This window comes from Abrus precatorius, unplaced genomic scaffold (genome assembly GCF_003935025.1).
Source record: "Abrus precatorius isolate BTA unplaced genomic scaffold, Abrus_2018 Scaffold5, whole genome shotgun sequence".
Classification (NCBI taxonomy): Eukaryota; Viridiplantae; Streptophyta; class Magnoliopsida; order Fabales; family Fabaceae; genus Abrus; species Abrus precatorius.
In genome coordinates this window covers 5,483,762-5,549,067 of record NW_020874395.1, presented here as the reverse complement: position 1 = coordinate 5,549,067, position 65,306 = coordinate 5,483,762, and the positions used below count along the sequence as shown (strand labels likewise).

Genomic DNA, 65,306 nt, shown 5'->3' with positions numbered 1-65,306 from the left:
TATCACAATCAGCATCTAGATAATTTATCCATGAATGTATCACTTGTGTGTGTTAGGCAAAGTCAAAGCATTTTAAGCTAGATTTGTTTGGTAAAGAAGCTTGTTTTAATAGCTTGTAATGTTTTTCTTTTGTAGTGCTTCTTTCTTTTTATTTTTTTTATTTTTTGTCCAATTTTGTAGTGCTTTTTGAAAGGCCATTATTGGAAATAGCTTTTGGGCTTACAAGCTCCTACCTTATTATTTTTCTTCCATTTCTATGTTCATTATTTATCATAATTTCTTCTTTAACTTTTTTTTTCCACAAATCCTTGATACTCTCCCTCATTTTTATAATATAAAATTTTTAAAAATATATTTATTTAGATTATCTCATTTTATTTAATAAAAATAGTTAAAATTCATTATCAAGAGTTTAAGAGTATAAAGGTGAGAAATTAGCTTCTTACTCGTTTTCCGGCCTTTTCCCTCTTAAGGCTGGTCATTATCTTAATTTTAAGATGATAGATTATTTAAAATAAGTTAGAATATAGGAATGAATTAATTGAAAATATTAAATGATGGATTAGTAATTAAATATATCATTTTATGTTATTTTGTACTAATTATTTTTAATTCAAATAATTGACTTATTAATTCTTAACTTTCAGCTTTTTTATCAACTTATTGGTTACTTTTGTCAATCCATCTATTATCAAAATGATAAGAACCAATGGTCCAAAATATGGTTTCCTTAACATCAATATCTAAAATTAATTTTAATTACTTAAAAGAAAGAGTTTAATTAAAAAGATTATTATATGAAAATATAAAGTATTATAAGAATTTTTAATAACTTTAATTTTTAAGATTGACTTTAAAGATTAATATTTTCTGAAAATAAAGGCCTTTGGATGCTCATCTGAAATGTTGAGCATTATGTTGAAAATCTTTTATTGTATTATCTTGAATATCTACTTACCTCGATTACCCTCGATTCTTGCGGGTCACACTCAAGGTTTTATTGTTGATAATGTTGCTTGGTGGCTATTTTTTTTTTATGGATTTTTTAAATTACAAAAATATGAATTTTTTGCAAAAATTATAGAAATATGAATTTTTTAAATTAAATATTTTATTGTTATTTTAAAAATTGTCATTAGCAAGTTTTAAATTTTTTTAAATTTATAATATTTTTTTAAAAAATATACCGTTGACGATAGTGAGACTTTATCACTTTTTATTCTTTTATTTTTTTAATTCCTTTATTTATACCGAAAATTGCTATAATAATTTTGAAACTTCATATTCCCTTAATTTAAAAATAAAAATCATAATTTATATATATAAAAAATTAATCCTTGATCGATAAGTATTAGTTTCCTTTAATGTCTAGGGACCCCACTCTCTTGACGTATTTTGGAGTAGGAAAATGTGATTTTGGTGGGTAGATCTATATTTATAGGTGGCATCATTGATACTTGATAGACAAAACGTGAAAATCAGTGGAGTATGTATATTATTACATTTATTATTATTTAATTTTTTTTTATTAATATAGTTATTTTTTGATGAAATATTATTTAAATTAATATAAGTGTCAATATACATTTCCTCAACAATGTCATGCTCAATCTAATGGATTTGATGTGATGTGTTTAATACTGTCCACGTTACTTTAGTGTTGACATTTATAATAAAAAACAATTGATGATCATCATCATATAAACACATGTATTATTATACAAAGAGCCTCAAATCCTGAAAATTTCAATTGCCATTAAGATCCTCAAACATTTGGCATGCACGGCATAAATTTCCTGCAATACTTGACCAATAATAATAATAATAATATATTGAAGTATTTATAGAATAAGTTATTTCATATAATTTTTTTTAAAATATTAACATTTTATTAAGGATAAATTTTTAGATAAACATAAACTGACACTAAATCATTCAAATACAATGTACTACAGTTTTATAGAGAAATTGCAATACAAAAAAGATGCAATATGTCCTTATCTTTATTACCACACAGTAACGGATTAAAAACCATTCAAAGGAGGGTTGAAAGAAAATAAATTTAATAACAAAGCTTAAAATATACCAGTATACTACTAATTCTTGTATTCAAGAAGAATGATGAAAAATAAAAAAGAACTTAGAAGAAGGACTGCTTCTTTCTCTCGTTGTCGTCTGTCTCGTTGAGTCGCTATTGCTTGGAGTTGGAAACTAAAAAAATTAAAATGTGATAAGCACTAATGATAAAAATTAAAAAAAATATAAAAAATGAGATTTTCACTTACCTTGTTGGAGAAGCTTTCAAGTTCAACTCCTAATACAAAAGACAAAAAGTGAATTAATATAGTAATGTTGCTGAGTGTGATACAGTGGTGGACCAAGGAAATTTGTACTCAAATAGTCAATTTTTTATTAATTTCTTAAAGTCAATACTAATATTTCGTATTCTGAGAGGACGAGGGCTATACTAGTGGTAATATAACAAATAAATATAATATTATATAAAAAAAATGAAGATGAAATGAAAAAAAGTACTTTATTTACTTCTTTTCCTTTTGTTACATCTAGTTTGTCTCTTATAAATTCGATAGCAAGGTCATGAAGTCAAATATCCAATTACACACACAAACTCGATCTTATTTGTGGTCAGCATCAAGGAGCACATCAATGATAGATCCAAATGTCTTCTTAAGCGCTTCCAACTAAACAAATATAACAAAGAGGGGGGGCCAAGCCCTACCTTACTCCCTTTGTATCCGTCACTGGTACTACACAACACACAAGCTTTTGCGAGAATCATCAATTCACGTTTGGTTAAGTTCTTCTATATCAGGACTGCATTAAGTAATAAACATTAAATGAATACCACTACCTTTCTTGGGCACTGAACTTCCAAATCTTGCATAAGGCCTGCACTAGACCCAGCTTCAAACCACTACCTACAGTAAAGAAATGATGAATGTGCTGATAAGCAGATTGCATATTATATTTCTTGTCACTATTACACTTTTACAACAACATGTCATTCCCATTTTCTCTTGATTTCTTATCCTTCATAGTTTCCCACAATTACTATTGTAAATTCTCTTTTTATGAAAATAATTGTCTTCTCCAATAAATTTTTCAAATCCATTGACCCATCTCAAATCATCCGTTATCCATCACACACGCCTTCTCATTAGTTGTTGTTAAAACCAACCTTAGGTATAAATTTGTTAATGCAATATTTCCTGTCTATTTATCATTCCAAAACTAAAAGAACAATTATCGCCGATTTGAAGCACTATAAGTTATTTCCAAAGAAATTAGCATATGCACATTATCCATATTGCAATTGATTTCATACAAACTTATATCATAGGTTCAATCATAAAATTTATTTAAAAAATTAAAATTTATTATAGATCCTTTGAAATAATTTAAAATGTCTTAGCAAAATGCCAGGGTTTGTTTTCAGAAAAGATTATACTTTGTACAACTTTGCTGCCTCAGTTTTTACCATCGTTTGAGAATAAGGGTGTTCATAATTGATACAAACTGTTTCAAATCGTTAAATAGATTAAAAATTTTCAAAAGTTGAATAATTTATAATTGAAAGAATCAGAAATAAAAAAAAGGTTTTCTTTTCTCTTGCAATTTGGTTTGACTTTCTATTCTCATTTTTACAATTAATTTAAACTAAGCCAAACCATAAATATATTGAATTTTCTATTCTATTCTTATATAAATATTAATTTAATGTATATTTTATTAAATTTATTCATATTTTTTTAAAGAAAGCTTTGATATTATTACAATTTAGACTAATTTAAATTTATTTAATAAATGTTATATTTAAAATACCAAAATCAGTTACTAAAAAAGTTTATGTAATTAAAATCTATTCATAATGTAATTAGTGAAATTTTATTTATTTTCAAATCAAAATGTTAAAGTTGTGTCTCTTAAAAAAGATAAAATACTAAAATTTAACTTAATTTAAATTGTAAAATATCAGTTTAAATTAGTTTAGTTTTAATCTTTTTAATTTAATTTAAATTAAATTAAACATTTTCCTTTTTAATCAGTTGAAAAGTATTTCTTATACCTTAAAATCTATTTGCATGAAATTGAGATGCGGAATTGTAAGGCACATGGCTTCTGCATCTCGTAAAAATGTGCCAAGCAAGTCGATTCAATTAATAACCATTAGGCACGTTTAACAAAATCTCTTTAATCCAACTAATTGTATTGTAGCTTTGTGGTCCATGCATTTTCTGAGGGATTATTTATTTAATTATTTATTCAATAAAGTTTATTTGGAAATTAAAACAGGTTTGATCATTCACTTAAAGTTTATTATGATCTTAATTTATAGAAATTAAGTAATAAATACACCGTTAGTTATATACTTTACATATAATTTCTTAATATTTTTTCCTTTATTTTATTTTTTACTTTTAGCTCTTATTCTTCTCTTTTATTTTTAATTCTTATCTATCACTTTTTGCTCCTACGTATTTTCATATTATTTTTTTTCCTCTTATTACACATTATAAGAAAAAGACTAAAATGTTAAAAATAAAGAAAGACTACAAATAATAAATAGAAAATAAAAAAAATAAAATACTTTGTAAATTATTTTTATAATTAATCTTAATTTTTTTAAAAAAAATACTACTGCATTTTTTATTAAATTGATTAATTATAATTAATGTAAAGAGTTTTTTTTTTTTAAAATACATAAAGTTTCTTATATATATTTTTTCTCCAACCGAGGTCGTTTAATCATGACTTAAGTATTAGAAGCACTAAATGCCAATATTTTTTTTTTCAATTTCTATTTGCATTAGGTATCATTAATAAGACACATTGCTTTATTTTTACCGATAAAACTTTCCAAATGAATTCTCTCACACGAATCTATCACCTGTTTACATCAATACACATTAAGCCAATAACATGATAAACTTAGTTTTAATACAATTGTTGAGAAAAGAAATTGATAGTTTTTCCTTAAAAAATTATTTCAAGAGTTTATGTGAAAACTATAGAATCGAAGGAAAAACTACAATTATCGTATAACAACAATTAAGAAATAATATTGCATAAAAAGTTTACCAACATATATGTTTCAATAATCTCAATCTTAATTGAAATAGATGTATTTTTTTATTTCATTGTCTACACCAATTAATACTATTATAGTTCAAATAAATTATCATAATTCACAATTAATAACATATTATATATTTTGCATATACTATAACTAATATGTTTGTGCTATCATTATTCACTTTGCATCAATCCTAATTAACATTTGTGTTATTGTAGATTCGTTATCAATAACTTATCTTTTTCTATTGTAGCAAAATAATTTCATAAGAATACACTTATAATTTGTTTTAAGAATTATCCTTTGATACAATAAGAGTCATGTGTAATTATGTTTGTATCAATATGTTCTTAAATTTGGACAGGTCAAAATTGATTCTTTAATTAATTTTTTCATATTAAAAAAATTTCATAGCATTTAAAAAAGATTGATATAAGTTTTTCTTAACCAAAATCTATGGTAAAATATGCAAAAAGAATAAAATACAAGTGAAATATTTTATCAATAAATAACGAGTAAAGGATTCAAATAAAGTAAAACTATATCCAACTTAACCCAAAACTTTAAAGCTACTGGATTCAATCCTTAGCATTTATGTGTTGTTTAATTTTTCTATTCCTACATTAGTTAATGCTTCTTCGTTAAAACTTACTACATCAATAAGTCATGGTAGCAAAATAAATGAACCAAACATCCACCAATCCAATCATACTTTTGACAACTTGTACAATATCCCAAATGCATTTGGCTTTACATATGTATAACAATTCTGAATTCATATCTTGTATCATCCATTAATAAGTAAGCACAATCTTTAATTTGGAACACAATTTTAAATAAATCAATGATGCAAATCTTGAATGTATTAAAAAGATATCACTTCTTTTGTCTATTTAAAAGCTTTTTTATAAAGAAAAAAAATCATAAACTTATAATTGTTCCCTAAAATGATTAACTAAATAAATTCAATAATTGCATACTTTATTATACATTACCTTGCATTTTGTCACAATTTAATAGTTATTTATTAAGATTATTGTTTTCTTCTTCTAGAATACATTATCAATTTTAAAGGAGATAAATCTGAAAAAGTCTCCTTATCTTTGAACAATCAATAGTTTTTCACTAACAAATAAATATTGCTTGCAATTCTATGTGCACATGCCTTTTTTGATTGCTTCAATAAATTAAATATTTTGCTAGTGTGAATTGAAATCTAAAAGATTGTATGACTTATACTGATCAACTAATAGCAGCACATATTTCGTGTTACCCAATAGTTGACAAAGAAAGTAGTTAAAAAATAAGGAGAAATTTTATTTATATTTTTTCAGATTTAACAAAATTTTATTGAGTAGCTTGTTACTCATGGGTTAAGTGATATTTGATATCCACCATAATCATCCTTTAGGGTAATTAAAGTAACTCTGAAAAGAAAACATATAACTGCATGACAAAAAGAAAAAAAATATAAAAAAATCATCATATATTTTTCATATGAGCTATTTTTTTTTTTATTAATTTGGAGTCATTAAGCTAACAAATTAAGTTTCAGAAGTTTCTTCTTGGAAATTTAGACTAAAAGTGTTAACTTAATTTTCATGGCTTAACCTCTTTTTTTCTAATTATGTGGAACGTAACTTTACTCTAATTAATAAAATATGCTCACTATATTTTACTTGAGATTGCTTTCAGAAAGGTTGACTATGAGGAGGTATCGTTTACCTACTGAAAATGAAACGAGGCCCTGAAAATAAAAAAAAGGCTACTTTTGTTTTCTTTTAACTGACACCTAATTATAAAATTACTCTACATGCTACTCTACATATAAAATAATTATTGTTATGTAAAATTTTGCAATAATAAAAGATAAAATGACTTTTTAAATTATATTTGATATATTTAATCTCCCCGATTAAAATGGTCTAGTTCCACAGCTAGTTAATTACAAAATATTTTCTTATCTAATGAGTATGAGATTTAATCTCATAATCATACAGCAGGATCAAAAGTTAAAATTCCTTCTAATAGTTATTTTTTTCTTTCATACAAGAGCTTCAAAATAAATTGGTGATATCACATGGTTAAAAATTTTTACATTTACAAATGTTAGTGTGATTATATCATAGTTTTACAATGATGATATTTTTTTTCTTAAATAAATTTTATTTATATTTCAAAGTGAGTAGTTTAGTAGTTGGATCCTTTTAAAATCATGAATAGGAATAATGAACCCTTTATCAAGTAAAAAAAGAAAGAAAGAAAGAAAAATCAGGAAAAATATTAGTAGCAAATCATATTAAGGTTAGAATATAAAAAAAAAATAAAATAGAATAAAATAAAAAAGACTAAACTCTCATTTTAGTCCTTGAGAGAGTTTGAGTTCAGCATTTTAGTTTTTGAAAAATTTAAAATATCATGTTCGTCTCCAACTTTCTTCTCTATCATTTATTTTAGTCCCTAAACTCATACTCTATTAAGAAACTGTAATAGAGAGTTGACTTGTCAAGTTAAGTGCCATATTAGATGTTCAGATGACAAGAAACGACGTCGTTTGAAAAAGGAACGCGGTAAAATACTTTAATTGTTAAAAACGGCGTCGTTTTCCATGACATTGGTTGAAGGATTGTTGCCCCCCCCTCGAGGAAGGAACTTTAGAGCGACCATTGAAGAGAGTGTTCTCCACAACAACAAATTTCAAGCCATTCTTAAACTTGGATGAAGGAGGAGAAATGTTATTGCCACTCAGACCCAATAATTTCAGAGATGCTAATTCAACCCACCAAGAAATCCCAATAGTGCCATCACTTCAAAAGTGTAAGGAATCCCCAATTTGTTATGACAAAATGCAGCACCGGTCTAATATTGGGGACTTATTAGTAGAGTAGAAGTAACGAGATCCATTTGTAGCAAAATCTCAACTACTTTAATATGATGATTACTCACTGCTTCATGTAATGTGGTGTTCTCATCACAATTTTTGGCTCTAATGTAGTTCTTGTCTGCTTCTATCCCATGCTCAATGTCACGAAGAAAATGATTGGTATGTTTAATTAGTAATCTTGTGATGTTGTAGTGTCCATACCTAGCAGTGACATAAACGAGTGTTTCTCCTTTAGCATTAGGAAGTAGAATGATTTGAGATCTAAGATTATATTTGTGGAGAACCCTAAGTGAATATGTCAGAATTTCACCCAGAATATCACCCAAATTCATGTTTACAGAACGATACCAATTTTTTGACAATTAAAGGTGTTTTGCCACGTTCATTTCACAAACAGTGTCGTTTCTTGCCATCTGGACATCTGACATGACACTTAACGTGACAAGTCAACTCTTTGTTACAGTTTCTTAATGAAGTCTGAGTGTAAAGACTAAAATGAATAATGGAGAAGAAAGTTGGAGACTAACATGATATTTTAAATTTTTCAAGGACTAAAATGCTGACCCAAACTCTCTAAAGGACTAAAATAAGGGTTTAACCAAATAAAAAAATTAAGATTAGAATAATCATATCAATGTTCAATATAAAAATAAAAATTCATATTAAGGTTTCTTAAAATTGAGTGAAAGACATGGACAGTTAGCAATTGCAAGCTTAATAATTCAACAACTACCCTCTGTCAAATTCATGTTAACAAACACATGGTGTGAATCCTAGATTATTCTTTTATTTTACATATATTATATTTTTGTATTCTTTGATGCAATAAATATTCTTGATTATTATTAACATTTTCTTAATAAATTATTCTTAATTTTACATCATTTAAAAGTTTTACATTTTATTCACACCAGTTTTTCATTGCTTAACTATTTAAAAAAATTAATTTTTAATATAATAAAGACTTTTTTTTCCTAAAAATTCATAGAAGAAAACATACATTTGTTATTACATGTATTTTTTTTAAAAATATAATCCTATTCAAGATGAATACTTAGATAGTACTATGGTGAGTGACAAATTTTATTTTAAAATATTTAATAAATTCAAAAAGATTAAATTGAAATAATTTTATGTCAATTAATTCATATGTATTTAGTGATAGTCTTTGTCATTAATCTAAATCATATTACTTTCAATTTTATTTGTAAAAAAAATCTAATTCATCAAAACTAATCCAAGATAATTATATGTAATAAATTTAACTTCTATTCTAAAAACATTTATAATATTAATTGTTTAAATTAGCCTATTATATGTTAAATAAATAAATATATTCATATTTATATTTAAAAAATAAATTTTTTAAGTATTAACATTTTATTAAGGACAAATTTAAAGTACAAGAGGTACTTCAACACACATTACAACTCTAAAAAAAATTAACAATGTATATTGAGAGATTATTAATCTAATTCACATACACAATCAATCATCTTAAAAGTCATGTCACAAGTCACTTCAGAAAATGATACTTAACAAAATTAAACATTTAACTAATATTTAATACACTGTTATTGAAGATAATACATTTTGCTAAAGTCAAATTGTCCATATTATCGCAAATCACATAATTACAAATCTCATTCGTTTCTTTTTTTTTATATTGGATTCCACAATAATGTCTTGTGTAAATTTTTAGGTAAACATAAATTGACATTAAATCATTCAAACACCATGTAACACGGTTTCATGGAGATACTGTAATGCTCAAAAAGATTAAGCATGTCTTCTCATCTTTGGTATCATACAATTCATAAACTTCTGAGAAAATTGTCAATTCACGTTTAGTCAAATTCTCTACACCAAAATTGCATTAAGCAGCAGATGCCAAATAGATAACACTACTTTTTTCGGCACACTGACCTTTTAAATTTTGCGTAAGACTTGCATTAGAGACAACTTCAAACTGCTACCTACAGTGACAAAAATGAAAAATATAGGGATAAGCAGATTACACACTATATTTCTTATTACCATCACACTTAAGTGTTAACATGTCATTCACATCTTTCCTCGGCCTCTTACCCTCCATAGTCTCTTGCAATTGCTGCTATAAATTCTCTTCCTGTGAAAACAATTACTTTCTTCAAGAAATTTTCTACACTCGTTGACCCATATCAAATCGTTCATTATTCAGCACTCGTGCCTCCTTATTATTCATTGTTGAAAACAGTCTTGAGTATAAAATTTTTAATACAATATTTCTCGCCCATTTATCTTTTCAAAAATTAAAAGATTAACCATTGCTAAGTATTTGTGGAACAAAGGTAATATAATATATTTGAATTTTTTAAATATCTGAATTTTTTTATTAAAACTAAAATAACATTTACATATACTTTATTTTATATATATATATATATATATATATATATATAAATTCATGAAATATGTATTTTCTTTATTTTAAAGCAAGATACTTAATATTTATGATTTTTTGTTCTGGATTTTTTTCCCTAAAATAAATACTTCCTCCATTTCAATTTAAGGTCACAAATTAAGTGATATAATTAATATTTTTATTTTTAATAAAAAAAATTTCATTTTTTTTAATTGTATCTTCTATCTCTCTTTTATATTATTAGTTTTTTTGTTTTAAATTAAGGATATAGTTAGTATAAATATTTAACATTGTCTTATTTTTTAAATAAAAAGAAATAAGAAGAATAAGAAAAAACTACAGATGAGTAAATATTATATGAATACTTCAATTTACTCCTTATCTGCGCATCCTTTTATTATTATTATTAAATCAGATAATATTATATGACACATAACTAATGAACTTTTATATACATTAAATCAGATTGATATTTTATTAACCAGGATTCAACAAAATTACAATTTTACTGTTCTGATGTAAAATAAACCAATAAAAATGATCAAATAAGATATTTAAATTATATGTTCGACCCACAACTATTTTTTTTTATGCATAAATCTCATCAGTATTATTTGAGCTTTGTGTTGGGACTAAAAGATTATACTTTTACATATTAATTTTTTTTATTATAAATTTAACTATATAGAAAATGTGGTTTCTAAATTGGTTCAATTTGACTAAATTTTTAGAGAAATTTTTATAAGAAAAAAAAAGTTAGTATAAAAAATAAATAATTATCTCACAAGTTAGAAATAATTTATCTCTTTAAAATTCAGAGAAGAAAGATAAATAAAAGAACTTATTAATTTTTTTAAAACAATAGAGAAGCATAAATTATTCTTAATTTATGAGAGAAATTTTATTTAGTTTTTACACTAATATTTTTATATTTATTTTGATAAAAACGTTTTAAGGAGTGCAGTAAAATGACTACTAAAGGGTAAGCCTCGAAGAATCAAAGAATTACAAATGACTATGCAAACGAAACTAAACTGTGTAAACAAAATCTCCCAGAATTGCAAATGCTTATAATTCAAGTTAAAGATACTATGACCTTAAATTTGAAGACTGCAGTTTTTTATGTCATCTCACATACCACAATTTGGATCGATAAACAAAATATTAGAGGAATTAAAGTAACAGACGGTTCCTATTCAGCTAGTACTTGTTACAACTGTTAGAGAAGTTAAAGTTCATGATCTTTTTTAATGAATAAAGGGAACTAATCTAACTTTATTAATGAATAAAGGAAACATTAATAACATATAATTTCTAGACTAGAAGCATATATATTAAATAAATGATAAAAAATTGCAAAATATGAAATTCCAAAAATAAAATAAAATAATCAAAATAAAAAATATTAACAAATTTGGTCTACAAATTAATTGTGATAAAAAGAGAAAGAAATGCATACAGTAATTTTCCTAAAGGTGGAGCCATAGAAGAAGAAAGAGATAAGAAAGGATATTAGGGTGTGATGTTTATATTTGTAAAACCACAATGGTATATGCAAATTTTTCTTCATAAAACTTGTGCCTCACCTTCTTTAATGGATATAAAGATGATGTTCTTGTCATGTATATCTGGCTTTAGGGTACCATTGCACACAGCAAGAAAAATAATACACACATAAAAGTGCCACGTGATGCCTTATCATTTCAATTCTTACTTTTATATTGCCTTTGTCATTATTCGATTGTCATTGCCTTAGACGTTACAGCTTCTATAAGCATTTGGTTATCATTTTTTCAATATTCTACTTTATTTTTTTTATCATATGATTTGCTTTATTGGTGATTTGCCACGATTGTGACCGACCAGAGAAGAGTAATATAGATTTGTTATTAGCATTAACATAAATTCTATGCAATTTCCTTCTTTTTTTTTAGTTTTGTTTATTTATTTTACATTATGCATTTTTTTTTATTTTTCATTTTTATTCTTATTTATTTTGGAATTTGGCCCCTTTTTATTATTTTTATACTATTAATATTTCTTTTTAAACCACTATTATTAAAATTTAGACCACTACGAGATAATAATTGAAATAAGTTTTCAGACATGATTTGATTTTTAAAATTGATTAACTATGATGGCAGGCTATACCGCTATAGAATAATTTCTAATAAAAATATGTTTCTGTATTTATTTTATCATTATACTAATTTATTTGTTTAATCTATATCATATTTTTTCCGATCATATGTATATATATAATTTAAATGACTTCATATAAAATATAAAATATAAAAATTAGAACTTAGCTGCTGATAAAAAATTGGGAGAGAATTGAGATATCACTCAATTAAACTTTATCTAATATTCTTGATGTCATTATCATTTAGATCTCGCCAAATATGGAAGTTTAGTTTAATGTCTCAAATAATTTATTATATTTTAAATTTGAATGCCATTACATATAAAACAATTGAATTCAAACATTCATAAATTAATATGTTAGTCAATTAAATTATTTTCAATATATTTTTTATTAAAAATTATTTTTAATATCTTGAATCTTGTCAAGTGAGTTAACTTAATTTGATTTTATAAAGGATCCTTATATACATAAAAATATTCTGTAATATATGTTATGAAAAATAAATTTATTTCAATAAACAAGGCTATTTAGCTTTTCATTTCATGCCACTGTGACTTAAGATTTGTTTATATAATAATATAGACAAGATGGGATGTTTAAAGGATAAAATAATAAATTAATTTTAAATAAATTATACTGAATTAAATAATGTTAGAAAGAATAATACATTAATAAGTAATCATTAATCGAGAAATACCTTTTCTATTATGATTAATTCTTGAACTTCAACTCTAACTTATAAATTATGCTTTTTACCTTTTCCAATTACACCATCATAATTTAATGAATAAATTGGTGCACGGTGACTCTTGAAACTTGTGTAATTTTATTTGCCTCCCCAATCCCCATGCACTATTGGAAGTTAACTGCTCAATTTTTTAAAATTTGAGTTTGATTTTTTTAATAGTGAAATTTTTACTATATATTTTGACATTTCTATGTGGTAGGTTCATTTTATATTCGTACTACGTATTTTTACAAGGTTGAGGCAACCATTATTACTAACTGTTTAATTACAAATAAATACATTAAAAAGAATTTGTTAATGATAAAAAATTATATATCAACAAGTCTTAGTAGAAAATTTATGTTTTATTTTATGATAAGACTAATTATTCTATTCAATTATACAATTTATTCTAAAAAAATAATACCTTTCAATCAATTGTGACATTTCTAGAAGTATTTGTATCCTCTTTTACTTTTGCGTATGATATTACTATAGTTATATTTCTAATATATACATATTTGTGTGAATAAAGCATCAATTTGGTCATGTTTTATATTGCAACCTAACCCTTTTCTTTTATTAATTTAATTAATAACCCATCTAAAAAAGAAACAATGCATAAAAAGAATAATGTTAAAGACTGTAAAATGTTAAAATGCATATGACTTGTATTAAGTTCTTTTACTAGAAATAAAAATTTTAATTTAATACATTTGTTTGTTTTCTCATACAAGAAAAACTAAAGCTTAAGCATAGGGAGGTAAAGTAACAAAATTGCAGTCATTCCAAACCTCCACACACCTTTTTAAAATTTGAGTTTGGTTATCCTTGAACATTGGTAATTTTACTGCATATTTTGTCATGTCTATGTGGCAGGATTTGCCCATGTTCTTTACAAGGTTGAGACAACAATTGTTGCTAATGGTTTGATTTCCAACAAACACACTAAAGAAAATTTGTTCACCACAATGTGGCTTTAACTTGCTTGCGCAATTCCTTAGATACTTTTCGTATGAAGATAATGGCTTCTGAGCATAGTTGATCTCAGTGGAAGAACCTTGAAATGTAGGGACAATTGTAGAAGAAATTGATGTGTTAACTAAAAAGTTAAAAGTGATCATAAAGGCCACAACAAGATACACACCTTTAAATAATGCCATGATTCCACAAACAATGACAATCCTGTGTTAGAAGAAGATTTCCTTGTGATGGTAAGCAATCAAGAAAGTTTATTTATAGTTTAAATGATAATCTTAACGTTTATTGGTTAATGAATGCATTTAAGTAACTTCGTTAAAGTAATTAAATAAAGTTGATCATCTTTAAAGATTAATAAATATACAATCTTTGAGTTACTAGCGGAATAATGACTAATTCATGCTTTTATTTTTTACATGGTTATAAGTTAAATCTTTGAAAATAAATAGAAAAAAAGATAAATTTTCATTGATTTTAATAATCTTCAATTTTAGAACTGGATTTGATTAAACAATTAGTAATATATTTTATTGTAAAAAATATTTATTATATATTTCTATTTATAATATAATAAACATATTTTTATATAAAAAAAATTTAGACATTTAAATTTGACATCAACCAAATGATTTTTATTTATAATAAATATTTTCTAATTTTATTATTTTTTAAATAAAAAATTATAAATATAATATGTAAATATTTTATTATAACTTTTAATTTAAAGAAAAGAAACAATTTTAGAGATCATGCGCCGTAGATTGAGATCGCCTCGAAATAAAATACACATGAGTATGTTGTAAGCATATATTTGATAAATACTAGAACTATCCCTATTAGGCTTTAATTAAGGGTGTTGATCTAAATCATTCTAAACTACTCAAATAACTTTTTTTTTTAAAATAAATGTTGAATAAAAAATTCTCTTGCAATTTAGCTTGATTTATGATTCTATTTTTAAAACTGAATCGAATAAAATCAAATTATAAATGCATTAATTTTATATTAATTTTTATTCAAATATTAATCCAAAGAATATTTTATTAAACATATTTATATTTTAAATAAACATTTAGATGATTTTGATTTATAATTTATACTTTATAATTTAAATTAAGTTATAGTTTATAATGAGATTCAATATTTTATTTTTATGATTATTATATACTTAATTTATATTTAACATCTATTGTTTCTTATGTAAAAATTTAATTACTAAAAGAATTTATGTAATTAAGATTCTATTCATACTCTGATTAATAAAATTATATATTTATTAATATTAATAAAAATTAATATAATTTATTTTATGTAAACTAGTATAATTTTTTACACTATTATCCAATTATAAATTATTATATGAACAAGAAGAATTAATTTTGTAATAATTAGTATAAATGGTATCTATAATGTATTCTAATTGGTTAACAATATATTTTTTTTTTTACTTTGACAATGCATTAAAATTTTTTTACTTATCTTTTCTCTTATAATAATGATAATAATAAAAAGTGATAAAAAAACATCTAATGCAAACAATAAAATGTTAATTTAAATTTAATACTATCCTTCAATGCATTAGAATCATACAGTCAATTTTATTTATTTATTATATAATGCCAAGTTTGACTTCACGAGTAATGCCATGGAGGGAATGTGTCTTTGCATAATGCATAGTAGCCTCGTGGGATTTAAATATGGGTGGATCTTGTATCCTTGATTCGAGCCAACTACAATAAAACCTTAGTACAAGCCATGATCCATCGTAAACCCAAAACCAAACACATGATCCCATTTTGAACAAGCAAAAGCTGAGGTGTCACTTTTGGTGTTATTATTGGGTTATGACATGTCTAGAATTTTTTATCCTCTTTCGTTGAAGAAAATAATGACAATAAGTAGAATATTTTCGTAGCGATAAGGTGCCTCTCGAAGAAGTCAAGGGTCGTGTGATTTTGGACCGTCGATCAAAGTGATTTGTCAGTCGCAGGAACGTTACATGTGTCTCTTGTGGGTGACCCTTAAATGTCACGACATTATCTGACAGATCATCGTAGATGGGTGATGAAGATTGCAGAATAGATATACGACAATTATAATATTGAGAAGGGGATTGGTTCCCTTATATGCCAATAGGACCAATCATAAAGTCAAGAAAATAAAGATCCCTTAAGCATTGTTTTATGCATTATGCTAATTAGGTTGATTAATTAGTGCAATGCGCCAACTCCTTGGCTAAGGACATTAATTACATGCAAGTTTTTTAGCTTAAATTCTAGAAAATATTTCTTTTTTTTCACTGTTTTGATGAAATTGAATAGCAAAATATGAGTAGTTTAAGGTTTTGATGAAATTAAATAGTAAAATGACATTGTTTTTCTCATATATTATTGTACATTTTTGCCATCTATTATTGTACATTTTATTATTGCACGGTATATGACTTCAAATATTAAAGTGATTAGTAAAATTAAAAAGTAAGAGTAATATAATAATTTTAAAATTTAAGAGACTAAAATACTTAAAATTAACTCTCTTGGTGACTAAATTGATGATTTATTTTTATAAAAATTTTAAGAAAAGACAATGCTTCCTTTTAGGAAAGAGAAAGTTGTTTAATTCAATTTTAAAAAATATATTTATTTTATTTTAAAGAGATGAGTTGAATTCTTAAAATATATTTATTTGAAATTGAAAATATTTGATTGTCGTTTAAAATTAAATTCTAATTTTTCTTATGACATAAAACTATTTTATTAAATAATAAAATTGAATCACATTGATAAAGGAATTGACATTTATTCTTATTAATTGTGATTGATTATAACCCGACAGATTTGACTAATTGAATCACACTGATACTAGCTTCTTCAATGAATCTCTCTTTCAATTTTATTAACCTTACTTCACTCTTGTTTCCTTATGTTTCTTGAGTTTTCTAGCCTCACCACGTTCCCCTAATTATAGAGTAATACCATTCACATTAAAATATAACACTTTTTATAAGAAGAAAAGAGAAGAAAAAAATAGAATAATTGAGTTACTTGAGTAAAGTGATAGAGAAATGAACAATAAAATATTATTAAAAAAAAAACATGAATAACATCGTTTTACTTTTATATAGCTTCCCAACCCCAAAATAAATAGGCACATGCAACATGTTTTGTTAATTTATATATACCCATCTTATCTGTCTCTTTAGCCAATTACTTTCGGCGTTGGAAAGAAAATTTGAAATGCAAAATTATTTTACATTATCTTTTAATGTTATTATATCATTAAATAAGTTTGAATACACGAACGACCGTATTTGAAAATTCTAACATATAATTTGATGTTACATAAAAATTAAAAAAACATAACACTGACAACATGAGAAAATGATAATTTAGCTGGTATATTGTTTGAAAAAAAAATGCTATGTTGGAGCAATTATTATAGCTTTAAAAACAGAAAACATTTCTTTCAAAGATTGGATATCGTAGAAGTTTCCCATAGTTCGTACAACAAAGTTATATCTTTAATTTGGACCAAATCAAATTTGGAGTGAAGATCATTCCAATAATCCATGGAAAATTTTGCAATATAGGGAAATTGAAATACACATATTTGACGAATCCAGTTGATTTTTTGATAGCAAATATATAATACAAATAACCATTATAAGTTATAACAGAGATTTTTCAGCGAGAAAAAACAATAAACAAATGCATCCTTTCATCAAATTCACTATCATAATAACGAGCCAAGACTTGGGAGTAATTACTCATAAAATATGGTAACTTACATCAACAAATATGAAGTAGGTTTGAGGACAATGAATATTTAAACTTGGGTGTCACTTTCACGTTTCACTAACTTAAAAATGAATTGTTTCTTAATTCTTAGGTCCCTAAATTTTAGACCTTAAATTTATGCACACCATGTGGTGGTAAGTGGGCCGAATAATGTGAAAAAAACCATAATGTGAATGTGTCACGTTCTCCTTTGACAATGTGAATAATTGATGAAATGTAGGGAACTATGAATAATTGACAAGACAAGGATGCAAATAATAAGACATTAAGACCCCAAAACGATGACAGCCTCACAGCCACGATTTTCCGCTTTCTACCTCAGGTTCTATTCAATGCCCGTGTAATTTGTACTCCTTTAAACAATTATTATTATTAATAATTTCATTTTTTTTATATATAAAATGTTTCTAATATAAAAAATTAATCATAATACTAATAGTCTTCATTCAAAAGTGTAGAAAATATGAGAGAGAAAAAAAATAAAATAAAAAGGTAAAAATTAAGTCAATTTCTTTTTTATAAGTAATACACTCCTAACTCTCTTTAAGCAAGGTTTTAAATTTACAGTTTTGTTATTTTTATTTCTTGCTCACTTTTTTTTATCTTTTTGTATTCACATACCTTAAATATACAGACAAAAAGTTGTTCAAAAACATTATCATATTTGAGAACATTATGGGTGAAAAAGCTTCCTTAAGAAAACTAGTCCACTACACTATAAATACTCTTAGATCTAAACAAGATTACATGATATAGAATATTTATATTTGTTGAACAAGTGTCATAACTTTTTTGAGTTTTTCCATTTGTACGCCAGGTGGCTCCCTTCGTTCCTATCCAAAACCATTTTCTTGTAAAGGTTGTCAACAATAGAGATTCATTAGTTTCTCTGCCTCAAAGATTTTGGGTGTGTTGTTCCAATGGGAGAGGAATATGGTCAGCACAAAGAAAGCACATCAATCAATGATAACATGGAGGAAGAGGCTGTGGAAAGAGATCCAGAAAGCAATCAACTACATGACCCACTCCTCAAGAGGAGTAGAACCCTCTCTTCCAATCCCCTTGCTCTTGTTGGAGCAAAAGTTTCCTACATAGAAAGCTTGGATTATGAGTAAGAACTCAGAACATGGCATCATCCATGCTTAATTATCATGGTAAAGGCACTTTGTTTCTTTTCACCAAAAAGTAACTCATTTTGATGAGGCTCTTTTTGTGTGCAGGATCAATGAGAATGATTTATTCAAGCAAGATTGGAGGAGCAGATCAAGAGCTCAAGTGTTTCAATACATATTCTTGAAATGGTCTCTTGCTTTCCTTGTTGGACTTCTCACTGGTGTCATAGCCACCCTCATCAATCTTGCTGTTGAGAACATTGCAGGCTACAAGCTTCTTGCTGTTGTTAGTCTTATCCAAAAAGAAAGGTTTGATCAAATCAACTCTGCCACACCCTCTATGCTTTATAATTATTAAAACTTTTCTTTCCTTTTATATGAGAATAGTTTGAACAAATGAAACCAATCAAAAGACAAATTAAGTTGAAACCATCTAAGGTTTAATGAAATTTTACTTTAAACCTTTTTTTTTTAAATTTTTTTATTTATCTCTACAAACTTCTCTTAATTTATTTGACATTACACCACATATTTTTCAGGATTACATATATTATCTCTGCTTTTTTACGCAATTATATGTATCAAGGAAGATCAAAGTAACGTTTAAAAGAGTACAAGATGAAGTTTTATTAAATCTTCAGGGTATGAATATAATTTATCTCTATTTAAAATGTAAAGGTAAAAGAGCAACGAATTAAAAAATTAGGCATCGAATGAAATTTTGTTAAATCTCTAACCTGTAAATGTAATTTTCCTCTAATTAAAATGTAACAGGTAAAAAAAGTAAATAATCTCTATGTTTTGATAGTTTGTAAAATAGAAAAAATAAATGAGAAAAATTTTCAACATGATAAAATGATAGAGGGCTTGTTGAAGGAAAGTAAATGAGAGTAGTTCATAACTGTGAATGATTGTGATACATGGTGCAGGTACTTGACGGGTTTCCTATATTTCACGGTCTCCAATTTCCTTTTGACATTTGTTGCTGCTCTTCTCTGTGTGTGTTTTGCACCCACAGCTGCTGGACCTGGTATCCCTGAAATCAAAGCTTATCTTAATGGTGTTGATACTCCCAACATGTACGGTGCTACAACATTGTTTGTTAAGGTTAGTTTGTTATTATGTTATATGCTTCATTATCTCAATTCTTTTTATTTTGATTAATTTGCTATAAAACAGTTGACATATGAAAATTTATATATAAGGTTTGATTTTAATTTATATATACAAGGTTTAAATTTTAAGTAAAGGGAAATGCGGTTAGAATGCATTCCAAGTGTCGGTGGTTTGATCATCGATAATTTCTTTCATCATTTACTTTCCAATGGTTACCACTCCTTTATTATCAAGTGAGGTGTAAAGCTATTACAATTGTTTTACAGATTTGGGACATTTTTGGGTCAAAGGCTCCACTGAATTATGAATTGTTTCATATAAAAGCATATAAATTATGGAATTCAATCATTAACACTTGCAATCTGTCTAATATGAATGACAATAATAGTCATGGGGGGACCAATATTCATAAGAGTATTGTCTTTTCAAGTTAAAAACATGGCAAGTCAAGTTTGTACGGCTCATACAACCAAAATATATCTGATTACCGGTAAAAGAACAAAACATCATGATAGCAGTGATATTGGCTGCAGAGAATGTACAATTTTTCACATTTTTATAGCATTACATTGCCAATGTAGTGTGCATATTTTAAAAAATATGTACATATTTTCTCTTATAGATAATTGGAAGCATTGGAGCTGTAGCTGCAGGGCTAGATTTAGGAAAAGAAGGGCCTTTGGTACATATTGGAAGCTGCATTGCTTCCCTACTAGGCCAAGGAGGCCCTGACAATCACAGGATCAAGTGGATGTGGCTGCGGTATTTCAACAATGATCGCGATCGTCGTGATCTTATCACCTGTGGTGCTTCTTCAGGGGTTTGTGCAGCTTTCAGGGCCCCTGTGGGTGGAGTACTCTTTGCTCTTGAAGAGGTGGCAACATGGTGGAGAAGTGCTCTCCTTTGGAGAACTTTCTTCAGCACAGCTGTGGTTGTGGTAGTGCTAAGGGCCAGTATTGAACTTTGCCACCTAGGAAAATGTGGTCTTTTTGGAGAAGGGGGGTTGATCATGTTTGATGTGAGCAATGTCATTGTGAGGTACCATGTGATGGATATCATCCCTGTTGTTACCATTGGAGTTCTTGGTGGGTTATTGGGAAGCCTTTACAATTACCTTCTCCATAAGGTCCTACGCGTCTACAATCTCATCAATCAGTAAGCAACTTTATCTAATCTCAATATCACAACATATTATATGTCCTATTGTTTCTTTTCAATGATATATAATGCAAAAGAATATAAAATTTCATAAGAAATTGAACAATGTATAATAAGTAGTCCACCAAACTATGTATTAGTCCTATTTGAATGTGTCATAAAATATAAGGAACAAATAAGTGCTCAATTGATAAGGCCTAGAATGAAAAGAACAAAGGAAAGGTAAACTAATCATGGCATCTCATGTAATACACTTTTATCATTTGACCACCAATTGAATCTTTGAATACAGTTGACAATTATACAATTATACCCTGCAAAGTACTAGCAGAACATAAATTAGCTTTTTCTGACTTGCATGATTAGTGAGTAAACTACTTTCAATTATTGCAGGAAAGGGAAAATATATAAGCTCCTCCTTGCTCTTTCAGTTTCACTCTTCACATCAGTGTGCCAATATGGTCTCCCATTCCTAGCAAAATGCACCCCTTGTGATCCATCATTTCCAGAGTCTGTTTGCCCCACCAATGGGAGATCTGGAAATTTCAAACAATTCAACTGCCCAAATGGCCACTACAATGATCTTGCCACTCTTCTTCTTACCACCAATGATGATGCTGTTAGAAACATATTCTCAACCAACACTCTTCATGAATACCAACCCTCCTCCATCATAATTTTCTTTGCACTCTATTGCATATTAGGACTAATAACCTTTGGAATTGCTGTGCCATCAGGCCTATTCCTCCCAATCATTCTCATGGGTTCAGGTTATGGCCGGCTTCTAGGCATTATCATGGGACCTAACACAAACATTGACCAAGGATTGTTTGCAGTTCTTGGTGCAGCCTCACTCATGGCTGGATCTATGAGAATGACTGTGTCCCTTTGTGTGATCTTCCTTGAACTAACCAACAACCTTCTACTACTACCAATAACCATGATTGTTCTCCTCATAGCTAAAACTGTTGGAGACAGTTTCAACAAAAGCATCTATGAGATCATACTTCACCTAAAAGGCCTTCCTTTCATGGATGCAAACCCTGAGCCATGGATGAGAAACCTCACTGTTGGAGAGCTTGTTGATGTGAAGCCAGCAGTGGTTAGCTTCAGAGGAGTAGAAAAGGTGGCTAACATAGTCAATGCCTTGAGAAACACTACACATAATGGTTTTCCTGTGTTGGATTGTGGTGTAGTGCCACCAACAGGACGAGCCACTGAGGTGACAGAATTGCATGGAATCATTCTAAGAGCACACCTCATTAAAGTGCTAAAGAAGAAGTGGTTCTTGAAAGAGAGAAGGAGAACTGAGGAGTGGGAAGTGAGAGAGAAATTTACTTGGGTGGAGCTGGCTGAGAGAGAAGGGAACATTGAAGATGTGGCTGTGACAAAAGAAGAAATGGAGATGTTTATTGATCTCCACCCTCTCACCAATACAACTCCTTTTACAGTGCTAGAGAGTATGTCAGTTGCAAAAGCATTGGTTCTCTTCAGACAAGTAGGACTTCGCCATATGCTTGTTGTACCCAAGTATCAAGCATCTGGGGTAAGTTTATTAAGCACTGTTTGAACATTAATTGCAATCAAACATTAACTTTCACATCCAAGTTTTGCTATATTCTCTTATATATCTTCTAAATAATCTTAACCTCTTAATGCATAAAGGGTTTATACCATAAATTTGATCATAAAAGTAATTAGTCTTAGCTTAATACAACCTATTTTTATAAAATATATAAAGAAGTTCATTGAAATTACAAGAATCATAAATATTTTTAAAGACAGCGTATTAATAAAAAAGTGTGTGTAATTATTATTATGTTAAAAACATAAAGAATATTCAATAATTAGAGAATTTATACGAATAAAAAGTAATAAAAAAAGAAGAAGAAAATTCATGACTGATGTGGTTGTAGTTATGTGGAATAGCCATATAAGACTAACCTTGTAATATGTTCTCCTGGTAGGTATCTCCTGTGATCGGGATTTTGACAAGGCAGGATCTACTATCCCACAACATTCTGACAGTGTTTCCTCACCTGGCAAAATCAAAGAGGAAGTGAAACTCTCATATCAAATATCAATTAATGGACAAGCAGCTTTATTGGGACAACTCTCTATTTAGCAAAAAGCTTTTCCACAGTTTTGCATTATTTGGGCCTATGCATGGAGAAAAATAAGATACAAGAGTGATGTTAAAAATATTCAATTTTTCCTATTTTTGTCCCACACGTATTATCCATTAATGGAACCAAGTTTATATCCCATTCCCATGGGTTAAATAACCTTAAAAAAGTGTCAATGGATGCTAAAATTTTTCCACTTTCAAATACAATATCATGTCTTACATCACCTTACTAGAGTTCTTCCCTTTTCTTTCCGACTTCTTTGGTTCTTAGGCCCCTAGAGTGTTGAAAACTTCAATGTTTTCTCTTTTCTCTTAGCACCGACCATGCAATCTATGCATGGATCATATTGTCACAAATGCACCCGATAGCATGGATTTTATGGAGATGGGGGGAATCACTTCCCCCAAGGACCCAATTATCCTCTCGAACTAAAATAGAAATTATTGAATTGCTTGAGTTTAGTTGTTACTTTAATGATCTCACATAAAATAAAAGCGTGTTGTTAAGAGTAGTTTGGGAATACGGTCTAAGGAAAATTTGGACAATCCTTTTCTCTTTTAAAAGTTAATATTTTATTTTTAGTTAGGCTTATAATTTATTTTTAATATACTATCCCCTAGTAATCCTTACATGAGAAAAATGGTTCGTTTGCTAACGTTGTAGATTTTGATGCGAAAGAAAATTGAGAAAAATAAGAAGGTAATAAAATGTGCAAATTTTTATATTATTTGGTCTGACAGAAAAAGGAATGAAAAAGAAGATAAAATTTTTTATTTATTATTTATTGGTTGAATAGAGACTGAAAAGAGAAGAATTAATATATTCTTTTAGAGTTAAAGATGTCTCTAGAATTTAAAAACATACCGTAAGTTAAAAGAAATTGACGGATATGTTTAAAAATATGTAAAAGGTGGGTCTTAGTTATTTTTTCCTATTCTTTTATGTTTACATGCATTCTAAATAATGAGAAAAGTTCTTAGAATATGAGTTTTTTTTTCTCTTTTTCTTCAATTTTGATGTTACTAACAATGTATATAAGACGTACATTGTATATTTATTTTAATATAAGTAAAATTCATTTTGATAATTTTTTTTTCTTTTAGAAGGGGCTTTATGAGCCTAAAGCAAACAATGGTCAAAGCAGCAGGCTTAGAAAAAATTAATGGACTTTAAAACCTCCCTAATTTTACAAATTAAGGAATAGAGAGAATGAGAAAGTTGTTAGACATTCAAAATAAGGGCAATGATCTCTTTGAAATCAGTTACTATCTAGATAGTCCTTACATTATTTTTAGCTACACTGGACTCTCTTATAGATACCTCAAAGTTCAGCAGTAATAATGGAGCAAGGATCTAGATTGCTGTAAAAACCAATAATGAGTTTGCCATGACTATCTCAAATCAATCTTTCACATGCAGTAGTCCTGCTGGATCTGGAAACTGCACCATCATTAGTTGGTCCATAGTAGGTGAAATCCATCTCACTTTTCCATGCTCAAAGACTAATCTAGACATGGAGCCAGTATTATTCCAGCAACAACGAGAGAAGAAATCAGCATCATTCAAGTATAGGTTGGAGAATCAATCATATCATGTTTTACCATTTTCTCATTTGTAAGTAATTTCTGATGAGCTATTTTTGAGAGAAGAAAAGTAACTTTAGAGGGACCTTTCCAGTTCCACACAACTTTGAACAAAGCTTGACCACTGCTAGGTTAATGGATAGAATCATAAAGTAATTGATAAGTAGATTTAATTGAAAATACTCCATTATTTGTTGTTGCATTTCAATAAACTGAATTTGATCTACTATATCTATTAGGGAGGGGGGAGGGGCTAATTTGAGCGATGTGATGACAAATCTGACCAGTCCCACACCCTTTTATCAAAGAACAAAGCCATTGGTGAGTCCAAGTCCAACTCAGAGGCAGAGACTAAGGCATGACTAGACAATTTCCTAACTCCAGTTGTCTGTCTAAAATTTAATAAACATACCATCTTTGATAAACCAACCCAAACCTTGAGCAAATACAGATGAAACAGACACTACGCCAAAAATGAGATGTAAGAGCGGTTCTGCTTGATTTAAGAGAGCGGTTAGCGGCGCTTTAAAATCATGTGCTATCCAATGTCTTCATTTTTGGAGAGCGGTTATTTAACCGCTCTCAAATGTATATTTTGGAGAGCGGTTATGCAGTTAACTGCTCTCAGAAGTTTACCAAAGAGAGCAGTTAAGCGCGTAATCGCTCTACAAAATATAGTACTTTGGAGAGCGGTTAAGACTGAATCGCTCTCATAAGTTAGACTAAAGAGAGCGGTTGACAGGTTAACCGCTCTCTTATGTCAAACTTATAAGAGCAGTTATAAGTGAACCGCTCTCTAAAGTTAAGAAATATTTTTAAATATTTTAATAAAACTAGCATAAAACTTTTTTTTAGCATACCTGGTAAATTATACAGTATTCAGAACCAATTCAAACAAAATTCAAACAGAGCCTGATATACTAGAATTTCAGAGGAATTGCACACTATATTATTCAATTACAACTCACATGTACAGATTACAATCAATCAGAGTCTCATATTTACACATTTTTCCTAGCCTTTACAGAAAATTGTTTAAATATTATAAAAGAACGCTAATAATCTATTGTGCTTAATGTGTCCTTTAAATATCTATGGTACAGATATGAACACCACTCCTTTTGCAATTGACAAATTTTGTTGTTAGGAAATGTTGGCATCTGCACTTCTGGAAAGTACTGAAATACAAGGATAGAGAAAACAAAGTTTAATTAATTAAGTGAAATAATAAGCATATGACAAACAAATTGAAATGTGTAAGATTATTACATTTACTGGGATTACAGTTTGTCCATGGTGCAAAGCATCCCCAATGAATAGACACACATAATATCCACAGTCATCATTATTTGTTTGCTTGGGACACTGTGTGGAAGATAAAAATCAAATAAAACAACATTAACTAAGAATGATATACAGTGCAATTACACTTTAGGTGAAAATTAAAAACATGAGATATGATATAGTCTTACCTGTACAGTGACCCATTTTATTTGACTCATCTTTGTACTAGAGGGCTGTACTCCCCTCTCTGCTAGATACGTGACAAGAGCACTAAGAGTCGTGAACCAAAGAAATTAGATACATTTGAACAACTTAACATTAATCATAGTTGGTTGACATAAATGAATGCTTACTTATTAAATAGGTTCTGCATGTGTGTTCTCATCTTCAGCTACTTGCGTAGAGGGTCCATATAATAGATAGTCTCGTCAGCAGTATTGATGGCAACCAAGACCCAATGTTGCCTACCACGAGTATAAATATCATTTTAAGATTACTAAGTTTAAAAGTTATATGCTAAATTATAAAACACAAAGTAGAGTCTCACTGAGATTGACTTACCCAACATTATAAGGTGCAAATATCAAGTGATCTTCACCTATATGACGCTTCAACATTTCAGCTATATGTTGATGTGGGTTCGGATTAAGCGCTTTGTCCATTTCATACGGGGATATAAATGAGAATTTATTTGCCATTGTCCCATGCAAATAAGCTTCACACAAGTATCTTATTTTGCAAAAGTAGAATTGAACATTATTAAATGAAGGTTATAAAAGTTATAAATTGACTATGAATTATATAATTTGAAAATTAATGTACCGTATGTAAAGGTTAATGCTAGAGGCACTCAACCAATGTCGACGTATGACCTCTATGATGTTTTCCTTCCCCACAATGTCACAAAACTCTTTACCCCAGCGCTCACTTGTCAGTTGAATTGTAGTTGTATTAATGGCTTGATCACTTCTGACAAACAGCTTCATCATATCCAAGCATGCAGCACCTTGGGCTTCTGCCAACTTCAGAATCTCTGATGACACACAACCAGTGCTACCTTTATTGGATGGACCAGTAATGGACTCTTTTGAGTACCCTGTCTCTTTCCCTAACCCTTTACCTGATGAAGGGGCAACCTGAAAAGAACAAACCTTTTAATTGTAACATCTAGCAACAAGAACTATAAAGAAACACGTTTACATACCTTGGGTCTTAAAGTGATTAGGGACAATGGACAAGCAACATAAGCACTAATTGCATCTCTCAGGGAATACAGGTTTGCTTGTTAATCTGGGACAGGCAGTGCAGAGTCCTTCTCATGTCGTTGCACTACCTCTATAGAAACCTTACCATGCTCTAGAGGAAGAGCCATATTATGTAAGGAGTCTCCAGCCACTGTATGATATACTCTACCTCTTGCAACCAGGCGAAAAGATTTGTTCAAGTATAGAATACAGTCATGATCACCCTACAAATGAAAGTTTGTTATATTACGCAAAAATTAAATCAAAAGCAGTAAACATTAAAAGGTAAGTGATGATTTACTGTAGTTTAAATACTTCTGGAATCTTAACAGATGTAATTGGTGTACAACTGCCTCTATGGCTGGTAGAAGGTGCATCTACAGGCGTTTGGCAACCAATATCCGCCATCGGTTGCATTTGAGGAGCAATATTGAAAGAGGGTGGCATACATGGTGGTGGGGAATGAGTGGGGTTGAATGGCATCTGACCTGACATGAATGGGGGTAGTCCCTGACCCTCTGTCAACTGTGTCACTACATTGGTCAAATGCTTTACCCAATGCTTCATGTTTTGCCACTCGGTAGATGAAGGATGTGGACATGTAGCTGGCTCAAATGCAGATTTTTGGGTCACCCCAAAACCTACAGCCCTCACGCGACCTGGATGCTTTCTTACACTAAGTGCTTGAGAGAGTATGTCATTTCGGGCTGTTGATTCAGTCTCAGCACATCAAGAAAATAAAAGTTAAACTTTCAAATTAAAAAATTAAAAAATTAAAAAATTAAAAAATTAAAAAATTAAAAAATTCAGTCTCAGCACATCAAGAATATAAAAAATTAAAAAACTAAACCGATTAAAAGTTAGAGTATCGTACCAGGAATACAATGATGCAAAAAAACTTTCAAATGGTTGCTCCAATCACTCACAATGGCCAAAACACTGAGCTCCTAGAGAGAGAGAGAGAGGGGGGAGCGAGAGAGAGAGGGGGGGTTCTGATAATGGGGGAGGGAAAGAATAGATGCAGTTTTTATGGGTGTCAGTCATTACAGACGGGAAAATCCGTCTATAATTGCTGTCTATAACGTTTGGCGCCAAAAGGCGAGCTAAATACAGATGGATTTTATAGATAGATTTTAATCCGTCTGTATTACAGACGGATTGTTCAGAAAATAAATAAAAAAATTATTCCACAAATCCGTCTGTAAAGCCGTCTGTAATATAGACGGATTAAAATCCGTCTGTATTAAGCACTTTTCTAGTAGTGTGATGAATACCTCTCTGGAACCTTAACTGAATAAAAAGTCTCACATAAAGCCCGTTTATCATATCTAGACAGGGTACATGCTGTTGGCGGTAAAAAGGTCTGATTTCCCTTATTCACTGGAGCCAAATCGGATCGTATTCCCAACTTCACCAAGTCAAGTCTTGCATTGATGTCATCTTTCTTTTTTCCCACAATGTTTAATAATGTACCAATCACACTTTCACAAACATTTTTTTCAACATGCATAACATCAACAAAGTGTCTTACGTATAAAGATTTCTAGTACGGTAACTAAAAGAAAATTGACATCTTCTTCCAACCTGCAGTTGGAATTTGTTTGGCAAAAGGTTTTCCAAATGTTGTTCTTATATGTTTAACCTCATCAAATATTTCTTCTCCACTCTTCAAATAAGGACATCGTCATTCTTCACAACTTCCATTAAAAGCTTTTTTCATTTTTCTGAAAGGATGATTTTTTGACAACCACCTACGATGCCCCATGAAAACATTTTTGTGACAATGGTCTAGTCTTACATAATCTGTTTTTTTCTGACATATTAGACATGCACATTGACCTTTGATGCTGTAACCAGAAAGATTTCCATATGCAGGAAAGTCATTAATTGTTCCATACAACATTGCCTTCACCGTAAAATTTTCATTTCTATATTCGTCATATACTTCTATGTCATTATCCCACAACAACTTCAAATCTTCAATTAAAGGAGACAAGTACACATCAATGTCATTTCTAGGTTGTTTAGGACCAGAGATTAACAAAGAAAGCATCATATATTTTCTCTTCATGCAAAGCCATAGAGGTAGGTTATACATTATTAAGATCACGGGCCATGTACTATGGGTGCTACTTTGCATGCCATGTGGATTCATTCCATCGGTTGCTAATGCAAAACGTATATTCCTTGTTTCAGTTGCAAACTCTTCATGGTCATCGTCAAATTTTTTCTACTGTGGAGAATCTGCTGGATGCCTAAGCTTTCCATCTCTAATTCGGCCTTCAACATGCCAAGTCATCTGCTTTGCATTTTCTGCACTGCAAAAAAGACGTCTTAACCTTGGTATTAGTGGAAAATACCACACGACCTTCGTAGGTGTTGTGTCTTTCTTTAGGTATCATGATACATTACACTTTGGACATTTTCTTAGTGATGCATACTCATTTTGGAACAAAATATAGTCATTAGGACAAACGTGTATCTTTTCATGGGTCAATCCAATGGAAGCAAGTACTTGTTTAGCCTCATATGTTCTTTTCGGTAGAACATTATCCTCCGGCGGCATCTCATGTAATAAACTTAGCAGCTCTGTGAAGCTCTTATGAGTCCATCCATTCGAGGCTTTTAAGTTATAAAGCTTTAAATCTTAAGAACTTTGTACATCCATTATACAATGGTGTTTCTACATCATCTTTCAGCCTCTCAAACATCTTTGGACAATCTCTAAGATCTTCTTCAACAACATTTGGAATTTGTTTAGCATGATCACTCTCATTTGTTCTAAATGTCACTGAGTAATTGACACTTGATTCTATGTTAGTTGATGTACTTCCATCTTGTATCTCACTGTGCTTTGTCCAACAAGCATATTTTTCATCTATCCCATTGCACATTAGATGTTCTTCCAATTCTTCCGCATTTACTTGTAACATATTCAAACAACACCAACAAGGACAGGGAATAAGGTTGACATCAGTTGCATTCTTAATCGCAAATCTAATAAACTCTTTGACTCCGTCTTCAAATTCTTCACTTAAACGATCAGCTACCATCCAACTTTGATCCATATTTGCTCCAACTACGGTTACAATCATTATAAATGTGAATGTCTTATTAACTCTCGCATGGTAGGGCCCTATCCCATTTGAGAACAAACTTTTTCCAACCTTAATTAACAAATGCTACTTAAATGTTGTATTTTTTACTTGAAAAAATTTGGGCAGGATTTCACATTAGTCTCCTAGTACACAACTTGAAATATATGAGATGATTTACCTCAATCAAGCATGCACCAAGAGACAATGAGAAATGCTTCAAACTTAGATTTTGTTAAGTATTAAATACAACATTATAAGAAGCAAATACTAACAAATTAATGAATAAGTTTCTCCACAAACTGTCCAAGTTGGACAATTTGAGATTGAAAATAATGATTTATTAAACATTACAATCTCAAACGGGAGACTATGGTTTCACTCAATTTTACATTTGAAGTCATATCCTACAAAGTTTAATCACTAACAATAATCATGCATTCATCACATTCTACAATACAACATCAAATTCATTCATACACAGAGGAAATATACATTTCGGGGGCAAAACAAACAAGAATATAAAATTTTTAAAAATTCTAATATCATAGGTTAACAAACACCAACATGCTCTTGCATTATAACTAACCATTGTCCTAATATCATGTTCAACAAATCCTAAAAAACTATTCCAACAACATTTCAGAGGTTAACATACTAAGATTGAACCTGCCCATATCAACTTTTACAAAATTAGAAGTAATTTCATGCTCTTTGTTCACATGGCAGCAATGGTCAACATGTTAACAATATTCAGTTCATACAAATTATAAACACAGTAGCATGCATTAATCTGGAATTAATAAAGAAGTGCAAATTTGTTGCAGTTCAGCTAGGACCAGAAATGGAGGAGACGTTGTCACTGTTCAACGTAAAACACAGAGGTACGTATCAGTGAACAGAAAGAATGAGAGAGTGTGAATGTCCAAACATGGCCACAAAACAAAGAAACGATTGTGAATATACCTTCAATTTTTGATTGTGATGTCAGGTGTGCTTGTTCCTCTGTAAAATTTTCTCAAAGAAGACTGAACAGAGAGAATTTTGAAGTACAGACTTGGCGGGGCGACAGAGATAACTAGATTAGGGTTTTAAAAATATAACATCTGAGAATGGTTATTTCATAACCGCTCTCTAATATGGACTTATGAGAGTGGTTCATTTGGAACCGCTCTCTAATATATACTTCTTGGAGCAGTTATTTAACAACCGCTCTCAAAAGTCTATATAAGAGAGCGGTTCCATTTGAACCGCTCTCAGAAGTAAATATTAGAGAGCGGTTCCAGTTGAACCGCTCTAAGAAGTATATATTGGAGAGCGGTTGAGGCAAAACCACTCTCTTAGTGTTTTATACAAAGTGATTATTACTAACCGCTATCTAAGTAGGCGCTCCAAAAGCCAATTTCTGGCGTAGTGAGACATAAGATCTCTTCAAAGTCATTTTGATATTTTAAATCGTTAAACATAAATAAATTGTATGAAATTAATCTTGGTTATAAGCACTAAATTTTTAATTAGGCAAATTTTATCTTCCTTGAAAATATGATTGAAACACTCTTTACTTGAACAATCCTCTTCTTAATGATCCATCAACTATCCAAGTAGAATTATAAAATTAAAAAGAGAAAATAAATTTTAGTTTATTTGTATATAATTCATGCTAGAGAATGAAGTAACAATTCTTGTAATTTTGGCCCATTGTTGTCTCAGCCATATGCAACATCCTATTAATTGTTGGTTAAATTTCCAGCATTAAGGTGTAGACGTCTTTGATCGGCTATAAAAAAAGTATATACAAAATTTAAATTCATTGTTAATAGTTCCTTACAAGTCACCTTACTTACGGATTTTTTTTCTCAGTTTTTTTTGGAGTAAATATTCCTTTTCTTAAAATAGTAATATTCATCTTCATATATTTTATTTTATTTTTTGATATAAAATTTTTAAAATTAAAAATGAAGAAGTTACTTAAAATAATGATAAAAAGAAAACTTCAAGAGAGTGTATAATCCATATGTACCCAAAATTTGCTCGTTACTTGCTATGGCTTTAAAGAGTTAGTGGGGGCAAAATTTGAGATGAAATCGAAACGAAGATTTATAATTGATTCTATTATGTATCATAAAGTATCAATATTTAAACTATTAATAGCAAAATTTTTCTTTTTTATGTATACATTTAAAAAATATACTCAATATAAAAAATACTTATAAATATTTACTTCTAATAATACATAAATTATTTCTAACATAAAATAATATCATTGAAGGGTTAAATGTGTTTTCAACTTCATAAAATTAAATTTTCTTAATCCTTACATTTCTTAAAAGTGTTAGTCTTGAGTTTTTCTTATTTTCATGATTCTAAATAAAACGTAACATATAAGAAAATACAATATGTTTAGAGGGATCAAATATAATTTTAGAAGAATCAAGTTAAAATGCAATATATTTTTAGGAAGAAAAAAAAAATACTCAAGCCTTTATTGTATTATATTTTGAGTTAAGAAAAATAATTCCTACCCTTATCTTAACTACATTTCAAATCTTTGCAAAGTAGAGGCATACATAGGTTGATGATTTATGGCACAACAAGTGCAATGATTACAAGGGAGGCTAGCGATAGGCTTATGTAACTTTGGTTATGCTTAAATGTGCATATAGCTAAGTTTGGTATACTAGTCTAATAGTAACAAACTCATGATTAGATATTTGACATGAAAGTATAATTAGGATTAAAATTATGTAGAATAGAAGAATTATATATAATGGAATAAAGGGAGTACAAAAGATATAGAATGATCATTTTTGTATGTTGTTGATTTGTTGGAGTCATTATAGGAATACTAATAAAATAGTCTTCATTCTTTCACAATTTGTTCTTAACAAAATTGGCATTAAGAGCTTGCTATGATGGAGGGCTCTATTTCCAACATGGATATGGAATTGAGACTTAAGGGCTTGAGAACAAGTGGAAAGAATCAAAAGAAAAAGAAAAGGAGTTCAAGAAAAAATGTTACTGATAAAAAATCTGTTGCCAAAGGATCAAGATAAAAGTGTAAAAGAGGAATAAAAATTTGAAAACCTAGAAAGTAAAGGAAAATTTTGGACCAAAAGGAGAATCACAACTTGAAGCATCTTTAAAGAAGATGATAGAAATAACAAGTATGGTCTTCCCTTTATTTGATGTTTACCAATTACAATCAATGAAGAGTTAAGGTCAATCAATTCTTTGAATTGGATGATTTTTTGAAAAAATAAAATAAAATAAAAGTTAGAACATTTGTTATTATCAAGAGAAATTTTGGTAGCTTTGAGCAAGTAACCTAACCTAATCAATCATGCACCAATCACAAGGCAAAGCCAAGACTTATACCTACTAAATTCCAACTATACCACCGTTACCTAAATACCATATATCTCAACACCAAAATCATAACTGATAACCAACCTAAGCTCACACGAAGGAAAATGAATGATCGTATCTTTAAAGTTTTATGCTATTTTTGTGGAGATTAATTAGGAAAGGATCATAAGTCAAAGTATACAGTTTAGGGTAGAAATACTAATATGAATGTCAAGAAGTAGCAAATGAAGTAATGGAAAAAAGGAGAAAATGAATGATAGAAGTTAAGGAAGAAGTTGCTTTATATCATGACATTATCAAAGTCCATTACTTGGATACATGACATAGACATGATATATAATTAGGCATAGAATTATGTAGAATAGACGAATCATATATAAAGTAATAAGGAAAAAAATAGTCATTTTTGTATGTCATTATTATTGGTTTATTGAAGTCATTATAGGAATATTAATAATATTATCTTCATTCTCGTTTAAGGTAACATCTTTTTATGGGTAGAACTTTGTGTTGACTAGTGTAGTTTATCATGACTTTGAAGTTTGTGGGACTATTAATATGCATAAGAGTATGGTAATAAAAAGAGAGGATTGTGTGTTAATACAATGATGTGTAATTTTACAATATATAAGAAAATGTGGGAGAAGGAGAGTTTTGTTATTTCATGTGGTGATTAAGGTTGAAAAAGTAGGAGTTTGTGGTACTTAAAGATGAGAATATCATGATAAATTAAAATATTTTTAAGAGACATCTTAAACGAGAGTGTTTTTATGTATTAATTTTCTTTCACATAAAGTAATGTGTCTTTTTATATATTAAATATTTTTTTTATATTTAATATTATTTTATTTATTGATATTTTTAAAAAAAATATTTGAAATGTTTATCATTAAAATTTATTTAAAAATAATATATTATATATATTTATTCAAAAAAATTAATATAATTTAATTAAATGCATAAAGTACATAAAAATTTATTAATTTAAATTAATGGTTTAAATTACTTGGAGTGCATTGATGTGGGCACTTTTTTTTTTTTTAAAATGTAAGTAACATATCTTATTCGTGATTTTTAACACAATTGTAATTTTTAATAAAGGATATTAATAATTAGTACATTAATTAATGACTTTAAAATATTTTTTTATTAAAAATTATGTAAAAATAAATTAAAAATTAAAATACTGGTATATTAGTAATTTTTTAATAAAATTTTTTCACTTTTAATATTTTAACCTATGCTCTTAAAATTTTGACGAGCATTTGTTTTTAATAATTTTTTTTATTAACTTTTCAACATAAGAAACTACACCTGACTAATTTTGATTTTTGTCTTTTGCATTATTGTTTGAGTATCCAAATTCTCAAAGATCATTTATTAATTTCATTATTAGAAAATAGTATAATTTTTCTTTATTATCGATTAAAATATAATATTAAATCATAAATGTAGTATTCATTTCAAATAATTACTTTTTATATTAAAAATTTTTATAATTAAATTTTTAAATATATAATTATTTTTACTTTGGTCAAAAAATTTCTCTCATCAATAAAAGACAAATATTGTATGGATTAAAATATTTCAGACCAAAGTTATATTTCATAAGTAACAACGTATATATTTTAAACTTTTCAAATTTTATATTTTGAAAATTTAATTTATTTAATCTAACTTTTTATGTATTTCTAATTTTAGTTTTGTTTATATATATATATATATATATATATATATATATATAAATGTAAAAATTGAAAAGACAAATATGGTACAATGTAAATACTAAGATTAGTATATTTGCTAACTAGAGTACAACTAACCGTTATCATTGATGTTAATTAAAATAGTACAGTATAAAACAAAGTACAGTAAATGCTAAAAGGTTGATAAGATTACTATACAAAAAATATATTTTTTTTCTTTCAACCTATCTTTTAGGTCTGAATGCTCTAAAGAAGAAGAATGAGAGGTTTTTTTTTGAGTTTTACCATAAAAGAATCCTTCCCTCTCCTCAGTTTGGGATAAAGCAAGGAAGGATTTTGGGCAAAGGGATTGACGAGGGATTAATTTTTTTTATTAATTTAATTATTAAAAATATTTACATAATACAACTAATTCAAAAAATGTAAAAGCATTCAGAAAAATATTATAATAATATTTTAAAAATTAATTTAAAATTAATGATTATTTATGAAATAGTGTAACTTTTTTCACTCTTTTAGTAAGTAGAAGAGTTTTTTCTCTTCCATTTCTTTCTATATCTTATTTCAATTCAATCAAATATAAATCTTTTTAACAATATTTCTATCCTATTTGTTACCCTCCTATTTCTTTTTCCTTTATTACTTATATCTATTTCACTTATCATCCCAAAGAAACCCAAAAGAAATAATGAATGAAAAAGAAAAACATGAAAATAGTGTAATGTATGAGCCATTAGTTTTATGGAAATGTGATGTAAGAATACACAGACTTAAATTAAGTTCTTTTTCTAAAGAGAAGAATTCTAATTTGATACATATATTTGAGGCCTCTCATAACAAAAAACCAAGGATTACGCAAAATAAAGTGAAATAGATAATAGAATTACTGTGATTCCAAACCTCTTACAATTTTTTAAAATTTTAGTTTGATTTTTCTTGAATAGTTACAATTTCACTATATATTTTGTCATATCTTTATGATAAGATTTTCTCATGCTATTGACAAGGCTGAGGCAACAATTATAACTATTTGTTTAATTACAAACAATCACATTAAAAAAAAATCATTTACTACAATGATAAGACTACATATCAATAAGTCTTACTAGAAAAGTTATGTTTTCCCAAAGAGAAGATTAATTATTCTATTCAAGTATCATATTTATTCTAAAAAAATAAGATCTATCAATCAATTGTGACGTATATAGAAGAATTTGTACCCTCTTTTGACTTTGCGTACCATATGATTATGGCTGTATTTCTAATATATGCATATTTGCATAAATAAAGTACCATTTTCTATTTCGTTTCGTATTGAAAATCTAACACTTTTCTTTTATCAATTTAATGAATAACCCATATAAAAAGGAAACAACGCATGAAAAAGAATAATATTAAAGACCATGAAATGTACAAGTTATTAGTATCATTCAAACATGATGTTAAAATGTAATGACTTGTATTAAGTCCTTTTACTTTAAATAAGAATTTTAATTTGATACATTTGTGTGTTTCCTCGCATAAGAAAAATCAAGGCTTAGGCAATTGACGGTGAACTAACAAAATTGCAGTTATTCCAAACCTCCACACACCTTTTCAAAATTTGAGTTTGGTTTTCGTTGAACATTGGCAATTTCACTGCATATTTTGTCATGTTTATGTGGCAAGATTTTCCCATGCCCTTCACAAGGCTGAGACAACAACTGTCATTAACTGTTTGATTACCAACAAAGACACTAAAGAAAATTTGTTGACCACAATGTGGCTTTAACATGCTTGCACAGTTACTAAGATACTTTTCGTATGAAGACAATGACTTTGGAGCATAATTGATCTCAGTAGAAGGGCCCTGAGATGGAGGGAGAGTTTCAAAAGAAAGTGATGTGTCAACTAGATAGTTAAAAGTGATCATAAAGGCCACAACAACATACAAGCCTTTGAGTGATGTCATGACTCCTCAAACAACAATCCTTGGCTAGAAGTAGCTTTCCTTGCGATGGTGAGCAATCAAGAAATAATTATTTATAGTTTAAATGATAATCTTAACGCTTATTGGTTAATGAATGCATTCAAGTAACTCCATCAAAGTAATAAAATGAAGTTGCTCATCTTTAATGATTAATAAATATAATCCTTGAGTTACTACCAAAATAATGACTAATTGGTGCTCTTATTTTGTATGTTTCAATAGACGTTTTATAATTATAGGATTAAGTGCATTTGTAGGTTTGAATATCACAAACATGCAAGTGTAAATTTGTTGACATGGTACAGAAATTGATGCTTATGAAATAATAAATTCTATCAATTATACAATATAGTAAGAATGAGTGGTTATATTGGTGAGACCACTTATAACAACTAATGTCATACTTTAATCTTGTTGTCAATTTTAGAGTATTATTTACTAAATAGTTTCAAGTTAATTGTTAAAATACACCAATTGTCTTAGTGAGTAATAAGAGTAAAAAAAATAATAATATATATATATATAGGGTTAAAAAGGTCTATTGTAGTTGATGAACTTGAAAGAGTTAGCAATGCAAATAGATTTTATGAGGAAACAATTAAAGCTTTTATGTTGTAAGAGTTAGAATAAACAATTATAAAATGAGCTGATTTTGTTTAGTTTTTACCTCTTTGTACAAATTTTAATATCTTTACTAATTGATTTTAAACATCTTTCTATTAACTGTTAATGATACTAACGATGGGAAAAATAATTTTAGAAAATTAATTTACATAAAAATAGATTAAAGAGTAACATATATTAATTTTGAAAGGGAGAGATGTATATTTTTATAATTGTTGTAAATAAATATAGTTCATGTAATTAATTGACATTAATTAATGGATTAGTTATTGTAACAAAAAAAAAATTGTTTTAGTCTTTCTATAAAAACATCTTTTTAACACTACAATTAAAATAAAAATGCACATTTATTAATTATAATTGACACTTTTTCTATGAATTTATCCTAAACTAATATTTTAATAATTAAACAAGCATTATATTAGACTTTAGTCCATGTTACAACTTATTATTTTAAAACTTTTATAAGTGTTAAAATGACAAATTACATTTCCTATCAAAATATATTAATGAAACATTTGTGAAAGAATTAAAAGACAATTATTATTTTTTGGTAAATAGGCTAATTTGTAAATGACTATCACCTGATCAAATGTATATTTTTAACCTTTAATAAGTTAGAGAGAATGAAAATGTATTTAAACTTTATTTAAGAAAAGAAATGCAAAGTCTCCTATGTATAAAATTACAAAAAGAGAGTATTATAATAAACAAACATAAGAAAATTTATTGACATACACACTTTTAATGCTACATATAAAGCATGTCCCTTCTCTGCTTCGTAGCCAATTCGATCAGGGACTAACTTCTCCAAAATAGGTGAATATATAGAAGTGAATTAAAAACTGTCATGCCACCATAGCCCACCAGTGGATATATACTAGTAACATTCATAAACCCAACTTAATACTATCAATTAAAACAAGGAAATCATTGTTGTAGCCAAAAATGCAACAATGAACACAAAAGAAGCAAAGCATTGTGAGGCTGAAGATGCATCGGTAGAAGTAGAAGAAGAAGAGGAAGTAGAAGGTGATGATAACGGTGATGATGATGATGATGATGGTGACGATGCAGGGGAAGGTGCATTCCCTTTTACTGTTGTAATCTTCACCTTCATGCCTTGACTACAGTGACCCAAGGTACCACAGGTGAAGTACCTTGTACCTGCCTTGTCTAGTTTAACAACATCGTTGCCACTACTCAAGGACTTGACTGGGCTGCTAATATCACACTTCTTATAGGCACTTTCGCTGCTTAACTCAACCACACTATGTAAAGAAGAGTACTTGAAAACTGCAAAATAATAATAATAATAATAACAATAACAACAGTGAATATTTAAATTGGTTTGTGAAAAAAATACCAACAATACTTTAATTTTTGAAAAATTTGAAAACTATTTTAATTTTTGAAAATTATAAGTATGAAATACTTTAGTCCTTGTATTCGGTGTATAGAAAGAATCAAATATCTTATATTTATAATTCTGAGAGACTATTTAGAAGAAGCTTTTTTTTTTTATTTCAAAAATTAAATTGGATCAAGTGATGATTTTAAGGGGCGAAATTGGGCATTTTTTCTGATAATAATAATAAAAACAACATAATGATCAAATTTATCAACACAATTTTAAAGAAATTTCTTTGTTTTTGTAGCTTTCAGACGAAGGAAAGTCTTTGGGGGCATGCAAGGAATGAAAGAACTAAGTAATAATTATGGATAAGAAACATACCAAGTTTATCTCCAACCTTGAACGTTTGCCCTGAACTCCATGTGTTAAGGTCTGTGGATGGATCCCAACCTTGGCTTCCACCAACAACATGTTGTGCTGCTAAGGCCTCCTTGGCCATCAAGATAGCCACCATCACCAAGAAAACTGTGTTCATGCGCCCCATTGTTTGGTTTTCTCTTTGTTATGAGTTTTCTGCTTTCTACCACTCTTTGGAAATGACCCTGATTTTCTTTTAGCTTTGTTATGGTTCATTCCTATTTATACACGAGGTCAGATAGCATATTATGTCTCAGTGGTCACTATTTACGACATAGTAAGCTATTTTCATTGTATTATTATTGTAGTATGTTGAAACTAATACTAAATTGTGGGTTTATTATAATGTGACGTGTTGATAAATTAAAAAAAATTGCCTAAATCTAATTGGTTGAACATAGCTTGGCAATCTCTTTGATTACAGGGCAAAACAATGGTGCAATGTTGGGAAGTATCCATCCTTTGTTTCTAGGGTTTGGATTGGCCGCCAAGCGTTCTCTGGTGGGTAAAGGTTGTTATATAAAGCTTAGAGTTCAAACAAAGTTATCATGAATCACATCCTCAGGGATGGCTAGTTTTGATGCTCAAGTTTTAATTTAGATGACAGAGAATGGCCTAAAAATGTAATCAGATATGATAAATACATCTATTAATATGATGACCTTAATAATGTGGCAATTTTCGAATGTCAAAATGTCCAAATTAGAACTTCAAATTTTAGAAACTGTAAATTGACAATATCAAATCCTTTTGCTGAAAAAGCACGTTTCCTGCTTTGTACTGAACTAGATACCTGCAGTCTAATTTATTATTCTAGAAATTTTTGAGGTAATGTTTCATTTATTTATTTATTTTCTCTTATGAGTATTTTAGTATGGAGACAGAAAAGCTTGGACCAGTGTGGCCAAGTTCTTTCGATAACAAAAGGAACGTGTATATCCATGCTCAGCTCTTTAACAAACTAATTGAAAAATAAAAATTCAGAAGTAGCTATACCTCCAATTAAAACAAACTACAGCTAACTATAAATACAGATCATAAGATTAGGTAAGTTGCTGTATTTACATAGACATGTGTGGATGGTGTTGTATCATGTGATAATAACTTGGATTAATGTTAATGGAAGTTTAATCCTTGGATTTCAATGTAACTATTTTACTGTAACTAAGATGCAATTCGGGAAATTCTAAGTTATGCTCCACGTGAAGGGTTAAAATTGATGCTTGAAAAATTCTGTAACAGCATTGTACACTATGTCCTTGGCATTGAATGCCATAATGTAGTCAGCATGAGCATAGTCCTTGACAAACTGAACACTTAGCTTGTCTACATCATGGAACTTAATGTCATCAAGTAAATTCCTCACATCAATATCATCAGAAAGTGCTTCTTTACCCCCATAACTTAGGAAGAGAGGGAGGTTTTGGGGGATATTTGAAAGGTTATAGATTGGAGGGTTTACTGCTCCATAATGCTTAATATTAATGTCTGGCTTCTCATAGTTGAATTTTGTCAAAACCCCACTTCTAACAGCTGCATCAAATCATAGCAAAACCTTCCTTATTCATTTATCAAAGTAATTGACTCAATTAACTGCAAGATTAGCTAGATTGGGATAAATCTTACTTTGAGATAAGTGCACCATGTTCTTTGTTGATGTTGGCTGAGGTTCATTCATGATGAATAGATCAACTGTTGAGGAATTAAGGCAGCAGTTGTCACCTGAATAGAACGATTCAACCATATACACTTCAATAATATTAAAATTACAAAATTTTGTCTAAAATATTTTATTTTATTTTCATAATATTAATTAAAAGGGTATTTTAGACCAAAAATTACTTAAATAAGAGTGACAATCCAGGTATAAGAATAGCAATAGACACAAAAGTGTTTGGGCAAAGACTTAGACCGGTTATTGCTGTAAGGAAGTCCTTGCAGTCTACCCCGGGTTGAAGGCAAAGAGAGTTGATAAATTTAACAATAGGTAACCTAGTCAAAGTAAATGTTGAAAGAACATTATGTATATACTGTAGATATATAGATTAGTAATGAATTTTAAAATATAAGGAGACAACCTCTTATGTTATACTGTAAGTTCTATGTATGTATTGCTCTTACCCTTTAGGATCAAACTCTGCCACGCCGATTTTGGTAATGATCTGTTTGAGAAAACAAGAAAAATTCCTGGAATTAGGAACCTCTCTATCTGCTAATATGATTTTAAACTTTCAGAATAACAGGTGTTAAACCTAATTTAAATAAACTTTTCAATAAATATTTATAGAAAAATAAAGAACATAAATTAATTTTAATTTTATAGGAGAAATTTAATTCATTTTATTTTATTTTTCTCACACAAGTACGTATCAAAATTAGAGTTTAGTGCTATTGGTTATTAATGTACCTCACCAACAAAGGATTTGGCAGCAATAACTCCAAGTGCTGTCTTCATGTAGCTCAAATAGGCAACTGGACTCAACATTGCTGCTGATTTTAGCTGATTCACCAATTTCCCTTCCGAGAAGGATGCCAAAGCTACCAAAGTCCCCTGCCAAACATGGCCTTAAAGTTCTAGTATAATAGAATCAAACTACAACCAAAATTGTTAGACACAGTTGTTTTATGACAAATGCTAACCAGTATCATAAGACAGTAGTTAAACAATTGAAAACGGAATGTTTTTGTTAGAAAATGTTACTAATGCAACTTCCTTTATAATATTTAATGAATCCTAACATGATTTCTAATAAAATAAATTTACTTTCAGTTCTTTCATTGCATAAGATATTTATTTGACGAAGTTACCAAAGAATGGCCAACGTAATTTATCTTCTGCCCTGTTTGGGTGGACACATAATAAAAAATAGCTGGGAGATCATAAGTAACCATTTCATCCCAAGACCAATCCCAATAGGCCTGTCATATTAACATAGAAATGTTAATTCACTAATAGGATGATAACATTATGAGGAAAAATAAAACAAAAACAGAGAAAAGAAAGAACGAACCTGGCTAGAGGGGTCGAGTGAGGTGTGTCTGTGGCTATATCTTGTTCCTCTGGCGTTAGCAATCCACACATCGAAGCCATTATCAGCAAGAATCGAAGGCAGGTTTTGCTCTGGAGGATTCAGAAGCCATGACATTCCATCCTGCAGAGTCAGAAGAATATAGCAATAGGACAATAAAATATTGGATAAATATAATAATTTTTTAAACTATTAGGTACAAATATAGAGCTGTTTTTTTTATATTATTTTTTTTGTAAATTACAGGAATATGAGTTTTTTTTTTTTTTTGGTAAAACTTCAGAAATATAAGTGTTTTTCAAAAATTGCCAGTAGCGACTTTTGGCCAAGTGATTTTTGAGACTTTACCATTTTTTTGTTTTTTTATCTCTGAATTTTTGTATTTATACTAAAAGTTACTAATAATAATTTAAAAAAATACCATATTTTAGTATATATTATTTCTAAATATCATATATAAAAAACTAATCCTAAAAAATAATAATATATATTATTATAACCTTATTCATATTTTTCTCAATAATAATTTTATAAAAAAATTAAAAATTATTATATATGACGTGTTAAGTCTCACATAAATTATAAGTAAGCATCGTTAGATATTTAAATTATGTTTATATTGCACATTTAAACATTCCATAACAAAATGTTAACTAGTAATTAGAAAGTTAAAAAATATTAAAAAGACTATAAGTAAATATTTTATTAATTTTTAAGAATTTCAATTAATAACCTTATGAAACTAATGAGCCATACCATGTTTTATTATTCATTTACGCAGTGATCTTAAGATTCGGTGGTGAATTCTAAGTGGCTTTCAAAATTAAAGCAAGCAACCCACTGCGGAGAAGCGTGTGTTGCCGTCAAATTGCTTATAGTGACTGTTTTAATTTATTTAAAATGTGTGATTTGTTTATGCCTCTAAAATTATCTGTAGAATAGCAGAAAAAAAATCATAAAAATAAAAATATAATAAAAAAGGAGTAAAGAGATAAAAAATAAATATAAAAGAAACTAAATGTAAAAAAAATATAATTTTCACTTGCCTTTCTTTTAAGGATTTTACCATGTTGCCCATAAGCATGAATTTCCCCCTATAATTTTTATATCTAGCCAAAGAAATATTCCAAAGCTAATTAAGTTGGAAAATAAAATACGTTTGACAAATTAATCTTATCTTAGGTCGATTTCTACTTTTATTTAAAAGAAAGAGAAAAATAAGAATAAAATCTTTTATTTAAGTTATTAGATGTAATATCGCCTGAACAAATTTTTTGTATTAACAACACTAGCTATTGCACCCTCTCTATAACCCTTTCTTGGATATTGACTCAATTGAATTTTTAGTTTCTATATTTTATTTAGTTTCTTTGCGATTTTTATTTTATTTTTATATTTAATTGGTCACATTTAGTCGTGACTGTTTTCAATTGTTCAATAATTAGAAAATATAATACTGCTAAATATATTATTAATTTGTATAGCTTTATAAAGAAAAAATAATATATAAAAATTATTAAATAAAAATTATTATATTTTATATATTTTAATTATTATTTTAAAATAAATTTTTATTAATTTAAATAAAATTATAATATATAAGATTTTATTATATTTTTATTAATTATCAGATAAAACTTGAAATGAGTAACTTAATTTAAATAATTAAAAAAATAATTAAATATGAATTATTAAAAGTAAAAATTTTATAAATCAATAATATCTTAAATTTTTTGTTTACCAAAAAATTGAAATTATACATAAATTAAAAATAGTGGACTATCTTTTTGCATTATTGCAATTCTTTTTAATCAACTTCCTTCCATTACCAACCAACGTTTTTCTTTACAAATTCTCCAAAAAATCATGAAGTGTCAGAGTTGTGGGAGATATTCCAAAAGTATAAAAAAATTGAGGATTTGTTTATTTTGAAGAAAGGGACAAGGATGGACGCAAATTTAAATTTGTGCGGGTTTACAGAGGTCATGATGTCTATGACATGCAAAAGAGACTGAGTTTTATAACGATAGGATATATGCAAATGACAGTGAATGTGTTTAGATATAACATAGCTGACAATAGATAGAAAATCACAAGACAAACTCAAGTTCGTGCGAAGATGTCAAAACTATTGACCGGCATTGGGACTAAGATGGAAGGGAGAGGTAGTGCTGGTGAGTGAAGCTATGCAGATATAGTGAAGGGAAATAGTATTGTTGGAGGGCCAAACAAGAATGCAATGTGGTACCTAAGAAACAACAGTGGTGTCATATCAATTTCCATGTTGATTAGTGAGGTGCTGCAAGGCGGTGGTGGAAAGGTTACACTGGCTAAAAATGCTCAATAGTGTAGCTAACTTTCTCTTACGGAAATCTATACTGAATGTCAAGGCTATTACCATGGATGACGATATGGTTTTGTTGAAATCAGAGGGTTCAGAGGATTTGGGGAGGTTATAGTTTGGTATAAAGATGGCTTATCTAGCTGTTTTATACCATTGATTGGTGGCACCCTCGTACGGTGACTGTTAATAGGGAAATGTGGGTTCGTTTGTATAGCGTGTCATATCATGTTTTGTTAGAGACATTCTTTTAGAAGATGGTGTCACTAGCAGATTTTGTATGTATGGACAATGATACAACTTCCTGAATACGTATGAATTTTGCAAGAGTTCACCTAAGGACTCAAAACACATGCATTGATTAACGAAGATATAAGGATTCATTTAATGATCTTGTGTTCTCAATCCAGATGGTCGAGGAACATAAGGGAGAATTCTTTCAAAGAAGGTGATGGTATCATGATTCAAATATTTTATCATTAAAGGGTTATGATAATGCTTCATTGGATTTGGACTCCTTAGAGGATGAAAGTTTAGATGATGATGAGAAGGGCCGCGATCTAACAACAGGAAGCACAACAGAAAAATAGTGACCAAAGATCGTGTCGAGAGCACGGAAGAGGGGGAATAAGGGTGGATTATCGGGGACAAAATTTACATGATTATGTGCTAAACATTACACAATATCATCAGGAGTTTGAAAGTATGAAATCAAATTCTATGAAGAACATAACATATGAAGAGAATTTAAATTATGAAGTGAATATCAATAATGACTTGATTTTCAATAATAATGTAGATGTTATGTGATTAGATGATGATGCGTTTGAAAAGGAGGTTGGTGGGCCTTTGTTGATTAAAACTTACGAGGAAGGGAATTGGTGGGACACAAGAGTAAAGATTATGACAACTGAGTGTTATTGATAAAGGAGTAATAGAAGGCAAGAATGTGACAAAAATAAAGTTTATTAGCGAATCTAACGGCCTGATTATTAAGCCTTCTCATGGGTCAGGCTAATCACGTATTGAGTCAAGTACTAAATTCTCTTCAATCCAACATTGTTAATAAGGTAGTGTAAGAAAAAAATTAATGTTAGGAGTGTACTTCATAAGACAAAAAGGAAAAAACGCGACTCCAAGTTACGGGCTCGATCTAATTCTATAAAAAGATCAAAGCTTGAGCCAAATGTTTGAAATATGCATCTTAAAAGTGACTTGCAACAGGACATTAGAAAGATCGATTCTATATGTAAATTGGATTAATGATTTCTTAGCATGCATTGTTATAACAGGTTAAAGTATATCTTGTACTTTAAATTAGTTCTTAATAAAATAACACTTAAAAAAAAACTCATTTTGAGTCGTCCTAAAGCCTGAGTGTTGCATACATTGTCGTTATACTTTTGACTAACGGAAATATATATATATATATATATATATATATATATATATAATTTATACGATTATAAATCAATACGATATCTAATATATTATTATTGTTTTTTAAATTTTTTATATAGGCCTCTCAAGAATATTCTTCATATATTTAAAAAAGACACTTTAGGTACAAAAACCTTTTCCACAAGAAAGCAACTCGAGAGCCATAAATATAATGCATGTTAGTGATGGAAAATTATTTAAATTAACTGATGAGGAAATTGACCTTTCTGTAAGAGTCAGATACAGAGCCAGATTCACGCAATGAGACGAATCGATATTTCTGGTCGATGATGTAACTTTTCTTCTTCTAATGCATGTTACCACCCAGAAAGCTGCTTTTTATTTTAGATGAAAAGGACTAATGAAAATAAATATTTTTTACAAGAATTTAACGTTCATGAATATATATAACATTAAAATAATAATTTTTGTCATTTATTATTATTATTATTATTATATCTTTGAAATTTTTAATCATGTAACTGGGTGATTGATATGATGTAAAAATAGTATAAACACATGTAATAAGGTACAAAAATACGATATAGATATTCGATAATTAAATTGAATTAGTGCATTGCTAACTTACTACTAATACTCCGTGCTGTATTATCACTGGCTGCTTCTTAATTCCACGACCAATAACCTCACCTCGACCTTCAGGGATCCTTTGAAGGCTAAGAATGTACCCATCTTGGGTTGTAACCTGAAAAGCAATGTATCAAACATTTTACTATACATATTATATAAATGCAAAAGCAAAGTTCTAAACTGCATTAAGCAACAACAATTGCCGCCCCAGTATTAAGGTTTCGTGATCGTTGTAATCGCAAATATTATGAACGCAATATAAAATATTTGTCAAAACATTTCAAGTTATAGATATAAGTATACTTGTGTCCTAATAAAAATACATGTTTAGAGCTCTTACTTCATGTTCCTGACATGTGTAGCCTTGAACAGTGACCGAAGAGACGCATAAGCCTTCAGGAGAATGTTCAGCAACAATGTTTTTTCTACCAAAAAAGTCACGGTTTGATGCTTGTGTTTGATGAGGCACTGCTGCAAAGCCAAAGGAACAAAGGGTCAATGCAGAAAAACCCAACAAGCCCAGTGGAGTCATGTCTTTTGGTTAGTCCATGAAAATGGAAAATGTGGGATTGAGAATGAGTATATAAGATGAGTGTTGAGTGAAAAGTGGGACAAGATAGGAAAATGGGTTAATCAAAGGATTTTTTTCTATCTTTATTTTATTTATTTTCCTCGTATCTTCGTTTATGTTTTTTCTCCTAAATATGAAAGAAGCCGTATATTTTACTGCTTATTTGCATTGATTTTAATATTTTTTGAAAAAAAATTAGAATGAATATTTGTTTATCTTTGTATAACGTGTGTCCTAGTAAGAGAAATTGATTTTATGAATTTGTCCAGTGATTATCAGTGATTAGAAAAGGTCAAATTCTTGGGAAAGATTTTGCAATTGACTGCTTGAGCTTAATATGAAAGGTTATAGATTTTTAATAATTTTATTTCTTTTTACAATATGCTGCCATCAATTTTCTTCTTATTTTAGAAGATAACATTGGATAGAGATAAGGATATTATATATATATATAATATACACACTCTAATCTTTATTTATGTGATATTATCGTATTTCATACATCATATAAAAATTTAATTAAAATATATATAACTAACTGAAATAAATTAAAAGAAAGTTGTTTAAATTTAGGGAGAAATTGAAAATTTGTAAAATATTTTGAAAAAACATTTTAAAAGTACAAATATCCAATATTTAAAATTTCAATATAAACATTAAAATTAGTTAATTCTAGGTTTTGAGGAGAAAAGAAATTTAAGACTAAAAATTGAAATGAATTAATAATTTAATATTTTAAAATATAAAAAATAAGTATTACAAAATTAGCGAAAACATTTATCATCGAAAGAAAAACATTATAATAGGAGATGGTCTTATTTTAAGAATAATGACTTAAATTTATAATATGAAAAATACGTTATGAAATACGTTTCAAATTTGAATAAATATGTTATGAAATATAAACATTTTAAATTTATGAAGTAAACCAAAAAAAGGAAAGTTATAAAAACGTGAAAAAAATACTTTAAAATATAAATAATTGAAATGAACTATCAAAGAAAACATAAAATAATTAAAAGATATTTCATGATAAATAATATATATGAGAAATTAACTTTTTGGTGAGTCTAATGGCATGGTAAAATCATGTGTTACAAGAATTAAAAGAATATAACAACAGATGTCTTCAAATTCGAAAATACGAAATCAAATTATATAGGTGCTAAAGTCAAGAAGGTTGATTCTTCCATTTTTTTTTTTTCATGAATAACAATACATTAAGATTTACCGGAATTTTGTCATATTTGACAAATTTATTAAGTTAACAAGAATGAAAATATCTTTTGAAACATTATGTAAAAGCAATATTCTAATCAAAACACAGAAAGAAAATACGTCAATCTATTGATAACAAAAAGCGTTTGCATAGCAAAGACTCCACTACTCTATAATATTAAATGAGATCAAGCGTTTGTGCAATTGATCGTCTGTGGCATCATCAAGCATTACCTGTGAGAAAGAGATGGCCAAAACAAAATCTTTCTCTAAGTGATATGCAACTACTATCAAAATAAGTAAAGATAAGAATGTTTTCAGAATGATATACGCCAAACTAGTTTTAGGAAAAGCCAAAAGGGGACAAGTACTAAGGGGAAACCATTACTTTGAAAAGAATGCAAAAATGGCTTTGAAGAGAGAATTGCCAAAACATAGTACTACATGTATTAACAACCGTCCTCACACCTTAAGAAACAAAGGATGAAAGTTTAAAGAGTACAAGAATCCTTCAACTATTTATGCATGGACAATATGAAGTGGCGCCAGAGCAGAAGCACACAACAAAATAGAAGCACCAAGTTCTTTCATTATTTATAGTAATATGTTATCTATAAGCTTACCTTATACATCTTTAGATAGCCTAAAATTTATACTTTTGGTTCTTTTTTATGTGTTACACATTAAGAGTCTTTGAAGGAATGCTTGTTTTGTGCAAATCTAGAAAAGTTTGTGTAAGAATATTTGAGAGGTGAAAACTTTTGTATTTAAAGATCTTTATAGTGAAACTTTTGGCTTCAAAGTCAAGCACTAAAAGTAGTCCTGAGTTTAATGGATGAATTAAAATAAATCTTTGATGTTTAGCTTCTCTCTCTCTATTTTTTGGTTTATTAATTTTCATCTATTAATTTAAAGGGCTTGTAGAATTGAGAGCTTTGGTTTTTAAAGAAAGGCTTTTTGAAAAAAAAAAAAAAAGAACTTGTTTTATGTTCGGTTACATATGCTTGTTCCACAAAAGTTCTTTTTATATACCGTGTGCTGCATTCAACAACAAACCATTGTAGAGGAAAACGATTTGCGAAGTTATGGATTTTTAAGCGAGAGTTTATCTCGCGTCCTCCAAACGTCTTTAAAGATGACTATCCCTATAAAAGAAATAGGATGAAAATGTTCATAAAATAGCTTCATTTCTTGATTTCATATGCTTAACCATAAATTTTGGAATCATGTGTTTTCAAAGTACCTTGTGTTGTAATAAAATAACTAGCACACACACACACACATGAATGCACCTAAAATTGTTGGTGTCGAAGAAACATCAACATACACAAATTAAACAACCATTAGCAATGACTTTTTCTCATTTCACTACCTAAATTTCAAATATTTTGTCCCTAGCTTTTCAATTTTGCTTCAAAGAAAGTGTGTCACACACTTTTGTTTAAATTATGTGTTATATGCTTATCCTTGTATTAGAAAAAAATTGATCCTATTAGGTACTACGTATAGTTAGACATTTATGTAACATAATTTTTACTACTTGTATAAAAGTAAGGTTTTGTGTGTATTTTTCAATCAAAAAAAATTTTTTCTTGATTAAACCTTGCACTCCTCTCTATCTTATCTTGCTACTATTTTTTCTTTTTATGTTTTTTCATTTGCTAACTATTAAACTTGCACAATCTACAATAGAATCATAGACCAGTCTCTTCATTCTTTAGACAACATATCTTTGACATCATCAACCATCTATTCACCACAACCTACCTATAAGACAAAGACTCTTCATTTTAGTTTTCTAGATTGCATATTGTCTTCCTATTTAGCCATGTCTTTTCAACCATGAGTATTTATGGTAACATAAAAGCACTATGATCACTATCGCAAATTGCCGTTAGCTTTTCATCAATGGGCCACCATTGCCAATGCTCTTATAAACTTTGTATCGTTATTAGCTTTCATCAACAAGCCATGTTGTCCAAGCTTCACATTATTGGGAAGACTTTGATACAACAATTTGTTTGGAGGGAAAGTGTACCTGTCAATAAGTAATAAATGGTTCTAAAATAAGTTCCTAAAATATCGTCTCACAAAGATTGATTTTCAATTACTAAGAATTTCTTAATTTAATTGTTTGAGCCTTAAAGATGTGAAATTAAGTAAGAACTAGAATTTAATTATAAAATTAATTATGAATAAAAACAAATAACACAACACACGTCTTAGTTGAACTTATAGGAGAGGAACCTAAGATATATGGGTTTTCTCATTCAATCCTTTATGTTACTTTTCTGTTTAACTCTAAATTTAATTTCCTTGTGATCACTAATCATTTATACAAATATTATTAATACCCAATGATCATGCAATACTAATATTCTTTTTTCTAAATTAATATCCTCAATGATCATGTAAGACATCAATTAAAGAAAGCATAAAGCATCTATGAACTTGTTAATTTAATAATGATTGAAAGAAAAAGATTGCTTTGATCCACCTAATCCTTTATCTCATTTTATCATATAGATCCATTAACAAATTGAAGTACAGTCGCCTGTGATATAATTAATTAGGATTATAATTATGTGCAATAGGATAAAAGCTAATAACGAACAAACTCAAGTATAGATTCAAAGTTCGAAACCCCATAAATTGATGAACAACAATTCCCATAGCCCTAACTATGAACTTTGTAATAGCCGAATTTTGGCAATATTAATTATTGTTATTTATATAAAACTAAATGCATATATATATGTGTGTGTACAAGTATAAATGAATGTTGTGAATTTGCATTTAATGCGTAATGATGGTGTTTTTCTGTGTGGATGTATGATTGTTTGGATTGGACTAGTTGGGCTGAGTGCAGGGTGTAAGACTGGGCTGTTCTCGCTGCAGCGAGAGGATTCTCACTGTAGCGAGAGGGCCCTAGGAGGAAGGACTGAAACTGTCACCTTCTCACTGTAGCGAGAGACGTCTCGCTGTAGTGAGAGAGCGACATTTTGAGGTGCATTTCTGGGTGCAGTTTCGCTGTAGCGAGATTCTGCAGAAACCAGGGTGCAATTTCGTCTAATATTTTTGCCACAACGTGAGAGCGTATCGCTGTAGCGAGAGTGTCACGACCAGAAAAGGATTTAAAGGGGGTTAGGGTTTAGGGGGGGTTAGGGTTTAGGGAGGGTTATTTCTCCCTCCCCCTTTGAAATCCCTAGCTCCTCTCTCCCCACCTTTAAGGAATTTCGTCCTCGAAATTGAATCCAACACATACATAAATCACCTAAATAACTTCGGGTATAAGTCTCTCATTCTACTCTCTGTTTCCTATGTGGCATCTCCCTCATCGCTCGAGCTCTATATTACCTTCACCAATGATATCTCTTTACCCCTCAACTGTTTAACACGGTGATCAACAATTCTCACCGGATATACGTCATACGACAAGTCCTCTCTTACTTGAACCAGGTCAAGATCAATCACATGGGAAGGATCTGGCACATATTGCCTAAGCTGTGACACATGGAACACTGGATGTAGATTCGAGAGATTCAGAGGCAACACGATTCGATATGCAATAAGAACAATTCTACTCAGCACTTCGAACGGTCCAATAAACTTAGGAGATAGCTTCTGAGACTTCAAAGCTCTCCCCACTCTGGTTATAGGTGAGACCTTTAGAAATACATGGTCCCCCACTTGGAACTCCAACAGTTTCCTCCTCTTGTCATGATAACTCTTTTGGCGGTCTTGAGCAGCTTTCATCTTCTCTCTGATCATTTTGATCTGCTCATTCTGCCTTTGGATCATATCCGGTGCACACAGAGTCGCCTCTCCGGTTTCATACCAACACAATGGAGTCCTACACCTCCGCCCATACAAGGCCTCAAACGGTGCCATTCCAATATTGGCATGATAACTGTTGTTGTACGTGAATTCCACTAGCGGCAAGCACTCTTCCCAAGTTCCCTGCTGCTCGAGCACACAAGCCCTCAACAAGTCTTCTAGGGATTGGATGGTCCGTTTAGTCTGACCATCAGTCTGTGGGTGATAAGCCGCGCTCAGCCTCAACTTAGTCCTCAACGCCCGTTGCAAGCTCTCCCAAACACTCAAGGTAAGCCTCATATCTCTATCTGACACCACACTAGTCGGTACTCCATGCAACCTGACTATTTCTCGCACATATAACTCCGCAAGTCTTTCCAACCTATACTTCATGTTGATTGGGAGAAAGTGTGCAGCCTTGGTCAACTGATCCACTATCACCCAGATGGCATCACGGTTGTTCTTGGTCTTAGGCAACCCAGAAACAAAATCCATGGAGATTCTATCCTATTTCCACTCAGGGATCTTGATAAATGCTTTCTATACTTGATCCTACATTGTAATTCATGAATGATAATTGAGAGTTTTAAGCTATTCATTGAGAAAATTTACTATTATTAATTTCATTTTATTCATATTTCAGGAAAAAGGATCAAGAAGTGAAAGCCTTAAAGATGTCGAGAATTGAAGAAAAAGAAACCAGAGATATACACGGGCAAGTACATGCCCGTGTATATGAGCGTGTATCTTACTGGTCGCGTCAATTGAAGTGTATCATCAAGACCAGAGATGTACACGGCCAGATACATGGCCGTGTACATGAGCGTGTACTTTTATGGAAAGCTTTGAAAGGCGTCTATTAGAAAATAGAGATGTACACAGCCAAGTACATGGCCGTGTACTTGGGCGTGTACTTTTACACGCGTCAGAAATTTAACTTTTGCGAGAAAATTAACCCTAGGATAATTTCTATAAAAGGAGAACTGAACTCAAACCTAAAGGGAAGCAGTTTTGGAGACAAAAAGACTAAGAGACGGCAGGAGGATAGGATTAAACATTTTATTTCATCTCTTTTGTAATTTTAATTTGAAGATGTTTAGGTTCTAATTTTCCTTTGAGTATCTAGACGTAATGAATCCTAATTGACTAAATTTTCTGAAATTCTTCTAATGCTATTTCATGTTCTTTTCTTTTGGATTTAATTGAGTAGCATCAATTTTCTCTATCTTGTTTTCTTGTTTGAATTTGAGTAAAATTCCTACATGAAATGAACATTGCTCAATTAAAAAGACTTGAATGTATTTCTAGAGATAGAAAGACGTGAGTTTTCTGTATTAGGATTAACCCTAATTATGGAATTCATAATGAACTTAATGCAACCTAGGGGTATTAATTAAGGAAGAGATTCCGATTAATCAACTGAGGGTTAGGAATCATTATCCTTGAGAAAGGTATTGATTTAATTTGGAATTTCCTGCAGCGATAAGGGTTTGGAACTAAGTAGTTGAAGAAGAATTTCAGTTATTTGGACACTTAGGGGGATTTACAGTCTAGATACTTGCCTTTTTATATTGAATACCTTTAGTCATAATTTTCTATAATTTATTTTCACTATAATATCTGTTCCTTTTAATTTATTGTTCTTTTACTTTTAGCAATTTCATCAACAAGGTTTATTTTTCATATTTATTAACAATTACGCAATTAAGGAAAAGTTTCTTAATTACAGTCCCTGTGAATACGACACTTGGTACTTTAATTTTAATTTTAATAATATTACTTCGACAACGGGTACACTTGCCCAGTGATCAGATTTTTACACACCAAGTTTTTGGCGCCGTTGCCGGGGACTGTTTAATTAGGATTCCCTTTATTACGTATTTACTAATTTTTTTTATTTCTTTAATCTTGAATTAACTTAACTATTTTGCTTTCATTCTTTTTAGGAGTTGATTTTTCTAGTGTATGATCAAAACCCGTTCTACTGCACTATCTGAAGAACTATTTGAATTTGACCCAGAGATCGAAAGAACTTTGCAAAAAATTTGGAAAGAGAGACGACTGCTAGTACAGAGGGAAAACGCACAAACACACATAGAAGGAATGGAAAACAATGAAGATCAACCAAGGACCATGTCCGATTATGCTCGTCCATCATTAACAGGGACAGAGTCTAGCATTGTCCGTTCGGATGTGCAAGGGAATTTTGAAATAAAGCCCAATGTTATTCAGATGGTTCAACAGTTTGTCCAGTTTGATGGGTTGCAAGACGAAGACCCCAATGCTCACATTGCAAATTTTCCAGAAATTTGTGATACTTTTAAGATCAATGGAGCTACTGATGATGCAATCTGCTTGAGGCTATTTCCATTTTCTCTCAAGAGCAGAGCAAAGCAATGCTTGAATTCTCTCCCACGAGGGTCTATCACTTCATGGGAGGCTATGGCAGAAAAATTCTTGGCAAAATATTTCCCTCCCGCGAAAACTGCCAAAATGAGGAACGATATCTCTTCCTTCTATCAGTTGGAGTCAGAGACATTATACGATACGTGGGAGAGGTTCAAGGAATTGTTGCGGAAATGCCCACATCATGGGATTCCGGACTGGCTTCAAGTGCAAACCTTCTACAATGGATTAAACCCAGCCACAAGACAAATGATAGATGCTGCAGCTGGGGGCACTTTGAATAGCAAGACACCAAGGGCTGCAGAAGAACTTTGTGAAGAAATGGCAATGAACAGCTATCAGTGGAGCTCCACTCGATTCAAACCTACAAAATCGGCGGGGATCTATAGTCTTGATGCAGTAACATCCTTGGCAATGTAAGTGGAAGCCTTAGGGAAGAAGATTAATGGTTTATCTGTTAACCATCCAGCTGCTCCAATGATGAGATGTGATGTTTGTGGAGGAGGCCACCCTAATCATGAGTGTCGAGCTACTCAGGAAGAACATGCCAATGTGATAGGAAACATACCACCTTACCAAAATTATAATGGCATGAATAATCCGGGCTGGAGGAACTATGCAAACCAACCATGGAACAACAACCAACAGCCAATGCGGAACAACACACTCCCAGGATTTCAAGAAGCTTCACATCCACCACCACTCCCAGCTGAAAAGAAGGCAAACCTTGAGGAGTTGATGACCAAATTCATTCAAACTTCAGAATCTCGGTTCCAATCCACCGAGACAGCACTAAGAAATCAACAAGCCTCTATCCATAATCTAGAAATTCAGTTGGGTCAAATTTCTAGACTCCTCTCAGAAAGACCCCAAGGAAGCTTGCCTGACAATACTGAGACTAATCCTAGGGAGCAGGTCAATGCAGTAACATTAAGGAGTGGCAGAACATTACAAGAGAAGGGGAAGCAAGAAACGGAAAAAGATGCAGTTGAAGAGGAGGATAAATGTCAAGATGAGACTGTGGAAAAGCCCCCTGTAGTGAAAGAATTCATACCCCCACTTCCCTATCCAGCAAGATTGAAGAAAGACAAGGATGATGAACAATTTGGTAAATTTCTGTCCTTATTTCGTCAACTTCATATTAATTTACCATTTGTTGATGCCTTGGCACAGATGCCCAAGTACGCCAAATTTCTGAAGGATCTATTGTCCAACAAGAAGAAATTGGAGGAGTTGGCCACATTAACACTTAATGAAGAATGCTCAGCAATCCTACAGAACAAAATGCCCGAGAAATTAAAGGATCCAGGGAGTTTTACTCTTCCTTGTCTCATTGGTAGATTGATAGTTGATAGGGCTTTAGCTGATTTAGGTGCTAGCATTAATTTGATGCCATATTCGATTTTTAAGAAATTAGGTTTAGGGGAACCTAGGCCAACTAGGATGAGTATTTAATTAGCTGATAGGTCAATTAAATATCCTAGGGGTATCATTGAGGATGTGCTTGTAAAAGTGGACAAATTTATTTTTCCTGTTGATTTTGTGATTCTTGATGTGGACGAGGACACTGATGTCCCCTTGATCTTAGGTCGTCCATTTTTAGCTACTGCAGGGGCTATAATTGATGTGAGGGATGGAGAGTTAATTTTGAGGGTTGGAGATGAAAAAGTCACTTTCAAAATTCCTGATGTAATAAAAAAGTCTTTGAAACAAGATGATTCATGCTACCTTATTAATGTAATTGATGATTATGTTTCTAATTGTGCACAGGAATTCTTGATTTCAAACCCATTGGAAAGAAGCTTAGTTCATGATAAAGGAAAAGATGATATGAGCTTGGTAACTCAAGAACAGTGGTGTCATTTAGAAGCCACTAAGCCATTATGGAGAAAGAGAGACTTCAAAGTTTTGGAGTGGAAATCAGAGAAGCAACCCAACCCATCCATTAATGAACCACCAGATGAAAAATTGAAGGTCTACTATCATAAAAAAATCAAGGGAGGTAAACTATTTCAAAAAGGTGATTTAGTAGTACTGTTGTACAACTCTCGCCTCAAATTATTCCCAGGTAAACTCAAATCTCGTCGGTCTGGACCGTTTACTGTGCATAAGGTATTTCTTTGCGGTATAATTGAATTAACTCATCCAAAAAAAAGAAATTTTAACATGAGTGAACATAGGCTCAAACTGTACCAGGGGGTCAACTGCAAACTTTTGCAAATGAGGAGTTTAAACTCCTCCATGTTGAATGTTGAATTACATTGAATAGTTTAGGTTAGGTAGGTTTAGTTTATTTTAATTTAGTTATTTATTTGCTCATTTATTTATATGTTGAATAAGTGTCCTCGCCCTAGCATGAACCCTATCTCCTTCTGACCACTTTCTTAGTATAAATGATGAAGACTTAGATGATGCGCAGTTTAGTCTGCAATTAGGAGTCTTAGTTGTTGAATTTTTTACTTATGTTATTTTTTAGGATTTAAATTGCTTTTGTCTGTTTATTACTTTTGTTTCTTTATCGCATTATTTTGATCGTTCTACTCCTCTTATCATTATGAACTGAGTTAAATTTCCTTATAAAAAAAAATTTAATCAGGTTTCCTCTCCAATTGAATCCCAGATTAGCTTTGCTTCCCACGACTCTTTGCTTACTTATTTACTTTTCAGGGAAGTTTCAGTTGCACTTTAATTCTTATATTTGATTAAGGACAATGCAAATCTTACAATGTGGGGTGGATAATTATAGATGTTTGAACTGAATTGTTGTTTTATTCTTGAGCAATATTGAGTCAATTTTACTGTTGCATTAGAGATGATATTCCTGAAAATATAATCAATAAATAAACATCACACGCAATTATTCTGGTTATTCTAATTGTGTTTTTAATTGTTTCTTGATTGAAGTATCATTAGACTTTTCTGAATTGAGGACCTTGAATCTATGCCAAATTGTTTAAACATGTTTTTGAATTTTTGAATTAATAAAACCAGGAAAATCTGAAAAAATTGGGGCTCTGCTCAGAAATAAAAGAGCATGCCATAGAAGCATATCTAGTTGAATGTGGATTGCAGGCAATGTCCGGATACCACATCCTAGAACCCCGAATTTGTTTGAGGTACCGATGTGGAAAGCAAAGGGTGGAATTTTCCATTAATACCTTGTGCTAACTGGGATGGAGCATAAAATGCACCCTGTTAGTCGATCATGGCTCAAAGTAAAGAAAATTAAATAACACCTTGTGGAAGAATTCAAAGTTTTGAATTAAAATTTTAAGAGCTAATGGTAGAGAGGTCCTTATTCAGTTCTGTCTGAAGTTACAAAGGTTGAGAGCAAAAGAAGGCACAATTTGATGTTTAAGAATTACTATCCCTCTAAAAAATAAAAATAAAAAAAATTGAAAAATAAAATAAAAAATAACAATAAAAAAAATATTTCAGGAATTTGATTCTTTGTTGTCGAGGGTAAAATTGATCCATTTCTTTGCTTGGGGACAAGCAAAAGTTCAAGTTTGAGGGAATTTGATAAATGCTTTCTATACTTGATCCTACATTGTAATTCATGAATGATAATTGAGAGTTTTAAGCTATTCATTGAGAAAATTTACTATTATTAATTTCATTTTATTCATATTTCAGGAAAAAGGATCAAGAAGTGAAAGCCTTAAAGATGTCGAGAATTGAAGAAAAAGAAACCAGAGATATACACGGGCAAGTACATGCCCGTGTATATGAGCGTGTATCTTACTGGTCGCGTCAATTGAAGTGTATCATCAAGACCAGAGATGTACACGGCCAGATACATGGCCGTGTACATGAGCGTGTACTTTTATGGAAAGCTTTGAAAGGCGTCTATTAGAAAACAGAGATGTACACAGCCAAGTACATGGCCGTGTACTTGGGCGTGTACTTTTACGCGCATCAGAAATTTAACTTTTGCGAGAAAATTAACCCTAGGATAATTTCTATAAAAGGAGAATTGAACTCAAACCTAAAGGGAAGCAGTTTTGGAGACAAAAAGACTAAGAGATGGCAGGAGGATAGGATTAAGCATTTTATTTCATCTCTTTTGTAATTTTAATTTGAAGATGTTTAGGTTCTAACTTTTCTTTGAGTATCTAGACGTAATGAATCCTAATTGACTAAATTTTTTGAAATTCTTCTAATGCTATTTCATGTTCTTTTCTCTTGGGTTTAATTGAGTAGTATCAATTTTCTCTATCTTGTTTTCTTGTTTGAATTTGAGTAAAATTCCTGCATGAAATTAACATTGCTCAATTAAAAATACTTGAATGTACTTCTAGAGATAGAAAGACGTGAGTTTTCTGTACTAGGATTAACCCTAATTATGGAATTCATAATGAACTTAATGCAACCTAGGGGTATTAATTAAGGAAGAGATTCCGATTAATCAACTGAGGGTTAGGAATCATTATCCTTGAGAAAGGTATTGATTTAATTTGGAATTTCCTGCAGCGATAAGGGTTTGGAACTAAGTAGTTGAAGAAGAATTTCAGTTATTTGGACACTTAGGGGGATTTACAGTCTAGATACTTGCCTTTTTACATTGAATACCTTTAGTCATAATTTTCTATAATTTATTTTCACTATAATATCTGTTCCTTTTAATTTATTGTTCTTTTACTTTTAGCAATTTCATCAACAAGGTTTATTTTTCATATTTATTAACAATTACGCAATTAAGGAAAAGTTTCTTAATAACAGTCCCTCTGGATACGACACTTGGTACTTTAATTTTAATTTTAATAATATTACTTCGACAACGGGTACACTTGCCCAGTGATCAGATTTTTACACACCAGATCTCCAACGGCTGTAACAACCCAGGTGGACGCTAGTGTTCTACCTTCGCCTTCTGGCAAGTTAGGCATCTAGCCACATATTCAACCACGTCCCTCTTCATACCATTCCACCAAAAACTCTTCAGAGATTCTGATACATTTTAGTTGCACCAGGGTGAAAACTCATCCTACTCTTATACGCTTTCTCAAGCACCATCTGTCTTAGCTCATCCACTTAAGGAATGTATACTCGGTTCTGGAACTTAATCACTCCATTCTCATCATGGTGAAAATCCAAGTCCTTTCCTCCATCCTTCTGCCTCATCATGTCTTGCAGGAAGGTATCGTTATTTAACATAAAAGCACTATAATCACTATCGCAAATTGCCGTTAGCTTTTCATCAATGGGCCACCATTGCCAATGCTCTTATAAACTTTGTATCGTTATTAGCTTTCATCAACAAGACACGTTGTCCAAGCTTCACATTATTGGGAAGACTTTGATACAACAATTTGTTTGGAGGGAAAGTGTACCTGTCAATAAGTAATAAATGGTTCTAAAATAAGTTCCTAAAATATCGTCTCACAAAGATTGATTTTCAATTACTAAGAATTTCTTAATTTAATTGTTTGAGCCTTAAAGATGTGAAATTAAGTAAGAACTAGAATTTAATTATAAAATTAATTATGAATAAAAATAAATAACACAATACACGTCTTGATTGAACTTATAGGAGGGGAACCTAAGATATATGAGTTTTCTCATTTAATCTTTTATGTTATTTTTCTGTTTAACTCTAAATTTGATTTCCTTGTGATCACTAATAATTTATACAAATATTATTAATACCCAATGATCATGCAATACTAATATTCTTTTTTCTAAATTAATATCCTCAATGATCATGTAAGACATCAATTAAAGAAAGCATAAAACATCTATGAACTTGTTAATTTAATAACAATTAGAAGAAAAAGATTGCTTTGATCCACCTAATCCTTTATCTCGTTTTATCCTATAGATCTATTAACAAATTGAAGTTATAATTAATTATAATTATAATTATGCGTAATAGGATAAAAGCTAATCACGAACAGAAACCTAAGTATAGATTCAAAGTTCAAAACCCCATAAATTGATGAACAACAATTCTCATAGTCCTAACTATGAACTTAGTTACTTATGCTAAAGCAAAGAACTAAAACAATCGTAAATAAAGTCATAGAACTATATTTATAGTCTAGAATATGATCCTAATGTTTATATTAATAAATGCTTTAAGTTATCACCATTAAAAATATATAACGTTGCTTTCATTGATTTGTACTAGTTATGAGTTTGTGGCAGTTGATTCTTGTAACGCTCCAAATTTTGTAATATTAATTATTGATAATTATATATATATATATATATATATATATATGTGTGTGTGTGTGTGTGTGTGTGTGTATTTTTGGATATATGTATATATATGTGTGTATGCATGACTGGATAGGCTGAAAATAGGCTAAGTGCCTAAGTTCAGGGTGTAATATTGGGATGTTCTTGCTGTAGCGAGAGGATTCTCGTTGTAGCAAGAGGGCCCTGAGAGGAAGGATTGAAACTATCGCCTTCTCGTTGTAGCAAGAGATATCTCGCTGTAGCGAGAGAGCGACAGTTTTGGGTGCATTTCTGGGTGCAGTCTCGCTGTAGAGAGATTCTGCAAAAACCAGGATGCAGTTTCATCTGATATTTTTGCTGTAGTGTGAGGACGTGTCTCTGCAACGAGAATATCTCGTTGTAGCGAGAGTGTCGCGACCAGAAAGGGATTTAAAGGGGATTAGGGTTCGGGGAGGGTTATTTTCCCTCTCCCTTCAAAATCCCTTAGATCCTCTCATACCCAAAGCCCTATTCCACCGATTAATTGCCTCCAAAGCCGTTCGTGAGCTTGATTGAAGGTTGAATCCTTGTGGGGAACGCTTGGAGGCCGAAATCTGTGTAGGGAGCACATCCGTGATCGAATCCGAGTGTGGGTCTTCAATCTAAGGTAAGGGGAGACTCTATCCTACTCTATTATGTGTGATTTGTGGTTAATTGTTGAATACTATGATGTAACTAAGTTAGAGGGTAGAAAATTGTTGAGAAATGTGATGAGGGTCGTGTGCCGTGAGATGTGAATATTGTGTGTGTTTAACCGAAATGGATGAATGTGGATTGTATGCTAGATGTTGCATGATAGAATGAATATTGTGAACAAATATGGGCCCGAGGGCCGTGTAATATAGATGAATATTGGCTATGTGCCATGTAATGTGAATGGGTCTAGTGCCGTGTATTTAAATGCAATGTGGGCTGTGTGTTGTGTGTAAGCATGATTATTGCATGCGTGAATGGAATATATGTGTGAATGGGTGTGTTAGCGCTGTTGTAATGTGCTATGAATGGTTCAACGATATACTGGGGTGTGGAAGATAAGGACGGTAGAAATACCTTGGGGAAGGGGGGAGTGGTGGTGACACCGACTGTGGAACGGGTTCACCATGCGCTACACATTCTCTTCCTGACTAGACCTTTGACTATTATCTTTGCTGAGCGACCCGTGACTGCCCACGTGGTATTCGTGAGGCGGGGGTAACCGACGACCATTCATAGTGAAAATCTGTGATCAGAGTGGCATAGTGAGTGTGGCTGACGTGCATGTGCATGAGTTTATGTATTATACTTATGGATGTGAGATGCTGCCGATGTCGTGAGTGCATCGGCGTTAAATTGACATGAGCTGTGTGATAATGCTGCTTGTGATTGTGTTTATTTAATGTATTGGAAATGTTCTGGAGGTGAGACTCTACCTTGATTGTGTATTTTTGGATAACGTAGAGTACTCATCCTTACATTCATTTTTCAGGTAATCAAGATGATCAGCACCAGACTCAGTGAAGAGATGGATGGACTGTTATTGGAATTAGCTTTTATTTTAAAATTGTTGTAACTGAACTAGTCTTGTAGCAGTCATTTGATATTAATTTGTAACCCTTCCCTTATTTCGAAGTATTTTATGAAAATTAGTTATTCTAATTTATGAAATTATTATTAAATTAAAATTAAATTTAAGGTGTTACAATTCTCATTATAATTAATAATGTTTGATTCAACTTTTTTATGGGGTATAGTTTTCCAAAACATTGGGAATCATCTACTTTAAAGCACCTTACTTTCTAATAATAATAATAATAATAATAAAATTATGCACTGGATCATTATCATGTAAGAAACACCAACTTGCACAAATAAAATAATCTTCCGCAATGAATTTGCAATGCAATTAAGCAAGGAGAGAGTATGGTTATTTGTTATCTACTGCTTGTAACTTACTATGCATCTCCCTTACCTTAGCTTGACGTTAATAACAAATCGGTTAGATTTAGCCACACGAAAAAGTCTGTTTGATTTTTCATTAGTCCCGTTCCATAAATAATAATGTCATGTCAACCGGGACAACGAGCAATATAGTGAAATGTATAACAAAATAATTTTATATTAATATAATATTAAAAAAATCATATACTTTTATTAATTAATCCAAGTTGATAGTACTATTTTCTTTAGATACGCACGGTCTCTATGACATTTTACAAAACAATCAGGTCTAAACAAAGGTAGGGGAAGAACTAGAAATGCAACCGTTCCAAATTTTTGCAGCCCTTTCCAAGATTTGAGTTTTGTTTTTCTTGAACAAAGGTAGCCTCAACGTATATTTTGTAACATCTGTGTGGCATGATTTTCCCATGTCCTTCACAAGGCTGAGGCAGCAATGACGGCTAACGGTTTGGTTGCCAACAAATACAGCAAAGTATATTTGTTCCCCACAGTGTGGCTTTAACTTATTTGCGCAATCACTCAGGTATTTTTCGTAAGCTGAAAATGGCCTTGGATCATGATTGGTTTCAAGGGAAGGTGCCTGGGAAGGTTACAAGGATTGGAAAGAAAGTGACCTTTGAATCAACAAAGTAAAACTTATTGTAATGGCGACAAAAATCCAAAAGGTGTTGAATGATGCCATTAGTCTTCCGAGTATGATATTGTATTCTTAGTATCTAAGAGCTTTACTCTTGGGGTCGTAAGCAATTTGTAGAACTATATTTATAGTCTAGAATATGATCCTAACGTTTATATTAATAAATGCATTAAGTTATCACCATTAAAAATATATAACGTTGCTTTCATTGATTCGTACTAGTTATAAGCTTATGGCACTTGATTCTCATTATAACTAATAATGTTTGACTCAATATTTTTATGGGGTATAATTTTCCTAAACATTGGGAATCATCTACTTTAAACTACTTTACTTTCTAACCATAATAATAATTAAAAAAAATTATGCAGTGGGTCATTATCATGTAAGAAACGCCAACTTGCACAAATAAAATGATCTTTCGCAATGAATTTGCAATGCAATTAAGTAAGGTGGGAGTAAGGTTATTTGCTATCTAGTGCCTGTAACTTACTATGCTTCTCTCCTACTTTAGCTTGACGTTAATAGCAAATCGGTTAGATTTAGCCACACGAGGATGTCCGTTTGACTTATAACTAGCTTGTGAGAAAACAAATATATTAACACTAAATTTCAATTGGAAGAGTTGTATGTTAAATAAATGATTATATTTTTTTTAAAAGACAAATATATCATCTTTGTTGCAAAATTATTATTTATAATCTCAGGACATTTTGACGTAGATAAAATTATATTTTATGACCATTTTGCTTCCCATTTTTGCGAATGGTGTTTCCCAAGTGTAAATAAACGAACTTTTATTCAAAGCCTCTCAAAGATAAATAAATAAGTCGTAGCCAACTTAATGAGTGATGGCCACTCCTTAAAATTTTCAAATCAAGGTGACCTCAAATGTTACATTTCGTTAGT

General features: G+C 30.1%; 3 protein-coding genes and 1 non-coding gene across 4 annotated transcripts; 1 reads left to right on the top strand and 3 right to left on the bottom strand.

Moving 5' to 3' along the window:
• Positions 1 to 18,781: 18,781 nt before the first annotated feature.
• LOC113867218 (chloride channel protein CLC-a-like) lies at positions 18,782 to 23,922 on the top strand. The gene is made up of 6 exons (XM_027502364.1): positions 18,782 to 19,145; positions 19,255 to 19,455; positions 20,076 to 20,253; positions 20,885 to 21,417; positions 21,814 to 22,966; positions 23,388 to 23,922. Exons 1-6 carry the CDS (start codon positions 18,955 to 18,957, stop codon positions 23,481 to 23,483), a joined length of 2,352 nt encoding a protein of 783 aa, XP_027358165.1. The 5' UTR covers positions 18,782 to 18,954; the 3' UTR covers positions 23,484 to 23,922.
• Positions 23,923 to 39,159: 15,237 nt separating this feature from the next.
• On the bottom strand, positions 39,160 to 40,371 carry LOC113867897 (mavicyanin-like). Its single transcript, XM_027503405.1, has 2 exons — positions 40,156 to 40,371; positions 39,160 to 39,716 (listed from the first exon to the last, which is right to left on the bottom strand). The coding sequence occupies exons 1-2, from the start codon at positions 40,316 to 40,318 to the stop codon at positions 39,337 to 39,339; spliced, it is 543 nt and encodes a 180-aa protein (XP_027359206.1). The 5' UTR covers positions 40,319 to 40,371; the 3' UTR covers positions 39,160 to 39,336.
• Positions 40,372 to 41,401: 1,030 nt separating this feature from the next.
• Positions 41,402 to 48,124, bottom strand: LOC113866551 (triacylglycerol lipase 2-like). Its single transcript, XM_027501379.1, has 9 exons — positions 47,933 to 48,124; positions 47,591 to 47,707; positions 43,203 to 43,343; positions 43,000 to 43,110; positions 42,599 to 42,742; positions 42,313 to 42,353; positions 42,104 to 42,183; positions 41,818 to 41,913; positions 41,402 to 41,724 (listed from the first exon to the last, which is right to left on the bottom strand). The coding sequence occupies exons 1-9, from the start codon at positions 48,122 to 48,124 to the stop codon at positions 41,402 to 41,404; spliced, it is 1,245 nt and encodes a 414-aa protein (XP_027357180.1).
• A 7,563-nt stretch (positions 48,125 to 55,687) lies between these two features.
• Positions 55,688 to 55,794, bottom strand: LOC113868230. Its single transcript, XR_003505254.1, has one exon. It is a non-coding gene; the product is annotated as a small nucleolar RNA R71 (small nucleolar RNA).
• Between the last annotated feature and the right edge of the window lie 9,512 nt (positions 55,795 to 65,306).

Coding starts and splice junctions, on each gene's coding strand:
- LOC113867218 (XM_027502364.1), top strand. CDS start 18,955: ATGGGAGAGGAATATGGTCAGCACAAAGAAAGCACATCAATCAATGAT. Junction 20,254..20,884: donor CTACAACATTGTTTGTTAAG/GTTAGTTTGTTA, acceptor TTTCTCTTATAG/ATAATTGGAAGCATTGGAGC. Junction 22,967..23,387: donor CCAAGTATCAAGCATCTGGG/GTAAGTTTATTA, acceptor TTCTCCTGGTAG/GTATCTCCTGTGATCGGGAT.
- LOC113867897 (XM_027503405.1), bottom strand. CDS start 40,318: ATGGGGCGCATGAACACAGTTTTCTTGGTGATGGTGGCTATCTTGATG. Junction 39,717..40,155: donor CAAGGTTGGAGATAAACTTG/GTATGTTTCTTA, acceptor ATTATTTTGCAG/TTTTCAAGTACTCTTCTTTA.
- LOC113866551 (XM_027501379.1), bottom strand. CDS start 48,124: ATGACTCCACTGGGCTTGTTGGGTTTTTCTGCATTGACCCTTTGTTCC. Junction 41,914..42,103: donor CTTCCTTACAGCAATAACCG/GTCTAAGTCTTT, acceptor CGTTCTATTCAG/GTGACAACTGCTGCCTTAAT. Junction 41,725..41,817: donor CATGGTGCACTTATCTCAAA/GTAAGATTTATC, acceptor GATTTGATGCAG/CTGTTAGAAGTGGGGTTTTG.